The sequence below is a fragment of the Pelophylax lessonae genome, assembly GCF_965119305.1.
Source record: "Pelophylax lessonae genome assembly, chromosome: 7".
NCBI classification, from domain to species: Eukaryota; Metazoa; Chordata; class Amphibia; order Anura; family Ranidae; genus Pelophylax; species Pelophylax lessonae.
The window spans coordinates 178,612,570-178,684,658 of NC_138774.1; the positions used below are offsets into that span (position 1 = coordinate 178,612,570).

Genomic DNA, 72,089 nt, shown 5'->3' on the forward strand with positions numbered 1-72,089 from the left:
GTAGGGATCACTAAGGTGTAGAATACATTGTTAATACTTTTTCAAGGTATAAGCAAGGAATTAGAAAGGAAGATCATAATGATGGCAAAATTGCATAGTAGAAATAAAATCCAGAAAAAAGAGACTACAGTATATACTCCATCAAAGTTCAGAAGAGATATGTGTGGGATCCCCCATGGCCCAGGTGAGAAACTCAGGTGAGTAGTAGGAACATAGCCCATGAAGTCCGGGTTAGCGAAAACTGTTCTTCTCTACCTGCCTCCTGTGCCAAAGTTTTCCCCTCTCATACTGTTCTGGTGTCAACCCAAAATTGGGATTTCATTTACTTTCAATTTTGATGATAATGGTGAACAGGATAAATTAAGAGGGTGAATTTCCTGTCCGGGGGCACAGAGAGCAATAAAAACTGTCATTTGTTCTAATCCTTCTCTACTTGATCCAAAACTAAAAAAAAAAAAAAAAATCATTTTTGCCTTTAGCTGTACTTTAAGAGCCTGAGTGTTTTTTTTTTTTTTGAATCACCAAAATATGTTAAAGTGCCGGTTCAGACTAGGTCGCTCCGACTTAGGGGGGCGACCTGAGAAGTCAGGTGCAGCGCGACTTCGGCGCGACTTGCACGGACTTCATAAAATTAATGTCAATGCAAGTCGCCTCCAGGTCGCCCCAAAGTAGTACAGGACCCTTTTTTCTAAGTCGGAGCGACTTGTGTGGCTCCTATTAGAACCGGTCCTGTACTACTCAATGACTGCGACGGTGCACGACTGGCCAGGCTGACCAAGTCGTCTGACAAGTCTTATTAGTGTGAACCGACACTAAAACTTATAGATTATACCAGAGTAAAAACATTTACAAATATTGTTTCCCAAAATATTTTCTGGCAGAGGGCCTGGGTTATTGCCCCCTTTAAATCCAGCACTGGCTGTATCTGGAGCAGACCATATTCTCTGCCCCAGTAGGGATGTCACTGGCTAGACATGCAGCAACTGTCCCCTTTCTAGCAGTTTGTGATCTCTGGTAATTACATTAATGTAGTGCAGTATAATAATAATCATCCTTGATGGCTGATGGCAGTAAATATGATGCCAATGACTTCCTAAAGGTGTAAAAATGTTGAGTGAGCTTAGTAAATGCAATGATGCTGTTTTCATCCAAGCATGTGCAAGCAAAAATCCTGTTTTCTTTTTTGTTGGGGAACATTTTCTATTTTTGTATATCTTCCCCTCTGTAGCACCCTCCTAGGTAGGTGCTACACAAAAAGTATAGTTTTGAGTCCTGTCTTCTTAACAGAAGAGCTGCAAGTAAATCTACTGTATATTGTTCTCTGCCTAGCTCAGGATCTGCTAGTGAGGTCTGCTCAATGTGCTCAGGTGCAATTCGTTCTGTCTGCAGAGTGTTTCACAGGGGTCCAATATGGAGGAAACCTGACAAATTAGTGCAGAGGCTTTTGATACAACCCTGGTGAGTCGGCAGAGGAAAAGTGCCTTCATGCATGCTGAGATACTGTATAAAAGCCAGGAGCACATGTGCTTGGGGTCTTTCGGCTGGATATCGGAGTCCTGGAGGAAGGGGGCGGCTGTCTCCTCCTCTGTAGAGGTGCCATGAAGCCTCAGGTAGTCGACCTGAGGGCCTGAAGAGTGCTAGTGAGGAGCTGAACCCAGAGGTCCGATGAAGCTGACTGAAAGGAGAGACAATGGAGGATCGGATTCTGGAGTACAGTGAGTACAGCTCTGTGTCAAGGGCCTGACCTGAGGGGGGCCACTCCTGCAGCTAGAAGAGTCAGTTGATGGGTGTCAGTAAAGGGGAATGCCAGTGAGTGTCCCGAAGACAATGTAGATTTACCAAGTCTATTGCTGGAGTGAAAGGAGCAAGGAGACTTAACCCTTTCCATATATGTGGCAGTATGGATTAAGAAGTGCAGCTGCTTCCACAAGCAACCTGGTGAGACCAAGTGAGAGTTGTCCTTATCCATTGTGAATAGTTATAGTTGGAGTATTCCACTATTCCCTTCTATAATCCAAGTTCCAAAATAAACACTAAAAAACCAAAACCCCTGGACTGTTTATTGTGTGACGAGCCATTGGGAGTAAGGAGGGGAGTGTGAACTGTTCCCTAAGTGACTGTGTGCTGGTAATCAGAGGAGGCCCAGCAAGTCATCATACAACATGGGGACAGTGCTACACCTCTATTTACAACACCTCAAACAAACACTGGGTATCTTTAAGAGTCGGTTCACACCGCAGTGACTCAAAGTCGTCCCGACTTTGAAGTTGCCCGTGCAGCACGACTTCATCGCGGCTTGAAAACGACTTCTCATAATAGAAGTCAATGCAGGTCGCTCCGACTTCGCCCAAAAGTAGTGCAGGAACCTTTTTCTAAGTCGGAGTGACTTGAGTCGCTCTGATTAGAACGGTTCCATTGCACAGCATGGAGCGCTACTTGTCAGGTGACCAATTCGCCTGACAAGTCAGAGTAGTGTGAACTGGCTCTTAGGCACCAAGATCAACAACAGAGAAAAATATATACATATTCAACTTTTTTTGCTGCATAAATAAAAACATGGAAATCAATGTAGAGAGTGTTGACGCCTCCCTTAAGGGTGAACAAAAAAATGTGAAGCTGCTCTCAATTTAAGTAAGCTAGACTTAAAAGGACATGAAGGAAGTAATGAGGCGCTAACACACAAATGCAATCAATCATAAATCATGAAAATCACAACCTCAATATATATAAAATCACCAAAAAGTGCTTAGTGTTTGTGCAAATGGGCAAAAAAAAACCTGTTTAAATATAGGTGACAGTGCAAACTTGACCAGATGGTGGACAAAAATAAAGTGCAAGTGCTATATTCTTCTTAGGTAAACCATACAGGTGTTGTGAATGAGTGCACTAGAACTGATAAATATATATAAATAAATAAAAATAAAAAATGTGAGTTGCTTTCTTGCTTTTTTTTTTTTTTTTTAATTTAAATAAAAAATACTGCACCATGTGTTCTTCTCACTGTATTTCTTGAGCCACCTGGATCTGGATCTGAGCCATCCACCTAGGAGCCTTTTGAGCCATCCAGTTAGGAGAAAATTTAAAAAAAGGTAACCATGTCACATTAATTTTGTTTTATAAATGTATGCAACCGATTATAAACATGCTGAGGCCAAAAAAAAAAAAAAAACACAACATACAACCCAACCACTGACTTCATGGACCACTTGGTCTTTGACCCAGATGCCTGCATACTTAGATTTGCCTGTTTTATTCATCATCCATGTGAGTTGCTAAATATTGAACCTTCATTAAATGTAACCATATTGCTACACTTAGAGGAGCCTATCTTCTCTTTTATACTCAGTTGTGACGTGACGCTACTTGTATATCAAGACATCGCTTCTTTATCAAGTCAACATTTATAAAAAAAAATGTTGCTTCTCTTGCAAAACACTCTCAAACCAAGTTACTCTCAATTCAAGGTTTTACTGCATCTCTTTTTCTTTTATTGATCTTGGTGTTTTGAAAGTCCCAGATACCCAGTGTTTATTTGGTGTATTGTATATAGGGCTTTTTTCTCAGAGAATAGGTGCAGTCACTGCTTTGTCTCCGCTCTGTACCCAACTCTGAACATCACTGTTTGGTTCCACCCTTTACTAGAGAATACAGAAAAGTATAATTTTTTTTTGCAAAGTAGTTTGTGTGGCGTTTGCTAATGAAAGGCATTAAAATAAGTTCCCTGCAGCCAGCAACAATAGATCCCCCAGTAAAAAATAAATTCCCACAGCAACCATAGATCAGCCACAAAAAATACCCCCAGTAACAATAGATCTTCCAGTATCCAACATCAATAGACTCTCCAGCAGCCAGCAACAATAGACCCCTCCCTCAACAGTGGATCTCTCCTATCAACAATTGACCCACCAGAAACAATAGATCCCCACCAGCAGCAATAGATCTCAACCCAGCAACAATAGATCCCTCTAGCGACAATAGAGTCCCCAGCAGCCAACATCAATAGACCTCCCAGCACATCCCAGCACCCTTGACATATACATTCAGTGCGGGAAGCGCTGGAACTACATTCCTTCGTGTTCCCACTGAAAAAAGCCCTGATTACATAATCCTATGAGGGGACGTTTGGCAGGCGGCGTTTTTGCTGCCCCATAAAATGCAGATCTAAATGAAACCTTGAGGTTTGTGCAATGCCTGGCTTTTAACAGGTTTTTAAAGCAGAGATTGTACGCCAGGAGTTCTGGCGTTCAGAGGGGCTTGCCTGAGGATGGGGATGACTGAGGATAAGGATGATGGATGGAGAATATATAGAAGTAGTGAATAATGTAGATGACAGGAGTGATAGAGAAGGGTATGAAGTTCTGTCTGTTTAGTAGCAGCATAGGATGGGGATGACAGCCGCAGTAGCGGTCCCTGTGTGAGTCACAGCTGTGCGCTGAGAAATTCTGCAATCGTTCACGTTCAGCGTACCGGGCAGAAGCTGACAGCAGGGGGCGGGGTAGAATGACAGAATGGGCGGAGTACAATGACAGTAGAGGCGGGAAACCGGTGGGCGGGCGGCCAATAGGGTTTCGGGGCGGTTATGGTGGGCGGTTCGATGACAGAAGTGAAACGTCTGTAATTCGCGGGAAACTCTGGAGAAGATGGCGAGACAGACCGAGAGATGACCGCACGGCGCAGGTACTTACTGACACCGACCCGCCCTCGGCACCCAATATTACCCTGCGGGCCTGATACCCTCATACAGCCCTCACCTGGCCAGACTCAGGCTTTCAGGAGTTAATAGTGAAGCTAAAGGGAACCTGTCATGGGAGACTCCTAGGACTGTCATCGCTGACCTTTTCTGATCTGTGGATGTAATACTTAGTGCCTGTAAAGAGTATTCAGAGTTTCTGGATTTCTGACTCTACTAGCTACATGCTCTGCAACACTTACCTAGAAAGTGTCAAAACTAGAGGATCAGCATGGCAGCCAGGCAGGTAGCATTACCCTAAGGGATTCTGGCAGTCTAGGCCCTTCCATTCAAAGCCCTATTCCAGTCTAACTTCAGCTAGACTCTTCTCCTACTCACATAGGGGTTAATAGGGCTGGGCAGCACTCTGATGGTTAATATCAGATTTTTACTCCAGTGACCAATGGGTTAACCATGAGGTTAATTGGCTGGCTGGGCTTTTCTTTTGGTCATGCAGGAGTTATTGGTTGGGCTGTGCCTCTGGTTATGCAAGGGTTAATGGTGTGGCTGCGCTCAGACCCTGGTCATGAAGTGGTTAATGGTGGGTCTGGGACCTGACTGGTCACCATGGTGCTATTGGTGGGGGCTGGGCTCTGCCTTCAGTCACATATGGGTTAATGATGGGGCTAGGCTCTGACTTCTGTCATATAAGGGTTAACGATGGGTCTTGTCCTGGACTCCAGCCTGCTAGGGGTCATTGACCAGGCAGGGGTTGATAGGCTAAACACTGACTCTGATCATGCAGGGGTTAATGGCAGGGCTGGGCTCTGCCTTTGGTCATGCAGGAGTTAAAGGTGAGAATATGCTCTGACTAATCATACAGGGGTTAATGATGAGGCTGGGATCTGACTCTGGTCATACAGGGGTTAATGGCAGATCTGGACCCTGACTCTGGTCACCAATGGTAATGATGGGTTAATGGTAGAGTTGAGCTCCAACTCCAATCATGCAGGGGGAACCTTGGGGTGAATGGTGAACTGGGGTCTGACTCTGGTCACCGTGGGGTTAATGGTGAGGCTGGGGTCTGACTCTGGTCACCGTGGGGTTAATGGTGAGGCTGGGGTCTGACTCTGGTCGCCGTGGGGTTAATGGTGAGGCTGGGGTCTGACTCTGGTCGCCGTGGGGTTAATGGTGAGGCTGGGGTCTGACTCTGGTCGCCGTGGGGGTTAATGGTGAGGCTGGGGTCTGACTCTGGTCGCCGTGGGGTTAATGGTGAGGCTGGGGTCTGACTCTGGTCACCGTGGGGTTAATGGTGAGGCTGGGGTCTGACTCTGGTCACCGTGGGGTTAATGGTGAGGCTGGGGTCTGACTCTGGTCACCGTGGGGTTAATGGTGAGGCTGGGGTCTGACTCTGGTCACCGTGGGGTTAATGGTGAGGCTGGGGTCTGACTCTGGTCACCGTGGGGTTAATGGTGAGGCTGGGGTCTGACTCTGGTCACCGTGGGGTTAATGGTGAGGCTGGGGTCTGACTCTGGTCGCCGTGGGGGTTAATGGTGAGGCTGGGGTCTGACTCTGGTCGCCGTGGGGGTTAATGGTGAGGCTGGGGTCTGACTCTGGTCACGTGGGGTTAATAACAGGGTTGATCTTTGCCTCCAGTCTCCGGGGGGTTAATAACGAGGCAAGTCTCTTCCCTGGTCATGCAGAGGTTAATGGTGAGGTTGGGCTCCTGGGGGGATTCTGGGTCTTGTCCATTGGCCTAATGCATAGGGGGGTGGGGGCACATACAGTAGGTTAGGGGCCAATACATGCATCCAGTATTTGGAGTATATGATATATTGGGGTGCAATCACATGCCATGGGGTGTCCTCTGCACAGCTGTATCCCTTTCCGAGGGACATCAGATGGTGCTTACATTCCAAAACATAATAAAATGTATCTAAAAATAAATATGAAGGAGCTCCTGATCTGCTCTGTGATTGGAAGAGGGGGTCATTCGGATTGTATCTATAGATTTACCAGGGTGTGATTGGATATGACTGGGATTGTCTAGGCAGGTCCTTGGACTACATAACTGTTGGTATATCTATAGAAGACTTTACAGTCAGGTTGTAATGTGTGTGACCAGCCTGGACCTTCATTTCACAATTTGTCAGTGCAGACGATCCCCCTGAATGTCATGTACATTGTGTGGGTGTGCTGGCTCTTTAAGTCCCTGTGTGTCTACACATTAGGATGACTCAGGTGTCACACATGGGGTGTCGGGCTGAGTTTGACAGTTTGTTCTCTCCTGTCAAATGATGCACAAGGATTTTTTCTTTTGTGCATTTTGAAGCAGCCAATCATCTTCAAGCCGGCTTGTGTGTATTTTTGGCTGACCTGCCGGACGTTTCCTGTAACGGACGAGAGAAGGCGCCGGGGGCACTCCAGGCAGGAGGGGGCGGGGGGGATATCAGCGGATCTACAGCCTAATGACTTGAGATCAGGATGTCAGTGCAGCAGTGACAGGCGGGCGACCGCCAGACTCCTTTTTATAACTTAGGAAAAGCTGGGAAAGTTTCCTTACTCATGTTTTCTCCACAGATATTTCTCGCCCCCCCCCCCCTCCCTCCCCTTAAAAATGATTTTTTTTTTTTCCCCTCTGCTAGCCTTTCATCAGTAAAATTTTCTGATAATTGGCCAGAGAGTAGTGACTGAGGAGTGATGATAGGGCTGTCCCTAGTTCTGGCTCTGACAGACGGGAGGTTGGTTTTGTACAGCAGCCGTTGTGGTTAGTGAGTAATGGTGAGTCGTCAATATAATGGTTGTACATGGAGGGTCCATTAGAATCCTCCTCTGCCTGCAGAGTTCCCCTGTGAGGCACCTGCCAGTGTGTGCTGAGTCAGCAGAGTGTCAGATGGGGAGAGTTTTATTAGAAAACCGGAAACGCAGAGCACAGACAGAGAGCTTCCCGTGGCCGTTGCCTCTGCTCTGGTTTGTGGAGGGAAGCAAAATTCATATATGAGCAATCGCATCTGCTGCAGAGCCAATGTACACGCAGTCACATCTGCTGCAGGTGGATGCCATCTGGAAGGACCATCCACTCAGGTGAGTGTTGTGATGCCCTGCCATTTCCACAAGGGGGAGACACTGGCTAGTGGAGGTCAGTAGTGGTCCAGCTCATGTCATACTGTCTGGGCTATAGTGGATCATAGCAGTGAATGCAGTCAGGCACCCTTTTATGCAAATCTTCCCCTTTCCAGTATATCGTTTGTGTGTGTGTGTTTTTCTTTTTTTTATGGATACAGCAGGGCTCAAAATTTCAAGCCCTGAGCTACTGGCCAGGCCTTAAGGGTTAATCGCCACCAGTTGCCCCGCCCAACCCCTACCCTGCCCCGCCTCTAATTCCGCTCCTAAACACGCCCTCATAATTTGTCATAAAATTCCACTGTTAAATGTTTTTTGCATAAATGCAGAAGTTACAAAAATAACTATCAGTGCCCCATCAGTGCAGCATCATCAGTGAAGCTTATCAGTGCCGCCTCACCAGTGCCCATGAATGCCGCCTAACCAGGGCAGGAGAAGAAAGAGGAAAGCTGGCCGGATAATCAGTGGAGATCGTCCTGCTGTAACAGCTTTCATCACACAGCAGTTCCACCAACAGCTCGCCATCACACACAGTGCCGCCTCTTGGATCGGCTCCTATGATAGACGTCACACGTCTTGGCATTGGACCGATGTTCTATCAAAGGAGCCGGGCCAGGAGGCGGTGCTGTGTGTGACGGCATTGGACCGATGTTCTATCAAAGGAGCCGGGCCAGGAGGCGGTGCTGTGTGTGAAGGCGAGCACTCGGCAATTCAAATGAAAGGTGTTACGGCGGGGACCGGGGTGATCCCCGATTTGTGATGATCGGGCCAGCTTTCCTCTTCCCTCTCCTCTCTCTTCCCCTGGGCGATTGCTGAGAGAGCGGCTCCTGAGGCAGCCCCACGCTCGCCCTCAATCATTTTCCATTGGCAAATTGCGAGTGGAAAATTTGAGGGGCTGGCTTTAGTATGTGTATTCCTGTGATCTACAGATTGTCCCTCCAGCACTCCATTTCTGCATGGGCTGCTCATTTGTAACATAGGAGAAGCTTTGTATTTATGGTTTTGTGCATCTCCACATTTCCCAGCATGCCTCAGGTCATATGGTTTGACACAGGAAGACTTGCCGGCTACTGACTCATATCCAGAACGGCAGCACTGCATCTCGCATCTAGCAGCCAACAGTCATATTAACCCTTTACATGTAAAACTTTATAGATTGTCTGTAAACCATTTTCTCTGTTCATTACAGCAATATAAATTAAAAAAAAACTGACCGGACTGGGCCCCCAATTGATGTATGAAATGGGATTAGTGGTTCAGCAACAGGAACAAACATTTACATATTTCAGCTATGACAGCAGGGTGCCACTATCGGGCCAGGGACCTTTAATGATCAATACGTTGGTGGCTTTTATATGGCTTTTACATTATATTTTTTTTTTTTTTCCTACTCCAACTATTTTATTGCATTTTCACTCCGTTGTTTTGCTTTGCCATTTCTTTAAAAGATTTGATGCATTTAAGGATGGTCTACTTTTTTGCCATATGACTGCTGATGAGCACTGACTCAAGGTATTGAACCCAATGGGTCAGTGTAACAACTGGGCAACTACCTTTTTTTAGGAGGGGCTCAGCTATATAGACCCTTGTATATCCAGATTCTGCACTGTATTCTGGACCTATAATGGGATGCAATATGTGAGGGGCCCATGTCCAGATTTTGTACTTGAGCCTGTAGTGGGATGTGATATGGGGGACCCTGTCCAGATTTTGTACTTGAGCCTGTAGTGGGATGTGATATGGGGGACCCTGTCCAGATTTTGTACTTGAGCCTGTAGTGGGATGTGATATGGGGGACCCTGTCCAGATTTTGTACTTGAGCCTGTAGTGGGATGTGATATGGGGGACCCTGTCCAGATTTTGTACTTGAACCTGTAGTGGAATGTGATATGAGGGGCCCATGTCCAAAAAATGTACTTTGAGCCTTTAGTGGGACGTGCTGTAAGGGGCCCGTGTCCAGATTCAACACAGAGATTGGTAGTAGGTTATGTTAGAGGGGTCCACATCTGGATTCTGCACTGGTCTCTGTAGTGTGGAGACTCTGCACTCTTGGCTTGTAGCACTGGTATATTCTTCTTGATGGGTTTAGTAAGTTATTTCTTTTTTTTTTTTTTTCGCAGGGACCTATCTCTGGCGATGGAGAATCGCAGCTTGGAACTGGCACTGAGAGATGTCTACCCTGCCTGTAGCAGGTTGCGCCGCTCTGCCATGGAAAACTCTGGGAAAAGCGGGCAGGACTGCCCAGAACTGGTGGTCAGTCAGGCAGAAGGCCAGTATGTACTTTGCAGGTGGACAGACGGACTCTATTACCTGGGGAAGATAAAAAGGGTGAGCCATCTATTCATAGATAAATTAGATATTTTGGAACTTTGTGAAATCTCTGGGCACATAACATAAATGGTCAGTTCCAAGATAATGATCCACTATATCAGAAACAAACTGATTTGTTTTCATGTCTGAAATGTCAGCGTCATTGGATAGAAGCCTTCCTACTTCATGAAGGCATGCTCTACTTTCTGTAGTGGAACTGGTTGCTGCATTTACCGATTATTGATCACCTATCTGCCCTCTTGTCACTTCCAACAATGGACAGGGACATCATTATGTTGCAGACAGCTGCTGTGGGCATTTCCTATGGTGTGGGGATCCAGTGCCTGGCCAAACTATGCCCTCCTAGTATGACTGATAGCCACAGTGTTGCCGCTCTGAAGTGCCCCTAGAGCTAACCTGAGTAAAGCAAGGACAAAAAAAAGCAATAAGGCAACTGTAGTCCACTGGATGGATGCCTATGTCACCTGGATGTAAAACAGGTGTTTACATTTCGTGTTTTGCTCCCATTGAAGTCTACTCTCCATTAGTGTGGCTTTGTGCAGTTACATGATTTGTTCTACCTACTGAATTTACTTTTCTTTGTTGCAGGTCAGCAGTTCAAAGCAAAGTTGTCTTGTGACATTTGAAGATAACTCTAAATACTGGGTCCTTTGGAAAGACATTCAGCATGGTATGTATGCTATGGCTCTTGTGGCTCTACACTGGAATCTGAGCATTTGCCACACACTTTACTTCAGACTGCAGTTAGCCATAGTTTTATGTAATTAACAAGATTCTGTTTGCTATTTTTGTATTGAAGACAGTTACTTTAGTCATGTTGATGTAGCACCCTACAAGGTAGGTGCTAGGTAAAGTATAGTGGGCCTTTGCTGCCTAACAGCAGGGCCATGATCTTAAGCTGGGCTGTCATGTCTCCCAGGTGTTGCTATTGAGATTGGGGAGTCTCCCCACTGGCTCCATGAGAAGGGTTCTCATTGGGCAGTGGAGGAAACCCATTTAATGGGTTAACATCCAGACCTGTATCTACCCCAGAAAGGCAGATTCTGCCACACAGGATTCTGGGAGTGGGTATAAGTTTGAGGGGAACGCATGACGCAGCGTCTTTGGCAGGAAGCAGAGTCCCGGGAGGGAGAGTACGGCTGTCTCTCTCCTCCTGTCAGAAGGATCGGGTGTCTCGGGTAGCTTGCCTGAGGATACAGAGAGCTGAGCTGAGCTGCAGAGAGGATCCGGTGTGCCGAGGACCAGCGGAGTTGAGGGGGGTCCAGTTTCAGGAAAGCATTCCCAGTTTGTGAGTACTGTAACTGCCCCTGGGGTCTGCCTAGCTGAGAGGGGACCGCTCCGGTGAAGGTCCAAGGGATCCAGAAGCTGGCTAGTGGTAAATGTGGTGCCTAGTGAGAGGACTCTGAAGTGTCAGAGGGGGTGCCTAGTGAGAGGACCCTGAAAGTGTAAAGGGGCACCAGTGGTTGGGCCCTGAAGAGTTAAGTGTACAGTGAACAGTGTTGAGAGTTGCAGCAGCACAAGCAGTTACAAGGAGCTACCTCAGTCAGTGAAGGACTGGAGGGAGCTGTTCACAGGACTCTTGAGCTAAACAAAGAGTCAAGTCTTACTACAGTGCAGGATCTTTTGAGTTAATCAGTGGTGTTACAAGTCAAGTTCTAGCACAGTGCAGCAATAAAGCATTTTTCAAGCGTCAGTAAGCGTTGGTCGGCATCCAGCTGGCGTCAAGACAGCGCTAACAGGCATTTTTCTACAAAGTGTCCCACTTTTACCTAGTTGAGCCAGAGGAGTATCCCACTCATTCCCTTCTCACATCCCGAATATAAAATAAACAAAACAATCCAAAGATGTCGGAATGGTCATTGTCTCAACTCTCACACTTGGGTACTCAGCTTAAATGGGCTGAAGGTGTCACCGGTAACAATGGCAGACCCATCTCAGGCCCAATTCCTGGAAAACCTGCTGCATTGAAAAGACACAAGTCCATCTAATTCAACCAACAGAAAAAAAAATGCATAGAGAACCTCCATACACCGAATAGGAAATCCACAGTGGATCCAAAGGAGGGCAAAAAACCTTGTATTTAAAAAAAAAAAAAAGCAATCCAATTCACCCCATGGAGGGTTGATTTTAACCATTTCTTCCTGTTCCCCAGAAGACAATTAGATATTCCCTGGGATAATCAATCACTGGCGTCATTACCTATAAATATAGTAAAATTTAAATCTAAAATGAATGAATTTCCAGTTGTATTTTGTGCATTTAAGAATACATCGGCTCTCCCTTCTCTTTATTTGGGGGAAAAAATAATCAGTTGACCTAATGTTTCTTCATAGCTGAGTCTTGGTCTCTTTCTCATCTAACTCCTTCTTGATCATTGACTCCCTCACTTGTACTCTTCCTATGATGTTTAATGCATGCATGTGTTTAGCCCCAAAGAATAATTTTACATATATCAACATTAAACTTCATTTTCTATATAGTTACCATATAAAATAGTGTATTGCAAGTTGGACACATCCTGTAAGGAGACTTTTTTCCACTTTCATAGCTTGGGGTCGTCTGCAAACACTGAAATGGTACATTGTAATCCCAAACTCTATATCATTAATGTTAAAAAGTCAGGGTCCCAACCCAGAACCGTGGTCTACACCACTAATGACCTTTGACCATTCTGAGTGTGAATCATTAATCACTACTCTCTGATCACTACTCTCTGATAACGGTCTATTAGCCAGTGTTCCATCCATTTACAAACTGAACTCTCTAAGCCTATGGACTATACCTTACCCCAGTGTTTCTCAACTGCTGTCCTCACTAACAGGCCAGATTTTAGGCATTACCTTAGGGGGGGGCATGCAGACTAGAATATTGCAATCATTAAGCAGCAAATGATATCGCCTGGGATGTATTTCAGTTATTTTGCAAACCTGGCCTGTTAGTGGGTCCTGAGGACAGGCGTTGAGAACCACTGCCTTACACATAAACCATGTCAGGGGGAACTGTCAAATGCTTTTGCAAAGTCACGTATACTAAATCCATAGCCTCTCCTTTTTGTCTGTTTCTTGCTTCTCATTAAAAAAGCAGATTTGTTTGACCACTTGGGTATTTCGTAAATCCATGCTGTCTATTGCCTAAAATATTGTTTTCTAGCAACAGCTCTTTGTGATCTTTTAGAAAACTCTTGAAAATCTTCCTACTATAGAAGTTAAACTAACAGGGCAGTTCTAAGGCTGTCTATAGATATAGATGAAGGTACCTCTTCTGGATATCTTTGGATGGGAAGGTGATCAAATATGAGAAGAATTAAGTGAATGTTCCTTATTACACTGAAGGGATAAGGCAAGTGTTCCTTATTTTAAGTCTGGAACCCAAAAAACGAGAACAAAAGTGTTGACGATAGCTGATTCCTCATATCCGTTTGCTATTTGCGATTGGTTGCTATTGGGAATATCTCAACTCTTAATAATTCTGTTCCATTATTAAACATTTGCATGGTATCGAAATCATCAAAAAAAAAAAAAAAGAATTAAGGCAGAAAAAATACTGCCATTGAGGGCAGGGTGCAGAGTAGAAAGTCAGAGCATATACACAGTATAAATGCCATCACCATGCACATTCACCAACAAAAAAAAAACACGAGATAGTGGACCACAGGCATATCGGCCTCACCGAGAGTTGAGAAATAGAAAGGAGTACATTTTCACTGGGCTGTCCATGGCTACCATGCCCTATTGAATTTTTCAGGACAATTCCTACTAATAGTCAATTTATACATCAGGAGGACATCCCGAATAGCTTTCCCCCAGGAAGCCACAGAGGGAGGGGAGGAAGCCTTCCACTTAACTTAAATTTCCCTCTTGGCATAGTATAGCAAGTACAAAATAAGCAGTTTAGCACACCAGGGCCTCTGTGCATCATCTGGAATGCCCAACAAGGCCAGCTCAGAGGGAACTGGAAGGGTCCACTGAAGACTGTGGTTGATAAGCTCAAACTCATCTGCCCAAAACTGTGCCACTCCCGGACAACTCCAGAACATATGAAAATATGTTCCCACTGCAGCCCCACAACGAGGGCAGTCTGTCGACCATTGGGGGTAGATCCTGTATAAATTGAGTATAGTACACCTTGTGTAAGAATTTCCGCTGAATTAATTTGCCAGTTTGTTTTTAGTGTCCATTACTAACCTATAACCTGCCACATCTCCTTCAGCTGGCGTACCCGGAGAGGAACCTAAATGTAATGTTTGTAGCGGGAAGAGCTCTGCGACCCACAATCAGATCCTCATCTGTGGAAAGTGTGGACTTGGTAAGTAGATTTCTCCTTTTGAATTGTCTGAAAGAATTCGAGATTTGCAGCTACTCCTGAATAAAAATGAAAAGCAAAACTCTACTACATACTGTTTACTTGTAAACTGACCACATAAAGTAAATCAAAAGTCATCATTTCAGAAAGGCGATAGGTCTGGTTATGGGGGAGAAACTTCAATATGGCACGCTTCCCATTGATCGCCAATAATCCTAATGTAGACAGAATATGGCTCCCACTGATCACCTGTAATTTTATCTTAGGGTGGGTATATAAATATAATAACTATGTGAAACCCCTGAAATGTGGCAACAGTGGGTTGTTAAAGCATATGTGCAACTGACAACAAAACTATATTGCAGCTTAACGGTCCTTAGATATGGTGGCTACACGAGTTTTTTGTTTTCAGGCTTTGTCAGGGCAACAGAAACAAGATATGACTATAGAACCTCATCGTTCTTTTTGTCCATAACATAGAGGGGCATGGTTCTGTAAACCTTAGAACAGTGTAACTGATAACCGTTTGCCTGGGCAAAGACAACAACCTAATTTTATTGTTTCACAAGATTTCTGGCATGATTAACCGGTATTATTATTAACTTCTTAGAAAAGAGATTTAACAGACCGAAAGGGACCAAATAAGAGAAGTACGTTGTTGGGATTTACATACATTTCTTTATTGTACATAGCAGGACACAGAATATCTTACATTAGGGGTATACTGCCACATTCAGGTGATTGGGCACTGACAAAAGTCCCCTCCAAGGCATACCCCTCCCCATTAAGCAAGGCTTCTGTTTTTGTGTTAGTGTCTTGCTGGTGATGGTCATGTCTGTGTAGTTTCTGCACGAAACCATAGCTTTTCAATAAATGCATCTCGAATTAGTAGACTGCCCTTATGCATGTCCATTTCCTACTGCTATTCTATGCTTGGAGGAATGGTACCCAAACCACTTTCTGAACACGCAGGGATGCCTGTAATGTTGCCAGTTGGCACTGGACTCTGCAAAATGAGACCCTGCATAATTGTATACTGCCTTGCAAATTGGTAGGGTGCAAGTAGACTGAGACTAAAACTAAATTGAAATTTGCTGCCAAAATTAACACTGCCCCATATGTTGCACACTTTGGAAAGGTTTTCATGGTTCCCAAGATACCATCCAGATGTGAGCGTTTCTCTCTCCAAACAAGTGTCTTGCTCTGAGAACTTAGGGGGACTTGCTCAAGTTGCTGACAAATCCCTTGATTCGCTTTGCATTAGGGTAAAATGGTAGCCCCCTTGAGGTAGTGTCCGTGCCCAGTTTCATTCCAGGCCCCTCCAACGGAATATCTTGATGACTTGGGAGAGGAGGACATAGTCCTTTGATTCCCGGTGCTGTTATTCCAGAGACTGTCTGTACTGGTGGATATACTCACATTTGCTGGAGAAAATATAATCAACAGTGCAAAACACTCTGAATTCTGCGGAAAGTGGAGCATACCACAAAAACATAGGCTCGAAATGTATCAGCAAGAAGTTAATCATTGGTATCAGATGTCAAATTCCAAGGAGTTTTATTGTGTAAAATGCAAAAGCTTTTGTACAGTAGACCAACAGTGGTGCATAGTGCATAGTGCATAGTGCGTAGTAGTAGTAGTAGTAGTGCTAGTAGTAGTAGTAGTAGTAGTTTAAATCTCCCTCTTTGGTGAATTAAATTCATAGGCCCTGGTACACCGTAACTTGCTTAGGAGACAGGTTAAGACTGAGAGTCTAGCAGGGTCTGGTCTCTATAAAAGAAATAGGGATTCCAGCTCCTTCTAATGCTTGTCTTCCCTGGAAGAATCAGACAATGGATGTCAGCCAGCTGATGTGGTGTTCTGAATAATCCCAGTCCAGGGTCTCTGCAGAGGTTGATGCCCATAGACATTCTGGAACTGAGGGCGATTCGCCTTGCCCTGCTTCATTGGTCAGTGTAGCTGCAGGGCCTTCCTGCAATATTTGTAGGAGTTCAGTTGGACAACGCCACGGCAGTGGCATACATAAATCTTCAGAAAGGCCATCCGATTCGATCTGTCGGATGGATGGGAAGTAGGACCACCATCCGTCTGTTTTTGGGCCACAGGATCTGATGGCGGTGGTTGTCAGCGGTCATCCGCCACTCCATAGAGGAGACTGGAAGGTCCCATCAGGTCCCCCTGAAAAACTGACAGGTGGACCTGATCAGACAGACCGTGTGAAAGGGGCCTTCAGTGGTGTGGCATGACAGGGAGAGGGAAAAAATGAATTTTAATGGGGGAAAAAAACATCTTTATAGTGATGTAAATGGAACTGAGGCTGTTCCGACCAGCTGCCCCACACTCCCTGTCCACTCACTGGTAAGGACAGGGCACCAGATCAAGCCTTCAACCTCTTCTCCAAGCAGTGATAATAGGCAGGGGAAACCCTCAGCACCGCCAGTGCAGCCCCAGCCACCACAAGAGGGCGCCAGTTCCTCAATGGAAGCGTCTCTCTACAGCAGGCTGTAAAGCCACGGCAACTTAGTCCATGCATCCGCAGGCTGGGGCTGTAGTGTAGCCAAGGCGCCAATAATTCTAATCGCCAATGCGACCTGGCACCTGGGGTTAGTAGAGTCCTGCCTTAACTTATTATGAGCCAGTGACCTAGAACAAGCCTAACAATCGGGACAATTGAAAGGATGTCAGAACTCCTGATCTGCATATGTATTTTGAACCAGAGAGTCAGTCCTGAAGCCAAAAGGTTATTGAGACAGCCTGGCAGCTAAGATTTTCAGAAGGGAAGGTCAGGCTTCTATTAATCATGCTTCACCCCTGTGGGAGGTATGCTGGGAGTTGAGATTCCCTATTGTCTGTGCTCTGTTCTACACTTCTGCTAATCTGCATTGTCAGGAATGTATTGGGAACAACTGAGTCTGTTGTACTTCCCACCTTTTCCCGATCTATCTCTTTCCCAAAATATCTGTACATGGGTCACACATGAAAGTGGGGCGGTAATAAAAAAAAAAACTCTCAAAACGCCAGCTTTTGTGTCTCCATCTGCCAGGGACATGAGCATATTTTATCATATTGGTGTTTGTGTGACCATAACTCTTCCTGTAATGTTTCTGGTAAAAAGGATGTTGATGAGGCTCGAAATATCTTCTATTTGACATAACCCTTGTTGCTAAATAAACCTCTGTAGAACTGCTTTTGACTTTCTGATTTTTACAAAATAACACTCCTACACACGCTAACCTCTGCATTAAAAGTAATGATCAGTCATGCTAAGCATGTTTACAGTTCAACATGTTGAAACCTATGAAAAAGGCTGTTCCCATGATGCAGTGCAGGCTTGTAATGCTTAGCACCAGCTATGCAGTCAGCCAATCTACTGTGAGATTCTGCATATACACCTCATTTTGTGAAGCTGTTGGTACAATTTGCGCATTACCTGCTTTTCATATCAGGAGGAGAAATAAAAGTAGAGCTATTGTAATTAGGAATTTAAAAATGGTTATGGTTGCATTTCTTGTCTTTAGCAGCTCCTCTGCTATAGTGCTTTTACATTTCTTTTTAGAAGAGCTCCAGTCTAATGGAAAGGTTGAAAAATTGTGAAATTGCTGAACAGGAAGAGGCAGACCCTAATCACATAGGTGTTTTTCTCTGTGGTTCCTTGGATGCCTGGTATTTAGAATAGTGTTTTTGGGAGTTGTAGTAATTTTTTATTTTATTTTGTTTGTATTTCAGGGTACCACCAAAAGTGCCACATACCCACTGTGGACAATGGGGAACAAAGCATTCTAGAGCCTTGGTTCTGCAGGCGCTGCATCTTCGTGCTGGCTGTCCGGGTAAGAGATTAATTCCCCCCCCCCCCCCATTTTCCTGATATTTCCAGTATAATCAGCCTTAAGTGGAACTTCACTCGCCCAATCAATTATATTATGAGTAAATAGATGACAAAGTATAACCCTTTTACTTCGGTTACACTTTATTCTTCTTCCTCCTCCCCCTTTTTTTTTTTTTTTTTTTTTTTTTCCCTTTCCTAACAGGGTTGTAGACCATTAATAAAAAAAATTCTGACAGGTGTTGTAATCCCTCTCCACTCTACTTAAAATTATGAAAAAAAAAAGAAAAAAGTTTGCCTTGAATTATGCATTAACTGTATATTATCATAAGAACTGCTGACTTAACTATAGACCTCTTTAGTGACAATAACCCTAATTTGTTAGCCTAGTTTGTATAAAGAAAAAATGGCACTTTAATGTAATATTGCCAGACTGAAATACCACAATAATGATATATTACAGAAAGTCAAACTCTGAGAGGGAAAAAGTTTCCCTCTATACGGCTGTGCATGAGACTGCTAGGCAAGATGGTGTCCTCATTCGAAGCAGTCTCTTATGCACAATTCCACTCCAGACTGTTCCAGAACAGTATTCTGTCCGCTTGGAACAAAAAACTCAGAGCTCTGGATTCCCTAATGTTTCTTTCCCCAAGGGTAAGACCGGATCTGACCTGGTGGCTGGTCCTCAGCAACCTAAGCAATGGAGAATCTTTTCTGCCTGTGACCTGGAAGGGAGTAACCACAGACGCCAGCCTTGTGGGCTGGGGAGCGCTCCTGGAGGAAATCTTTATCCAGGGAAGGTGGTCTCAGGTAGAAAAGGTTTTATCAACATCTTGGAGGTCCGGGCAAGCCCGTTGTCGCTCCGCTGGTTTCTTGCACGACCAGACTGCGGGGGTGTCCTGTCCCCAGATTCAGTCCGACAACGTGACTCTGGTGGCTTATATCAACCATTGGGGGGAGAACCAAAATCCAATCAGTGCAGAAGGTGGTGAACCACATCCTGTTCTTGGCAGAGAGTCATGAAAAAACTGGCAGGCAGACTTTCTAAGTCATCAGCAGTTGTTTCCAGGAGAGTGGTCCCTGCATTCCGAGGTCTTTCAACTGATCTGCCAATGTAGGGGTACTACCAGAGTAGATCTTTTGGCATCCAGGTTCAACAACAAGCTCGACTGGTTTGTTTCCAGAACCAGGGATCCAAGTATATCACAAGACACAGAGGTCCCTCCCCTGCTTGCCTCAAAAACCTGAGGTTCATCCTGTATGGGAGGAATTTCCTGGCTATTGGTTGCCAGTGTCCAATCACCTAAAGGTAGCGTATAACTCAGATCTTCATTATTACGGGCTGTGTTGAAAAATCCTATTTTTTTTTTTTTTTTTTTCTCCACCATTGTGAATACATTTTAAGGGAGAATTAAAATGCCTATCTAGTCCTTTTTCACCACCTGTGACCCATTGGGAAGATTTTTGTTCACGTCCTGTCCGTAGCTGAAACAGGGAGTGAGGGGAAATCCCCTCAAACATGAGGGGACTCCCTGGTTGTCACCTAGTGTCCCATTAGAAGATTCACCCTTTTACGGGTTTGGGGACAACACAAAATTTTGGATTTTCCTTCAGTGATAACTTGACAAATCGAGAGGGTAAAGCCTCGTACACGCGCAACGATTATCAGCCGACCGATCGTCCGTCTTTTGTCCAAGTTGTGTTTTGTTGGTTGGAATGTGCCTAGACTGCACACTAATTTTCTCGGCCAACAAACTTCTACTTTAGAAGTGATGTCGTGTTGGTTTGTTTTCTTTGTGTTTTTTTTTTTTTTTTCTTCACTGAGCATGCCCAGACTTGCTCATCAGATTTTTCCCTGTTGAAATCTGTACTGACTGCACGAAAATCGGCCGTTGTGTTGACGGCCAACAAAAATTTTATAGTCTGCACACCAGATTTTTTTTGGCCGAAAAGTCGGAGTTGGTTGTCGGAAGCATCATACTAACAAGCCGAAAATCGGCAGATCGGACGTTGGCTGAAAATTCCCTGCCAATTTTCGACGCGTGTGTACGGGGCTTTAGTCTCCATTCATTAGGACACAGACCGCAATAAAAACATGATGGGTGTTGTAATCCCTCTCCAAATAATGCAAAACGGAGAAAAGTTTGCCTTTTTGCTTATATTTTAAGAAAGCGGCTGGGTCAGATGGCAGTATTGCACTATGGGATTACTTTAAGCCACCTGAATATTCTGTTCTAATATGTTCATGAAACTTTCCCTATCTATCCATACTATGTTTGTTTCTAGAAACCATTTTGTGTTTAGTGGCCCTTTAAAATCTGAATCGCCTTTGCTGAGATCGGCTCACTGTCCAAGGAAGCCGTTTTCGTCACCAGCCAGCTATGGCGGGTTTGTGGTTACAAGCGTCTGACAGACAAACATACATAATAATAGTCTCTCTTTTAGCTCTTTTTATTACTGTCGGCTGCCAAGCACAGATATGTACAGCTTTAAAATGAAGCGCCAAGTTTAGTTAGCAGAACGGTTGGAGAACAAGCTTAGTGTGAGCAAGGTCACAAAACGGTGTGCTTCCAAGTGCTGTCAGCCAGGCTGGGCTTTGGTAGGAGCTACATAGTACAGTAGTAAATTTAACTGTCTGTGCTTGGGTGTGCACTGTACTTGTGTGTTGTGACCCCACAGCCAGTATTGGGTCGTGCCTGGAAATATTAAACTTGGGCAGCCCATAAAGGCTCCAGACACAACTGGCTTGCTAGAAGCAGATTCACTAATGCTGGCCAGGTTTGTAAGTTATACAGCAGTCCCTAGGCATATGTGGTCAGAAGTTCCACATATTACAGCACCCCCAGAGCTCTGGCCACATACTGCATACACTCGCAGCTTTACAGTATACACCAGCCGCTTTACATGGATGAGCACCAGACTCCTTAATTCAGGATATTGTTTTAACATTGTGAGTGTCATTTCACTTTTTTATTTTTTTTTTTTACATTAAAACTGATCCTTCTAGTGATCCTTCTACTGCTCGTCTATCAAGACTGCGCTCTTATATCAAGTTGAAGTTAAAAAAAAAAAAAAAAAAAAAAAAAAGTTGCTCGTCTTGCAAAATGCTTGTATACTACGTTACTTACAAACCCAAGGTTTTACTGTATATGCGAGCAGTGTGCTGGTTTTATGCTTTGCGCTGTATAAAGCAGAAATGTTAACTTTTTTTTTTTAATCTCTTTCCTCTGCTGCCCCTCTTCCTTCCTCTTCTGTACTTCATTTATATAAACAAGGCAAGGTGAGCATACATTTCTATGCAACAGCCGACAGACATTACATCAGACCAATCTCATATTTTTATGGCTTAATAATAATAAAAACATTTTTTTTTCTCCCCCCCCCCCCCCGATTTTTTTATTTTAGTCCATGCACTTTTTCCCCAGCGTGGTTGAGCCATGTTTTTACCCTTTGTTCTTTTAAGCTGCAAAAGCAGCGGACATGGCATGATGCTTTGCAGTGTGGCAAATATTTCGCTCCCCCTTGTCATGTTCCTCCGGCAGTACTGCCCACCAAACACCACATGTTTAACTGAATAGTATCGCACTGCAAGTACCGCCCCCAAACCAGGTGCAATGCCCTCTTCAGAGGGCTAACACAAATGTACACTAGATCGAATGTTGCCTGGCTTTTCTCAGAATGGGTTTTCTGATGGTGACAAATGTGGACAATGCCTGCATAATGTGTGTTCTTAGTTCCCTTCAAAAGCTTGTGTGACAGGTTGATAAAGCAGGAACACAAATGAGAAAGAACAGGGTGTTTTAACCCCACTAACTAATGATTTTTTGGAACTGGCAGTGAAAAGTTAAAGCATTCACCCCCTTGACTTTTTACCTAGTTTGTTACATTACAGCCTTAAGTTCAATGTTTTGTTAATTTGAATTCTATGTGGTGGATCAGAACACAATAGTCTAAGTTCGTGAAGTGAAGAAAAATATATACATAAAACTATTTTTTTTAGAAATTGAAAACAGAAAATTGGCATGTGCGTAAGTATTTACCCGCTTTGTGATGAAGCCTATAAAAAGTATCACATGATCTGTCATTACATATACACACCTTTTTTGAAAGGCCCCAGAGGCTGCAACACCTAAGCAAGGGGCACCACTAACCAAACACTGCCATGAAGACGAAGGGGCACCACTAACCAAACATTGCCATGAAGATGAAGGAACTCTCCAAACAAGTAAGGGACAATGCTGTTGAAGTATAAGTCAGGGTTAGGTTATGGAAAAAAAAGAAAATCCAAATCTTTGATGATCCCCCAGAAGCACCATCAAATCGATCATAACCAAATTCAAAAGAACATGGCACAACTGAAAACCTGCCAAGAGACGGCCGCCCACCAAAACTCACAGACCGGGCAAGGAGGGCATTAATCAGAGAGGCAGCACAGAGACCGAAGGTACCCCTGGAGGAGCTGGAGACTTCCACAGCAGAGACTGGTGTATCTACCTAGGATGACAATAAGCCGAACGCTCCATAGAGTTGAGCTTTATGGCAGAGTGGCCAGAAGAAAGCCATTACTTTCAGCAAAAAAACAAAATGGCACTTTAATGACAGACCCACCAGTTTCTTATTCTAGGCTGTCATTCCACTGCTGAAAGGAAAGTAGCATACATATTTTTTTTGGGGTATGGGCAAACATTTAACTTGCTCTATCTTCCATGTGTAGGATACCCAGTTCCGTCACCTGGGAGCAGGCAGAGTCCTCAGCCCTGTGTAAGCTCCAAGTTGTAACTTATCTCAGACTTTCTGCTCACAGAGAGCAGAGCGAGAGAGCAGCAGAAAGGTAAGCTTAAACAGCTGTTGAGGCTGACCTAAAAGCAAACCTGTTACTTTGTCCTGCATAGGAAAAGTTTTTAGGTTCACGTACAGGATAAAAAAGCTGCAGTGCCAGATATGCCGGAACCTGCCTAACTAGGCAGACTTTACAGGCTCAGCACAGGAGACCTAAATTTCATAAAATCTAATCTTTATTGTACAAAATACATAAAACGTAGGAAAAAAGGACTAAAATTGATCTATAGATAAATGTTGCAAGATACTCTACTAACAAAGTACATACGGTTTATCATTCAATCATAATAAACAGAGTTCCTTTTAATTAATCATAATGCTTGCAATATTGCAGTTGATCATGCAAGTCCAATGAGATACAGGTGTCCTTTTATGAAATGGAGATGAGCAGTGATCCTGCTGATCACAGCTCATTTCCGATCATTCTCAGTTTATGAAACAGAAATGATCAGCGGAGAACATGTTCTTCGCTGATCATCTCTTCACACAGGAATCTGTAATTGACTGACACAGGAACAGCCAGGTCATGAAGCTGCGATCCCCGCACTTCACTGGCGATCTGTGCCAGAATTCACACTCCCGGGTTCACCAGCCTGGAGCTTGTGAAGCGGGGAGTGAAGACCGAATCGGGGGAGAACTGAGGGGGAAAAAGGAAGATTATGGACTTCCTTCCTCCTCGTTCAGACCCCCCAACACAGTAATCATGTCCCCCTGCTATATTTATGTGTACACACACACACACACACACACACACGTGTGTATGTATGTATGTGTGTAGAGATATATATATATATATATGAGTGTGTGTGTGTGTGTGTGTATATATGTATATGTGTATATATATATATATATATATATATATATATATATAACTATTATTTATTAACCTTAGTGGGGATCGTGTACTCAGCAGTGATAATTTATCACTGCTTGTTAAAGCGCGCCAGGGATTTTCATACTACTACTACTGTAATCTCTAGGGATGCACCGAAATGAAATTCTTGGCCGAAGCCGAATAATAATAAAATGTTTGGCCGAAGGCCGAATACCGAACGCGGTGTTTTGCATTTTTTCCATTTATTTTGCCAATTTTTTGTCCTCTCTCTTGTCCTCTCTTGTCCTCTCGTGTCTCTCTGTCTCTGTCTCTGTCTCTGTCTCTGTCTCTGTCTCTGTCTCGTCCCTCTCTCGTCCCTCTCTCTCTCTCGTCCTCTCATGTCTCTCTCTCCCTAAATGTTACTGTAGGGAATGGGATTCAGTGCACACTGCAGCCTTGTACCATAGGGTTAATGTTAGTGACACTGTAGGGATTGGGAAGGATGCTGGGAATGGAAATCAGGAAGCATGCAGGCAGCCTTGTAAATTTTAATTGCAGATACAGGGCACTGGGCAGGTCAGGGTTAATGTGGTAACATCAATTACTCAGTGACAGTCAGTCAGTGTCAGTGTCAGTGTGGACTCGATCAGATTATACAGTGACAGACAGTCTCTCATAGTGGTGGTAGTAGGAGGCTGGAGGTGGACTAGTAGTAGCCTGGAAAGGAGCACAGCCGCATACATACATTACTCACTCGTGCACTGCAGCCCGCTCCACACATTCAGTGAGTCTTAGGCTGGCCATACACTATACAATTTTCTTATTCAATTTCCTTTAGATTTACCTTAAAGTATGTAGTGCAAGGGCCTGCCTGACTGCATACAAATTGAAAGTGTTTAGGTTTGACCCTATATTACATGGTTTTGGTAAATCTAAAGGAAAGTTGAACAAGAAAATTGTATAGTGTATGGCCAGCCTTACTCTCCTCCCTAGTTTTTTCAATGGCACATTCAGGAAGCCAATCACGCCGTGAGTAGCGGCACAGCGGAACCAATCAGGTGTGCAGGCACGCGTGATTGGTTCGCTGTGCAGCTAATCACGCCGTGATTGGCTTCCTGAATGTGCCATTGAAAAAACTAGGGAGGAGAGTAAGACTCACTGAATGTGTGGGGCGGGCTGCAGTGCACGAGTGAGTAATGTATGTATGCTCACCGCTGAAGTGTCCCCGGCTTCCCCTGCCTAACACGGAAGTCTGTGAGTCCTCCTGTCCTCCTCCGAGTCCCTTCCCCCTGTAAATATCGTGACCTCGGCGATATGAATATCGCCTACGGCCACAGAACGATAGTCAATATCATATCGACTATCGTTCAGCCCTATTATTCAGCACAAAATTATTCGGCCTTTTGACTTATTCGGCCGAACACCGAAAGTGCTATTTTTTCTATTTTCGGCCGAATAATGTTCGGCCGCCGATTATTCGGTGCATCCCTAGTAATCTCGCTTTGTCTCGCGAGATTACAGGCGCTCCATTGACTTCTACACAGATCTCCGAGAAAACAGTTCTCCTCTGATCACCCTGGGCGAACTGAAGTTCTCCTCTTCATAAAAAGGGTGCCAGAGGTGATCATTTTCCCCGGAGAACTGCAGAGAAGCCAACAGAGAAAAAAATTCACCCGTTCATAAAAGTACACCACAGTCTGGGGATGGACATAGGGGGGCATCAGGACCCACTGCCACCAATGGAACCTCGTCCAGGGAAAAAAAAAAAGTAGGAGCAAGCCTGTGGATCGATCTATCCCTCAATATTTCACACATGTATAAACTGTGTCCTGGTTGTGTGGAGTCACCAGGACATATATAAAGAGCAGGGTCCAGGACAGTAAACGTGAGCCACTTACTATATGAATTTCAAGGATAGATGCAAGGATAAATATTATACAAAATGTAGGCTTTGGGCATTCCCCGGCTAATACATAAAACGTAGAACTAATAACACCTCCTATTATAGAACCCCCAAAAAAAGGGGGGGGGGGAAGAAACCACACACCTTACATACATCTTGTTCTGTCCTTCTCCTATAAAATCACTTCAAGGGTTGATAAATTTATAAGGAGATTCCTGTTTCCTCTCAACCATCAGGATAATGTATTGGAAGAATATTAACTCGTGTTTAGAATCCTACCTGAACAAATGTAATGCGAGTCCCTGCAGAGGAATAAATTAGTTCATGTCCTAAACTAAACCTTATCGGGGGGGGATTGAATTCAGTCTGTGGACTCCTGATCATCTGTTGTACACTCCGAATCTGTTCACGTGCCAAACCTCAAATTTCCTAGGACAACCCTGGGACAAATAAGTAGCTTTGTATAGGGGTACAACCTTATTGATTAAACGCTTCCAGAAGGGCAGATGGGGCTGTGTCTGATTTCCACTTGAGCACTATCGCATTCCTGGGATAAAATAAAAGACCCAAGAGAGTACGCATCGCCCTACGAACGGTCAGAGAGTCAACCCCAGGAGGCAAACACCAACTTTTACAGGGACCTGTATAGTAGTTAGGGTAGATATAACATGGGTCACTTCCCACCAGTAGCTACTAATCTGAGGGCACTCTCAAAACATATGGGCAAATTCGGCAAGGTCACTAGAGCATCTCCCACAGCAAGAAGAGGAATTAGGGTATATACGATGTAGTCGTTTTGGTGTAAAATAAATTCTATGTACTATTTTAAATTGAATCAGCCGGTCTTTAGTCGATATTAGTGCTTTAAAGGGGCTGGCTAGAGATCTTCCCAGTCTTCATTGTTTCATTGTTTTAAGTCCTGCTCCTCCGAACACCACGCAGTTAGCAGGGCATCTAGTCCCACATGAACAGAGGGAAGTAGTAACTTGTAGACCACAAAGTGTTTTTTTTTTTTTGAGCACGTCGTCCCGGAGGAGAACCTCCAAATCATCCTGCTCCAATCTAAAGAAGGAGGACCCAAATTGTGCTGCATAGGTGTTTTGGAGTTGCAGGAAATGGAAAAAACGCATTAGGCAGTGTAAATTTTATCTTTCAACCTATTAAACGAAAATAGTGCACTCCCATCACAAATATCTGAAAGGTTTCTGATTCCTTTAGCAGCCTAAAGACCGGGGTCTGGTAAGGAATCAAATTCTGATAACATAGGTTTGAACCAAAGCGGACTTGATCGGGACTTTTTACCCCCTCACTATATTGGGTTTAGTAATGACAGCATGCCAGGTCTTAATAACTGCCCTCATAGCGGCTGTATGGGGTGGGTGAGGGACTCTGAGTCCCCTGTAGAGATTACGGAGGGTCTCAAAGGGTCCTGAATGCGCAGCTTCTAATACTACCGAGGCATTTCTGTCATCAGCGATAAGCCAGTTATGAGCGTGGGTAAGCATAGCCGCCAAATGGTAGCAATGAAAGTCCTGGAAAACCAAGCCCTCTTACATCAAAGGTCTGCATAAAACTTTCCTAATCTAGCTGGTTGGGATTGCCATAAGGAGCCTATAAGTGAAAATAATTGTTTAAAAAAAAGGATTTCGGTAGCCACTGTGGGGCATGCCTAAGGCTGTATAATAGAACTGTAAGGATTTTAATTAAATTAAATTCTCCTGATAAGGGAGATATGACCAGGCTTTCAATCTCTGTTTACACCACTGCAGAGCTGGGGACAAATTAAGATGTCTAAAATCCTTAGTGTTGGGAGAAATATTGATCCCTAAATATTTTAGTCGTTACCTATTGCAAAGGAGAATTGGGGTCAGCCAACCTTTTAGCCCCTTGATCAATCTGTAACACTAGGGAGTTACCCCAATTGGTATGTAGACCCGAAAGGCCCGCAAATCGGTCCAGGATCTGTAGTGCCTCCGAAAGTGAAGGGCCAGGGTCCTGTAGAATAGCGTAGATAGTGCTACAATGGAACCCACATAAATCCCAGCTACCTTATCAGAAGCCCTCAACGCCTCCGCCAATGGTTCCATGGCCAGCGCGAACAAGGCAGGGGAAAGAGGATATCCCTGCCTCGTCCACTTATGGATCGGAAAGGGAGGCAACTTGCCATTCAGCTTAATGCTAGGTACAGAGACTTTGTATAATATCTCAATCCACTTCCGAAAGACTGGGCTGAAACCAAAGAGCTCTAACACCTGCATCAAGTAACCCCATCGGACTGTGTCAAAAGCTTTTTCAATATCAAAGGCTACCAAGGCTCTCGTGGCAGTCTCTTCAGGCTGAAGCTGAAAATGTGTGAAAACCCTGCGGATATTAACATCAGTGGATTTGCCAGGGGTGAAGCCAGTTTTGTCAATGTTTATAATTGATGGGAACACGTGCATTATCCTGTTGGTTAGGGCTTTGGTGAGGATATTTACAGTCCGGTCCATAAATATTGGGACATCGACACAATTCGAATCTTTTTGGCTCTATACACCACCACAATGGATTTGAAATGAAACAAACAAGATGTGCTTTAACTGCAGACTTTCAGCTTTAATTTGAGGGTATTTACATCCAAATCAGGTGAAAGGTGTAGGAATTACAACAGTTTGTATATGTGCCTCCCACTTTTTAAGGGACCAAAAGTAATGGGGAAATTGGCTGCTCAGCTGTTCCATGGCCAGGTGTGTGTTATTCCCTCATTATCCCATTTACAAGGGGCAGATAAAAGGTCCAGAGTTAATTTCAAGTGTGCTATTTGCATTTGGAATCTGTTGCTGTCAACTCTCAATATGAGATCCAAAGAGCTGTCACTATCCGTGAAGCAAGCCATCATTAGGCTGAAAAAACAAAACAAACCCATCAGAGAGATGGCAAAAACATTAGGTGTGGCCAAATCAGCTGTTTGGAACATCCTTAAAAAATAACGCACCGGTGAGCTCAGCAACACCAAAAGACCAAAAGAAGACCACAGAAAACTGTGGTGGATAACCGAAGAATTCTTTCCCTGGTGAAGAAAACACCCTTCAACAGTTGGCCAGATCAAGAACACTCTCCAGGAGGTAGGTGTATGTGTGTCAAAGTCAACAATCAAGAGAAGACTTCACCAGAGTGAATACAGAGGGTTCACCACAAGATGTAAACCATTGGTGAGCTTCAAAAACAGGAAGGCCAGATTAGAGTTTGCCAACGACATCTAAAAAAGCCTTCACAGTTCTGGAACAACATCCTATGGACAGATGAGACCAAGATCAACTTGTACCAGAGTGCTGAGAAGAGTATGGAGAAGGAAAGGAACTGCTCATGATCCAAAGCATACCTCATCAGTGAAGCATGGTGGTGGTAGTGTCATGGCGTGGGCATGTATGGCTGCCAATGGAACTGGTTCTCTTGTATTTATTGATGAGGTGATAAAAGCAGCAGGATGAATTCTGAAGTGTTTCGGGCAATATCTGCTCATATTCAGCCAAATGCTTCAGAACTCATTGGACGGTGCTTCACAGTGCAGATGGACAATGACCTGAAGCATACTGCGAAAGCAACCAAGAAGAAGTGGAATGTTATGCAATGGCCAAGTCAATCACCTGACCTGAATCCGATTGAGCATGCATTTCACTTGCTGAAGACAAAACTGAAGGGAAAATGCCCCAAGAACAAGCAGGAACTGAAGACAGTTGTAGTAGAGGCCTGGCAGAGCATCACCAGGGATGAAACCCAGCATCTGGTGATGTCTATGCGTTCCAGACTTCAGGCTGTAATTGACTGCAAAGGATTTGCAACCAAGTATTAAAAAGTGAAAGTTTGATTTATGAATGTTAATCTGTCTCGTTACTTTTGGTCCCTTTTAAAAAAAAGTGGGAGGTACATATACAAACTGTTGTAATTCCTACACCGTTCACCTGATTTTGGATGTAAATACCCTCAAATTTAAAGCTAAAAGTCTGCAGTTAAAGCACATCTTGTTTGTTTCATTTCAAATCCATTGCAATGGTGTATAGAGCCAAAAAGATTAGCATTGTGTCGCTGTCCCAATATTTATGGACCTGACTGTAGGTCATAATTCAGAAGTGATACAGGTCTATAGGAAGAGCATTGCATCAAATCTTTTCCAGACTTGGGCAATAGCACAAAATGTAAATCCACAAAAGATCTAGCGCCCGCTGAGAAGATAGTGGTGAAATAGTACAGCCTGGATAGTTTTAGCTGCTCAAGAACACCTCCAAGGGAAGGAGAGACAATGGCCAAACACAACACAACACAAGAGTGCTTGAAGACAGGCTTGTAGGTGAAGAAGAGCCCAATAATCAATAATAACTGTACAATGATAGGCAGGGGCTCCACGGTAGTTAACATAACATAAAAGTCCAGCTTTTAATAGCCAAAAGTAAACCGAGTAAAAACCCAATTTAAAACCATTGGATGGCAGCCTAGATGGAAAACCCTACTGTGTCACTATGGCTGCATCTGCGTCCTTGCTAAACAGCGGAGAGGGATGACCACGGGTGCTGGTGGAGAGGCAGGGCTCAAGACGGGACTCCGGGCAGGGGACACTGGGTTTACGAGGGAAGCCCAAAACGGCAGATGGACTGAAGCCGGAAGAGATGAGAGCCGAGTTCAGAGTCCGTGGAACGCACTGGACAGCCAGATGTTGATCGAGCGCCCAGTGCTGAGGTCAATCACCACACCAGGAAGCCAGACAGCAGTCGGAATATGCAGGCAGTGGAGGGCAAGCCAATGAGAGTTGGTCCCGTCACTATGGCAACATGTTTTGGCACCTGCTTTCGCATTATATTCTATATTCGGATATATAATTTGCACGGTTTCCTTTTTTTATATTGAGTCTCCTCCTCCCTTTTTTTTTTTTTTTTTTGAGCCTCATTTACACTAATATATATATATATTATACACCGTATCCATACACACACACACACACACACACACACACACACACACACACACACACACACTATCTCACAAAAGTGAGTACACCCCTCACATTTTTGTAAAATATTTTATTATATCTTTTCATGTGACAACACTTGAGAAATGGTACTTTGCTACAGTGTAAAGTAGTGAGTGTACAGCTTGTATAACAGTGTAAGGGTTCTTTCACACGGAGCGGACCGCATTGCGATCTGCTTGGGCACTTTTTTTTTTTTTTTTTTTTTTCACGGAGCGGATGACACTTGTGTCATCCGCTCCGTATGTCCGCATATCATCCCATCCGTCTGCGGATGATATACGGACATAATGTATGTCTATGGGGATTTTGCAACCTTTCAGTTTTTTAAACAGAACAAAAATAGGGTTCTGTTCCATTCCAAAAAACGGAACTGAACTGAAAGGATGAAAATCAGATGTCAGCGGATAGTCATCCGCTGACATCCACAATGCCATTGACATGCATTATGTCTGTATATCATCCGCAAAAAAATAGGATGATACATGGAAATGCGGAACGCCCGTGTGAAAGGGCCCAAAATTTACTGTCCGCTCAAAATAACAACACACAGCCATTAATGTCTAAACTGCTGGTAACAAAAGTGAGTGTATCAAACTGCGCTAACCAAAGTAATAGAAAACAGAAAAGCTGCTGACAATTCAACTGACATATGGTGTGAATAAAAATGATATAAAAAGTTGCAGCGCTAAACCAAAATAAATAAATAAATAAATGTCTAACCATGTGTAAATAAGTAAACCTACATAAATAAATAAGATAAATCATATCTTGTGATAAATAGTGATCAAATGTGTTGCCACATATAATAACTGAAAAGTTAATGAAGTAAGTCCCAAGTGAAGATGAAAACAAATGTGCATCCAAATTCAAAGGTGATAGTGAACTGTGCCAGGGGACCCCACACCAAGGATCAATAAATATGCTCACCGGAGGGTATGGACCCAAAATACTTTATAGTATATGGGCCATACGAGCTGGTATTACTGTATACTTCCAAGATAAGGCTGGAACACCGGATGATCAGGAAGGTAGCCAGATTGTCTCTGGCCTGATATGTGTGTGTTGGACTTAGATTTTTCATGCAGGTGTTGTGTTGGATGTTTTATAAAAAAAAAAAAGGGAAGGAGAAAAAAAACTTGTAAAATTGATCTTTATCTATCCAGCCTTGAACTACCACAGCCGTGCTGATCATGTATCAGCAATGGCATGGTTACAGAGGCTGACTATGGATTAATGGCAGAAATTCTACATCGAGCTGACAGAAATATGGACAATGTATTGTGGATGGCACTAATGCTGCTCTTTTCTCTGCAGAAAGGAGGCGCTCTGAAGAAAGGCCCCATCGCTAAGGCATTGCAGGCAGTGAAGATGTTGCTCACATACAATCCAGAGGAGCTGGACTGGGATTCCCCACATCGAACCAATCAGCAGCAGTGTTACTGTTACTGCGGAGGGCCTGGAGAGTAAGACAAGCATTTTGCTTTATACTTGTATCATGCTGCATCTTCAGCTGGTGTTCTACATTAAATTGGGGCAGCAGAATGGAATAATAAAAAAAAAAGAATTCCTTTCCAAAAACGGTGTAAATGTCTTCTGTGCAGAAAATTTAATGTTTTGCAATTTTATTTTTTGTCCCTTTTTTAATATGTTGTCTGGATTGGGTCCTTTTTTTTTTTATTTTAAACCTCCTTTTTTGTAAACTGCCATTTAGGGCCAAATAGACTTGAAAGTGGCAGTTGGTTTTGGAATGCAAAACTGAGACATTGAAGGGGGAAATGTTGGCTGTTTAGCATCTGAAAATTCGTTCATTAATCTTTTAGTACCAGAAATTTCAACAGAAATAATCTGTTTTATTGTGTTGTATTCACCTTTGAATCCCCAACCTGGTAACTGTCACTGACCCCCTTTTAACCTAAACTGAAATTAGTCTTACATTGTGTGTGAAATGTATAGCAGCTATCACACCAGACGTCATGTGGTGGACCACTCAGTGCCCTTGTATGCAATATCATGGTTATAAATTCCTCCTATATGAAACAGGTTGTGTGATTTAATGAGCTGTAAATGTTTAATATAAATCTCTTTATTTCCTGCGCTGTGTCTGAGAGCAGTTTGTGATCTTTTCTGATTTTCTGTTCTAGTGAGTTATTTTTTTACATCTGGTGGTCATTTATACATTGTACTGGAGGGGATATTCCAAATAATACAGTTATTCCTCTAACCTGTCAGACAGTGAGAATAAGAGTCAGTCTCCTTTTTAGAGGTAGATAGCAACGTTTAAAGAAGTACATGACCCTATTTTGCCTCCTCCCTACCATGTCTCTAGAGCAGTGCTTTTCAAACGTTTTGTAGTCAAGGCACCCTTTACAATTGTGTACAACTCTTGGGCACAACAGTCTGAAGGCTTATTCACACAGTGTGTCTGCGTCAGTGCGCTTTTTTGCGCGTTCTGTTTTTTATTAGGCTGCTCTATGCTTCTGAATCAGGCAAAAAAAGTGCTGGCATGATTTTTAAAGTGAACCCCACCAAAATACATGGTACTGCGGTACCATGCGTTTAAGTGGGCGCAAACCAACATGCAATTGGTAGATGTGTGGTTTCCTAATGGCACCCATGCGCAACTGCAAAAGGCAATGCATGTTTGTGTGGTGTGGAAAAACGCGTGATTTATTTCACACGTTGTCCCACGCTGCACCTGGTGTGAAAGCCCTAAAATGTAGTTTGAAAGGCAGAGTTAAGTGGTCAGTAGGTTGTAAATATCCCCTCCCCTCCTAACAGATACCTCCTACTAGCCACAAACCCCCCCTCACCAAATAACCCCCATTGCCCTTGCTACAGCAAAATGACACGAAGCCCTGTACAATCCAACCATGAAAGAGTTATGGTGTTAAGTTCCATGTAAAGAGTGGAGGAAGAGCACACCCTGTTCCTCCTCTGGGTTCTTTCCCCCCTCTATAGTGCGATCAGCATTTTGCAGGGAAAAGTGAAAGCTGTGTAAGCCGCCCAACCTTCTGACGTCATCAGTTGGTAGGACGCGGGCGGCTTACACCGCTTTCACTTTTTCTGGCAAAATACTGATCACGCCATAGAGAGCCGGGAGGAGGAACAGGGTGTGCTCTCCCTCCTCTCTGTACACTGAACTTAACACCGTACCTCTTTCCTGGTTGAATTGTACAGGGCTTTGTGCCATTTTGTCATGGCACCCCGGTTGAAAAACCCTGCTCTAGAGGTCTTGCCAACAACCAAGTATCAATTAAAAGTGGAATTCCTCCTTATGAAAAGTTTTGTGATTATTACTATACAAAACCCAGGACCTTTTCATTTTTTTTTGGATGATGCACAGAAAAGCAAAATGGGCATTATTGCTATAAAAATGTAATCGTCAAAATCTTCTCTGTACCCAGTATCTGCTTTTTTGCAGTAGCTGGAAGATGTATTAAGCCTTGTGAATGGGATAGGGTGTAGGTGAGGCATAAATGACCTCTAACAAGTCATTGTAGAGGTTAAAGGTGCCCTTTTTTTCTGTAAACCGATTTTGAATATATTTTTTGGCCTCTTCAATAGGTGGTACCTGAAGATGATCCAGTGTTACAGATGTCGGCAGTGGTTCCATGAAGCATGTATCCAGTGTCTGAACGAGCCCATGCTGTTTGGTGACAGGTAGAGCCTCAGTTCTGAGTTGTTATATGAAACCCCCCCCCCCCCCCCAAATGGTGTGGGAAAATCTTTGGGTATTTATATGGTCTCCTGGCTGTTGACACTTTGCGCAGAGCTGTTAACAGGCAGTAAATGCTTTACTGCTGACAGCTTATTACCTTTTTTAAATTGTACTGATGGGGGCAGTTTAAGCAGCTTGTTTTCATTCTGCGTGTCATACAGACACAATGTTAGGAATGTGAGCGGTGTAGTAAAACAGAGGGCCTTTCTTTACCAAATAGCCAGAAAACATTAACATGTTAGCACAGGAATTTCTGCCGGGAGATCCTTATCAAAGTTGCACACGTTCAAATGAAGCTGTACCTAAATGTTTGCAGGAATATTTAAATAAAGACCAATAATACTTGTCTCTCCTGGAGTAAATGCTGCTTCTGGCTGCTTGCAGTGTTGATCACACATCTGAATGTCTAGGCACTTGAAATTGTGATCTCTGTTGAAGGAGGCATCAAAGTTTAGACTTGCTCCTCTTCCAGTTCAGTAGAGATCATGTGACCAAATGCCTAGGCTTCACTGAGTGTACATTACTGGAGGGAACCTGATGCATCATTTTCTCCAGGAAAGGTATGTTATCCTATCCCTGCATTAACGAAGCACAGCCAGACTGGTGGCTTTGTTTATACCAACATAAAGCAATACAATTTGCTAATTGGAGGATCCATAAAAGCGAGATGGGGAAAAAAATTGCTGTTACCCATGGGTATTCCTCATTTGAAACACAAGTGGATGGTAAACACTTTTGAGAATTTTATCATATTGTAACATGTTTTTCAGAGAACGTTTTACAAACTCCTTTTTCTGTAAAGTGGTTTAAGGATAGGTTGTCATTTATGTTTCTTTAAGGACCAGTACATCTAAATTACAGGTTGTTTTAAAGGAAAAAGCTATTGAAACAGAATGACTGCACCAAAAGTCCAAGTGGTCCATGAAGTCAATGGTTGGGTTGTATGTTGTGTGTGTTTTTTTTTTTTTTTTTGGCCTCAGCATGTTTATAATCAGTTGCATACATTTATAAAACAAAATTAATGTGACATGGTTACCTTTTTTAATTTTAAACAAATGCACCAGGAAGACTCATGTGCCATACAGGTTACAATCACTGCTTTATAAAGATACTCCTTCCTGTGTATTTACCTGTTGCATCTGCTGAAAGTCTGTTCTTAGCTATATGTATATGTTTTACAGAAACCTAAATTCACCTAAAGTACAAAACATTCAGGAAATATTTGATATAAGCTGGCTGCACTCCTCCAATTTAGATGCTGTCTGCATTTTTGACAGCCGGCAAGGCCAGCTGTCAAAATAACAATAGCTGCAGCAGGACGCTATTTTTACTGAAATTTGAGTTTTTTGCAATTAAAAGAGAAGCAGGAGGAGTACATATTTGAAATGGAGACAAAAGGTATTCATACACAGTGTACAGATATTTCTCCCTAAATTAAGGGCTATGATGGCAATAGCCTAATAACTTGGTATAATAATATTTAGAGCAAAACTTGGTATAATATGGTTAGAGCAAAATTTGCAAAGAATCCACTTAGGAGTTTGAATTGATTGTTTTTGATATGAAGGTCGAACACTCACAGGAAATGCCAAAGAAACACCACCAGGGTCATTGAAGTAATATCATGCTTTTCATTCCATTGGTATTCAAACGATTCTGTAGTCCAAATAGGAGATTTGAGCAGTTGCTTGTCTGAAGCCTTCAAAATCCCAATAATGAAAAGGGGTATGCAGTAAGAAGTGGAAGGAGGATGAAAGGGGAGGGAGGGAATCGGATACCCCAGGGGTTCTAGGCTGTGCCGCATAATACCATCAGTTCTAGGAAGTGGGAGGTCATGAGAAGGATGGAAATGGTCTAACCAGGGTTGCCAAATCCGTTGAAATTTGTCATGCATATCCCCCAGGATCGCTGTCAATCTTTTTTATTTATGAGCATTCCTTGAACTCGATTTTTAACCTCTTCAAAATTTAGGAGTGGTGTCTTCCATGGCCGTGCTATTGTTTGTCTCATTGCCATAAAGATGTGAGTAATCAGGTTGCGGTTCCGACGGGATACATCCACGATGTGTTTCTGTAGAAGTGCTTCCCATGGATCTTTCCGTAAGTTTACATGGAGATCTGTTTCGACCAACGTGTATACCCTAATCCCTAGCCTGTGAACCTTGGGACAGGTCCACCATATACAGCATGTTTTATATCACCCAAAATCTGGACAACTCCTAAAGCAGTTGGACGGGTACGACGGTAGACATTTCACGATCCTGGCTCGTGTAAAGTACCAGCGAGACATTACTTTAAAGGAGTTCTTGAGAGCCAAGACATTACGGGAGGATTTTCAACAAGACCTCCCACACTTTTACGACAGTCTTAAGGCTGTGGGGCAGAGCCAAGGTCTTTTGCCCGCATATCACAGTACAAGGGGCAGTGTGTAGGAAAGGAGGAGTACTCGTAACCCATATATTTCACAGAAGCTGAAGGGGAGCTGTAAAGTGAATCAAACCAGGACAAAAATCTATCGTCCAACCCTCTTTTGTGTAACCCCACTCCCAAGTAAGTCCAGGAAAGTGTATTGAAAGTTTTTCAGAGGTCCAGAGAGAGCAGCGTAAGCTCTAGAGATCTCTAGCGTGCATAGTGGGTGAGAAGAATCCATCTGCTGTATAGCATTTTTTTTTTTTTTTTTTTTTTTTTTTTTTTTTTTTTTGAGCCCCAGGTTGACTTTAAAAGATTGAATGTGTATGGCCAGCTTTGCATTTGCTATGATGGTGGTGGATTTTACTTTTCTGTGCACACCTGACCTTATCTGTTCTTCGGCTCTGTGATGATTTGTTTCAATAGCTATAAGGGTTCATTACAGCTGCACTTTCACAGACCATACCAGAAAGGGTCACAATGTTTGTTGTGTTTTGAGATATGACAGATCTAGGTAGATCTCAGCAGGAGGTGAGTTTATTCTTATGTGCTTTACTGAACCTCGGGGACCCATCTCCGTATTACCACTGAATTGATGCACACTATTCTTGTTCTCATGTGACAAGAAGCCCCCCTGACTTACGCAAGTGTTACTGTGCATTGGGCAGATCCTGCACAACCTGATCTTTGCCTGATTGCTGTGAGTACTAACTGATTTTGGTGTTTAATCAGCAAATGGCACCCATCACATGCTGCCTCATAGTTATTGGCACTTATGATGTGATATAGCCCATAGCTTCCAATCAAAAATTCTATATTCACTGACACATGTCTACAGTAAAAATAATATTGTATATTCTCTTTGAGCAGTCGCTGTGTGCAGAGATTGCTTGGGTTTTTGCTTCCGTAACATCTGTCTGATCGTCCATCAGTTACCTTTTTGGTGTAATAATCCTACCTACATTAATTGAGGCTGCATTGAGTACATTTTTTAATTTTGTCAGATATTACTTTGTGCATCCAGGTCACTGTCCTGTGAGTGTTGGCTGTCTTTGGCAGAGGGCGGCCGGGCTCAGCACAGTCACTTTGAAGCAATGTTTCTCAGAATGAGTTTAGTGTGGTTCTCAGCTCAATGGCATTCTGTACATTCTTCCACATTCCTCAGAGACCCGGCAGAGGGCCTTTCATAGCAGATGAGACTTTCCCGCCTTTCCAGGGAGCTGAAAATTCTCCACCTTAACCCGTTCAGCTCAGACAAAAATGATGGCCGCCCTCTGGCCCAGTGTGCTGTTTATGCCTTAAGCCCCCTTGCTGGTTACAGATCTGAACTGACCCTGTGAGGGGCCACTTGAATGCCCATAAAACACTGAAATGTAAAAACCTGTCCTGCTTCTGGCAGCCCCTGTTCAGGCACTAAATCTCTTTAATCCCTTTTACTTCCATGTGTGTGTGGGTGACAGTAGAGCGAAGCAGAGTTGTGACATGACTTACCCGCCGCAACAATTGCATGCAAGTCTGTGTGCAAACCTACGTGGACTATGTGTCCCATCAGGCTTCAAATGGTCATGGTGATAATACTGCATTAGGGTCGCATAATTAAAAACAATTTTTACATTTTGATAGTGGAAATTTGTTTACACTGCCTGCAGTTAGTCTCCTCTCAATCTACTCTTACAGCTTGTGATGAAAAGTTTTGGTCAGTAAGGAAAGCCGATCACTTAAATGCCTCTCTAACTTATACTATTTATAGTGCAGTGAAACTGAATTAAGTCAACGTTGTCAGCACTTATTTCCATGTGTGGGGGTGAAAACAAACCCCAAAGACTTAAGGAAGGCAGGTTTATTATTATTAATATAAAAATAAATGTTATGTTATATATTTATTTCTCACAAAAGTGATAGTGAGTGCACAGCTTGTATAACAGAGTAAATTTGCTGTCCCCTCAAAATAACTCAACACACAGCCATTAATGTCTAAACCCCTGGCAACAAAAGTAAGTATACCCCAAGTGAAAATGTCCAAATTGGGCCCAATTAGCCATTTTCCCTCCCAGTGTCCTGTGACTCGTTAGTGTTACAAGGTCTCAGGTGTGAATGGGTAGCAGGTGTCTTTAAATTTTGTGCGTGATTGCTCTCGCTCTCTCATACTGGTCACTGGAAGTTTAACATGGCACTTCATGGCAAAGAACTCTCTCTCAGGATCTGAAAAATAGAATTGTTGCTCTACATAAAGATGGCCTAGGCTATAAGAAGATTGCCAAGACCCTGAAAATGAGCTGCAGCACGGTGGCCAAGACCATACAGCGGTTTAACAGGACAAGTTCCAATCGGAACAGGCCTCGCCATGGTCGACCAAAGGAGTTGAGTGCATTTGCTCAGCATCATATCCAGAGGTTGTCTTTGGGAAATAGACGTATGAGTGCTGCCAGCATTGCTGCAGAGATTGAAGGGGTAGGGGGTCAGCCTCTCAGTGCTCAGACCATACGCTGCACACTGCATCAAATTGGTCTGCATGGCTGTCATCCCAGAAGGAAGCCACTTCTAAAGATGATGCACAAGAAAGCCTGCAAAACAGTTAGCTGAAGACAAGCAGACTAAGGACATAGATTACTGAAACCATGTCCTGTGGTCTGATGAGACCAAGGTAAAATTATTTGGTTCAGAAGGTGTCAAACATGTGTGGTGGCAACCAGGTGAGGAGTACAAAGACAAGTGTGTCTTGCCTACGGTCAAGCATGGAGGTGGTAGTGTCATGGTCTGGGGCTGCATTAATGCTGCTGGCACTGGGGAGCTACAGTTCATTGAGGGAACCATGAATGCCAACGTGTACTGTGACATACTGAAGCAGAGCATGATTCCCCTCTGGGCCACAGGGCAGTATTCCAACATAACGACCCCAAACACACCTCCAAGACAACCACTGCCTTGCTAAAGAAGCTGAGGGTAAAGGTGATGGACTGGCCAAGCATGTCTTCAGACCTAAACCCTATTAAGCATTTGTGGGACATGCTCAAACGGAAGGTGGAGGAGCGCAAGGTCTCTAACATCCACCAGCTCCATGATGTCATCATGGAGGAGTGGAAGAGGACTCCAGTGGCAACCTGTGAAGCTCTGGTGAATTCCATGCCCATGAGGGTTAAGGCAGAAAATAATGGTGGCCACACAAAATATTGACACTTTGGGCCCAATTTGGACATTTTAACTTAGGGGTGTACTCGCTTTTGATGCCAGCAGTTTAAGCATTAATGGCTGTGTGTTAAGTTATTTTGGAGGGGACAGCAAATTTACACTATTATACAAGCTGTACACTCCCTACTTTACATTGTAGCAAAGTGTCATTTCTTCAGTGTTGTCGCACGAAAAGATATATACGGTATTTACAAAAATGTGAGGGGTGTACTTGCTTTGGTGAGATTGTGTGTATGTGTATATAATGTATGTATGTGTATATGTGTGTGCATATAATATAATTTTTTTTTTTTTTTTTGCTTGATTGTGATTCTACATTGTGGCCCTACTGTAGTTCATGTTTTCAGCATCTTCAGAGCTTTTACTGTTTGTTTTCTTTTTTTTTTGTTTTTCCTGCCAGATTTTTTATATTTTTCTGTTCGGTTTGCAATCAAGGTATAGAGTTTATAAAGCGTCTTCCTCTGCGATGGTAAGAGTCCTGTAACCCAACACTTATGTAAAAAGTGTGCGTATATGTGTGTCTTTCATTCTTTGTCTCTGTTTGTGTGTGTCTCTCTCGCTCTCTCTGTCTGTCTCTGTCTGTGCAAAATGTTTGATAATTATCTACTACACTGTGATCTGGATCGATTTTATTAAATCTTGTAAATGGAAGAAGAGAGTATAGAATGGATATGTTCTATAGCAGCAGTCTTGTTCTAGTTCTGCTACTCCTATGCTGAAGGGAACATAGCAGTAGGTGTTAAGTGGCTTGTTTCCACCTGCGAACATGCACCAGTAATTTGTCTTGGAGCAGAAGTGGTGTAAGCACAGACTGTTCTGCCCCCGGGGCTCCGCAGAGTACTTGCTGCCAAATTAGTTTGTTTAAAGTGTTGTTATTTGACATGTGGCAGGTTGGTGGGTCTATTTAGTTCTGGGATGAAAGTGATCATTGTTAACACACCAAATCCTCCACTTACCTGAGCTCTGATTCTGCAGGCTGAGGTTTGGCTGCATTACACCGTGATACAAAAGCATTTCTGCAAATTCTGAATATTTACATAAATGTACAGAAATGTCTTTTCAGAGACACAAGCCTAGAGATCTCACCCAATACAGATGCCGGTATAGTGCTCAATAAAGCAGATCTTTATTAGGAATGACTAGTGCTCTGCACATGTTTCTGCTTTCCTATTATTTGGAACTTCTAGATATGGCATTAGAAGTCCCAACATACCTACTTCCCTCTGCTAAAACAGAATAGGGATTTATGTCCATGGGCTTATGTTCACTTTAAATGGGTTACGCTTTCCCATAGAAGTCTTTGCAAATGCAACATTTGCTTGAAGGAGGTTAAATTGCAGGTCAGATGCACCTGTCAATGAATTTTGAATCCTCCAAGAGGAGTCTCAAACTGATGCTATTGACACGAGCCCTAATAATGACAGCTGATGATAATTTTCTTGGAGTTCAATGAGTAACAATGGAAATATTAAACCATTGGGTTATACTGCCACCAGGAGGATTGGACACTGGCAAACAAAAAATTGTAGGCCAGCTCATTATAGGAGTAATCCTACTACCAACATGCCTCAGTTTGTAAGAAAGCAACACCAAGGGCATGCTCAAAAACAGAGTAGGATTTTACTATGAACACAAAAATCCTATTTTCTTTCTCATCCATTGAGGGACACATGAGGTCTTAATCCTTATGGAAGTCCAAAAGCAGCCCTAAATAAGGGCGGGGTCACCCAGCAAACAATCGCCAAGAACTGTCTGCAGCTCAAAGTGCCACATGAAGAATCTGACACCTGAAGCTATCATCAGATACAGCGGCAACGTCCACCTGGTAAAACTTGAACAAAAAATGAGATTGCAGCCTTTCAAACCCAGGAAACCGAAACTTGATGTTGAAAAGTCCAAGAAGTACTCGCTGATCTAGTAGTGTCTTGACAGGAAAGTAAGGAACCCAATGCTTGAATGATGATTTGTCTTAAACACCTAAAGATGGTGGAAAAAGAAGCTGGAGCATCCTTTCAGGGTCCATTTGGGATGGCAAAAAAGGAAATTTGTTGTTCTGAAATAAACAGTGGCTGAGAGACTTATGACTACAGCCAAACAATAGGGAGAACTTTTCCCTTTGGTGAACTGGACCTGTACAGAAGGACTGAACAATGCCCTAGCTGAGATGAAAGCCAGAAACTTAAGCAGGAAGGAGGTCCTGGGATTCCACACCACATTGTCCCTATGCAAAACTAAAAAGGGTTGCATGGAGGATAAGGCTTCAAGTTTAGACACTCTCCGTGCCAAGGTAATGGCTATAAGAAACACAACCTTGTGGGTGAATGTAGGGGAAAAATATTTCTCTATGGGCTCAATTGGCAGTTTGTTAATCCAAGTGCTATTCAGATTTCAGAGTATCAGGAAAACAGACAGGGGGAGCTACATTGGAGAGCCCCTAAATAAGTCTTAATCGCAGCGTGAGAGTACAGTGGTCTCAAACAAGTTAGGGAAGAAACTTAAGCCAGATGCTAGTCAAAACTTGGCTGTAAGAAGGCGAAAATGAATCTCCTAACGAAATTCCAGGTTGAAAGCCCTGAGACTCAACACAAAGTGAGCTATACCTTGCAAGAAGTTGACTTGCTTCTAGCAAGGTTCTTCAGAGCCTGGGCTTCATCTGCCATGCCATTTATAACCAGTGTATGAAGCAGGATAGAAAATATAGCTCCTGGATGAGAGTGTACAAACTAGAGACTGGAGTGTCTAATCTATCTCTTGGGCAAGAAACCCTTTGGCCTCCGCTGTGCCCGGGACTAGACCCAGATAATCCTACTGATGGATCGGCTTCAACAATGATTTCTTAAGATTTGGATTCCATCTGGATGGTCAATTTCACGTGATCTGAAATGGCCCTTTCAGACTGTTCCCTTAATGTGAGGTCATCCAAGTATGTTGATTCCATGCAGATTTTATGGACTTGAATATTTACATTTAAAGAACTGTTCTCCAACAGGAACTGGGTCAGTGACCCCTGTGGTCCAGAAAAACTGAGAGGGCTCGACTTGAGATCAGATGAGCTGTGCAGTGACATCAGTAGGTTGAAGGTAGGAAACTGAAGGGGGGGGGGGGGGAGCGAAATGCCAGTTTGGAACCCTGAGATACAACCTCCTACACCCAAGTATCTGAGATGCAAGCTGTCCAACTGTCCACAAAGATTAATAAATGTCCACCTACTCTGAGAATAGGGGTGTGTCTTCAGGCAGTGGAAGGTTTGTCTGAGAAATTGGCAGACTAAAAATGAAAGGACTTGTGGGTGGAAAGGGAGCCTAGCTTAGGGTGGTCCCAACATAGGGGTCAAGGGAGTGAAGAACTAAATGGGACGTTAACAGGGGGAGCGGTTTTGCAGTCTGTTCTAAAGAGTTCGTCCTCTGGAGAAGATGTACACAAGGGTTTTGTAATCCCCTTATGCATATGCACTGGCAAGAAACCCATGCAAGAAAAAAGATGGGAGGCTTCCAGGAATTAGACTCGGCTAAAATTGAATACTGCAGTTATCTGCCCTACACACGCAAAGAATCAACCTCAGCAGCAGTTAGATTTTGAGCTGTCAGACAACAGCTGGAATTAAATGAGGAGCAGACCCAGCAGTTTGAATGGAGGCTTTTGTGAGGGCTTTTAACTATTAACTGATTGGATCCTCTAAAGACAGGTGCATTTTCAACCAGAATAGTAAACACACTGTTAAGGTAAAACACTGGTGGATCCACAGTGGGAACAGACCACCTTGGCACAAAATGAATCCAAGGCAAAATGAGCATTAGGGGGGAGCAAACAGCTTGTAAGGATGTTTCCAATCTACATAGAAAAATAGTTGGAAAAGCGGGTGCAAAGCGTAAAACCTCCTAGATTGCAAAGATTTTAACAACCCGAGGCTGGAAATGCCACTGGTAGAAACAGGCTGATCCTTTAGTATTGCACCTTGCATCAAGAGCCAACAGTTTCCGATCAATTTGGCAGTAATATTGGATTGCTCCTGCAACAAGGGGGAAAGGCTCATCAGTCAAGGACTGAAATGGCTCCAAAAACAGACAGTTGGACATTTGCTCAGAAACCACTGAGGCCCTGGGTAAATCGGATACAGAATCTGCTGAAGACAGCGCAGGAGTGCAACCGGTAGTGGTAAGGCAACATAGGCCCAGGGTAAGGGACAAGGCCTCGGGTACTCCCAAATCCAGGACAGCTTGAATCAGGTGAGGCTCTGATGGCTGGGGTAACCAAGTCCCATAGTAGGGAAGAAGCAATAGAGTGAAGTTCCATATGGCAAGAGTGTAGACACTATGGTGACATTAGACCCTTGCCTCCCACAGCAGATGTCTGTGCTCAGTACCCCAGCTTTAACCCCTTCTGCAGTAAGACCTGCAAAAAAAAAAGTGCCCTAGTAATTGAAGTAGCTCCTTGTGCTTTGCCCCACCAGCCTGTTCACAAAGTAGGTTCAGAGGCAGGGCAAGTGTTTTGTTGAGGCTCTGGACCTGGAAAGTGCTCCACCTAAAATGGATTCCGAAAAGCACTCTACACTGAACTCTGTGCCCAAAGGTCACTTCCAAATCTATCCCTACATGTTCAGTTCAGGGGGTTCCTGATGTGGAACTCCAAAGTCAGGCAAAGGATGACTGCCCAAGGAAGCTGCATTCTAAGAGCTAAAACCCCAGCACAGATGTAGAGAAGAGTCTTGATTAAAGGTGGTAGCAAAAACTCATTGAACCTTAAAGCGGAGCTCCAGGCTCCTTCAGAAAAAAACATAGCTACAAATACTGTAGCTGCTGACTTTTAATATTCACACACTTGCCTGTCCACTAATCCAGTGGTGTCTTCACCCAAGCTGATTTTTTTCAATCAGCTCTCAGGTGCTGCCAAGGCCATCTTGGCTTAGGGAAAATCGTCAGTAAAGCCTTGCGGCTTCACAATGGGTTCCTTACTGCGGATGCGCAAAGTGCGCTGCGCTTTATTGGCCTGGCAGCAGGGGAAGGAGGAGGGGGGGCCGAAGTCCTGGCCAAGTTCGCCACAGCTAACTCAGCTGGAAGTGGGAGCGGGTACCCTTCAAAACCAAGTACCTGCACCCCCCTGAAAGGTGCCAAATGTGGCGGGGGGGGTGTCAAACAAGTGGAGCGTTTTTTCTTTGGGTGGAAATCTGCTTTAACACAGCAGAACTGTAGAAAAATTACCTAACGACCTACGACCCCAGCAAAAAACTGAGGTCTGCTAGGTAGTAAGATGGTTGTTCTGCATTGGCCTACAGTTGTTTGTTTTGCTAGTATTCAATTCTTCCATAGGTGGCACTATAACCAGAAGGTTTAAGACTTCCTGCACAGGGGAGAGAGAAATTGTGATTGCATTGTATGTTATTTGATTCCAACTATTTTTGACACCGTGCTATGAGAGAAGAGAAATTATTTTCCTTGTCTTTGGAGGATTAGAGACCGGTTTTGAGAGTTTTTTTTTGTTTTGATTTTGCAATCAGAACATTCTGAGAAGAAAGTCCTTAATTTGTTAGTATAGTCATGGGGAGAGGTGGGAGGTACTCTTTAAAGCCCTCTGATAGTGATGCCATGCATTTTGTGCCTTTTTTACAGGGTGGATATTGTGCATCTCACCCTTTATAATCTGGGGGTACTGAGTAAGAAGAAATACTTTGATTTTGAGGAGATTGTGAACTTTGTGACCGAAAAGTGGGACCATCTGCAGCTTGGAAAGGTATGTTTGTGGCACAAAATGTATGGAGGGTGGTAAAGCAGTAAGAATACTCAAGACCTGCTGGTAAGGTAAACTGGCTCCTCTCTAAATTGGCCCTAGTATGTATTTATGTGAGGTGGGGACCAAAGATTGTAAGCTCCTTGAGGACATGGACCAATGTGAGTGTACAGTATATGTTAAGTGCTGTGTAAATTGAAGGTGCTATATAAATACCTGTAATAAAGGGAGAACCCAAGAATTGGATGTCTGTTTAGGAACCCCCCCCCCCCCTTTTTTTTTTTTTTTGGCTTGGCTTGGCTTGGCTTTTGCAAAAACTATTGCAATATTTTGATCTCTGGTATACTGTAGAGGGAATTTTTAGGCTTTCTCCCCCTCCTCCCAGACAGAAAGTAGGATGCTGGGAAATCCTTGTTTTATGAGCATGCTTTGTGGCCATAGTCATTATAAATTTAAAAGTCAGGAGTTCTCATAAACAGGTAACTCCACTTTTGTGGGAAAAAAATGAATATTGTGTGTGTGGTGTGTGTAATAAATAAATTATATATATATATATATATATATATATATAATATAATCACACACACACACACACACACTATATTTATAATCGCACACACACACACACACACTATATTATCTAAAGTATTGGGATGCCTGCCTTTACATTAACTTTGATGGCATCCCAGTTTTAGTCCACATGGTTCATTATTGAGTTGGCCTGCCCTATGCAGCTATACCAGCTTCTAACTCTTCTGGGAAGGCTGTTCACAAGGTTTAGGAGAGTGTCTAAGGGTATGTTTGACCATTCTTCCAGAAGTGCATTTGTGAGGTCAGGCACTGATGTTGAATGAGAAGCCCTGGCTCTCAGTCTCCACTCTAATTTATCTCAAAGATGTTCGATCGGGTTGAGGCCAGTCAAGTTCCTCCACTGCAAACTCGCTCGTCCATGTCTTTATAGACCTTACTTTGTGCATTGGTCCAAATCATTTGGGGGAGGAGGGATTTTGATGTGGGATTGTTTTTCAGGGGTTGGGCTTGGCCCCTTAGTTCCAGTGACAGGAACTCTTAAGGCGTCAGCATACCAAGACATTTTGGACAATTTCATGCTCCCAACTTTTTGGGAACAGTTTGGGGATGGTCCCTTCCTGTTTCAACATGACTGTGCACCAGTGCATAAAGCAAGGTCCATAAAGACATGGATGAGCGAGTTTGGGGTGGAAGAACTTGACTGGCCTGCACAGAGTCCTGACCTCAACCCGATGGAGCACCTCTAGGATAAATAAGAGTGGAGACTGCGAGCCAGGTCTTCTCACCCAACATCAGTGCCTGACCTCACAAATGCGCTTCTGAAAGAATAGTCAAACATTCCCATAGACACACTACTAAACCTTGTGGACAGCCTTCCCAGAGGAGTTGAAGCTGTTATAGCTGCAAAGGGTGGGCCAACTCCATATTGAATCCTTCGAACGAAGACTGGGATGCCATTAAAGTTCAAGTGCGTGTAAAGGCAGGTGTCCCAATACTTTTGATAATATAGTGTGTATACAATGGCGACACAAGTCCTATATTGATCTTGAATGTTAAAATTGACCTTTCCTTTTCAATCTGCAGCGCTGTAATTTTCTGTAAAATGCAATGCAGTATGGCAGCCGGGAGGTTCTGTTCATAGGTGCTGTACATATGAGAAGTCATATTTTGGGCATCATCTGCAATAGAATTTTAATTTTGGTGAGATACTCCCAGGAAAAAATCATGTCTAAAGGGATGCAGACCTTGCCACTTTCCTAATTGGAACCTGCCAAGTGCAGCAACTGATTGATAATTTATAGGTAATCCTAGTGTTCATCATGTGGCGGATCGGACAGTAAAGCCACTTGTTTTCCTCCCTTCTAATTTTACAAAGAAAAGTGTTAACAGGTGCCCACTGCCCAGTGACTTGTGACACCCAAAAACAATCTGCATCATCAGCTGAATTGACTAGAAAAAAAAAAGCCTAATTTTTTGGTTTTGGCTGACACACCTGAGTTGACCCATCATACATCTTCTGTATTTCTAGCTCTCTGTCACGCCACCTGAAGACCGAGGACAACACCTACTGGAGGCATTAAACAGCTATAAAAGCCGGTGAGATGTCTATAATCTTCCCTACCAAGAGCTAAGCTACATGGGCTATGTTAATCTCTTGTCACTAAGATTAGAGTGCCATCCCCTCCTGTTATATAACGCTATGTGTCCCTGTACCTGTGCTATATAAAAACAATGCTGATTATACCTTTTATATCAGAGCTTCTCCTGGCGCTCACGTGACTCCTCAGCTCTCTCCTCTGCCCTGCTGACAACTATAGCAGGTGGGGCCGAGCACTCCCGCTGACGTCACGTGAGCGTTGGGAGGCGCTCTGATGATATAAGGTATAATCTGCATTTTTTTTTTTTTTTTTATATAGCACACGCACAGGGATACATAGAGTTCTATAACAGGGGGGATGGCATGATCATAGTATAAATGGGAGAGCAGCAGGAGGGGAGGATCGTGGCGTGGACGGAGCTGACAGGCAGGGAGGGGGAAGGAACACACAGGATACTTTTATCGATGGTGTGGGTTTTTTTTTTTTTTTTAATGCTATTAAGAGTAAGTATGCAACTGTGTTTAGAAATTTTTCATTTAATTTAGGCTAGTATTTGCTAGGCTGGAGAGATTTCAAAATGTGGAGCATATATGAGGTGCACATGCAAAGGGAGTCAGTGGAATGTGTATGCCAGAGGTTGCTGGGTTACAGTCCAAATTTTTGGACTGTGAGTTTACATCCCCCCATTTATTTTTTTTTGCAGACTAGTCAGCTGTTCTTCTCCTTCCTTGGAGACAGCCAAATTTTAGAAATTGTTCAAGTAGGACCAAAGCCTGTAACGTGGTGTACTTTTTTGTTTAATTTTCGTCACTTTAAAAAGGCCGCTGTCAAAAAATTTGACAAATGTTTGACCGACATCATTCAGCCAGTCTAGAATCTAGAGAGATGCCGATTTTTTTTTTTTTTTTTTTTTTTTTTATTAGAGGTATGCAATAAAAAGACAATACAGGGATCACAGACAGTACAATGTAACTTCCATCATGAAGCATAAGGTTACAGAACATTAGAATTGGCAATCATAAACATTGTTATTATACAAGTCCCGTGAAATGGGTAATTAAACTGTATTGTAATCCCAAAAATATAACGTAAGAAGAGTGAACACCGAAGACCTATAACCATAGTACCAGGAGTGAGGGGAAAGTCCCCCCGGGATCTATCTGTTGGCCCAGCAAGGACCCCCCGTGCCACCCTGTACGCAAAATGACGAACCTACAAACGAGTTCACTTTCTTGACAGGGTATACATACCCATGAAGCGCTTATTTCCGTTTATTAAAGAGGTTGTAAACCCATGAAACCTTCTTCTTTTTTTTTTTTTGATGCAACCTGAAAGAGAAACCCATAATGAGCTAGTATGCATCGCATACTCGCTCATTATGAAATACTTACCTAAGAACGAGCCCCCGCCGCGCCGCCCGCTCACCTGTATGACGAGCGACATGTCCAGTCGCCCGTCTTCCGGGATCGCGGCATCCGGCCATCTGATTGGCCGGAGCCGCGGTGACGTCACTCCCGCGCACGCCGACGGTCACGGCACGGGGCTCTGAAGAAACGGCACCAGCGGCCGTTCCTTCAGAGCGCATGCGCCAGTGACTTCAATGGCTGCATGTAAGGTAAATATCTCCTAAACGGTACATGTTTAGGAGATATTTACAGTACCTATAGGTAAGTCTTAATATAGGCTTACTTATAGGTAAAAGTGTCAGAGGAGGGTTTACTTCCTCTTTAACCACTTGCCGACCGCCGCACGACTATCTACGTCGGCGGTCAGCCCCTCACAGGCAAACTAACGTAGGGCTACGTTGCTTGCTTGTGAGGGTCTAGGGAGCGAGCGCGCGCCCCCGGAGGCACGCTCCCGCGTGGTCACGGACCCCCCCGCGTGTGTGACCAGCGGACCCGATGTCCGCCGGCCACTCGGCGGGGGAGAGGGAGAATATCAACAAAAATGACAAAAATCTTTCCCTTTGTTAGTAAACGCGATAACTTTTGCGCAAACCAATCAAAATACGCTTTTTGCGATATTTTTTTTTTTTTTTTTTTTTTTAACCAGACATAGGTAGCATAAAACAAATTGGCCGAAAATGTTAAAAAATTTTGATTTTTACATTTTTTTTTTGGGGGGGAATTTCATATAAAAAAATGTGAAAAATATTGCTATTTTTGCAAAATTGACGCTCTTTTTTTGTTTATAGCGCGTGATCAAAAAATCGCACAGGTGATCAAATACCACCAAAAGAAAGCTCTGTTTGTGGGAAAAAAAGGACGCCAAATTCGTTTAGGTACAGCGCCGCACGACCGCGCAATTGTCTGTTAAAGTCACGCAGTGCCGAATCGCAAAATACTCCCTGGTCGGAATGGGGGTAAAATCTTCCGGGGCTTAAGTGGTTAAGAGGAAGGGGATGAAACGGCACATGCGTGCCCTAAAAAGAGACAGGGCAGAAGGAAGAAAAAGAAACGCAGGGGATGGAGTGGCAGGTAGGAAGGCGGAGAGACAGGGTTGAAGATGGGGAGAAAAAAAAAGGGGGGGGAAAGGTGTACTCTGGTGCGGCCTAAAACCCTGCTGCTCCTCCAGGAGCAGGGTCCAACTAAAGATATGTTTTATATATACAGTGCCTTGCGAAAGTATTCAGCCCCCTTGAACTTTTCAACCTTTTGCCCCATTTCAGGCTTCAAACATAAAGATATAAAACTGTATTTTTTTTTGAAGAATCAACAAGTGGGACACAATCATGAAGTGGAACGAAATTTATTGGATATTTCAAACTTTTTTAACGAATAAAAACCTGAAAAATTGGGCGTGCAAAATTATTCAGCCCTCTTAAGTTAATACTTTGTAGCGCCACCTTTTGCTGCGATTACAGCTGTAAGTCGCTTGGGGTATGTCTCTCAGTTTTGCACATCGAGAGACTGAAATTTTGCCCATGCCTCCTTGCAAAATAGCTCGAGCTCAGTGAGGTTGGGTGGAGAGTGTTTGTGAACAGCAGTTTTCAGTTCTTTCCACAGATTCTCGATTGGATTCAGGTCTGGACTTTGACTTGGACATTCTAACACCTGGATATATTTATTTGTGAACCATTCCATTGTAGATTTTGCTTTATGTTTTGGATCATTGTCTTGTTGGAAGACAAATCTCCGTCCCAGTCTCAGGTCTTTTGCAGACTCCATCAGGTTTTCTTCCAGAATGGTCCTGTATTTGGCTCCATCCATCTTCCCATCAATTTTAACCATCTTCCCTGTCCCTGCTGATGAAAAGCAGGCCCAAACCATGATGCTGCCACCACCATGTTTGACAGTGGGGATGGTGTGTTCAGGGTGATGAGCTGTGTTGCTTTTACGCCAAACATAACGTTTTGCATTGTTGCCAAAAAGTTTGATTTTGGTTTCATCTGACCAGAGCACCTTCTTCCACATGTTTGGTGTGTCTCCCAGGTGGCTTGTGGCAAACTTTAAACAACACTTTTTATGGATATCTTTAAGAAATGGCTTTCTTCTTGCAGTGATTAACAGACTTTGTGGCCTCCTATCAAACCTGTATTTCAGGTTTCTCTGTGGCAAGGAGATCAAGAGAAAAAAGTGCATCTTCAGATTGAGGATCAGAGTGCCACCCAGCCCGCCTGGAAAACTCCTGCCAGACAAACTATTGGGCCAGGCAGACAGATCTGGAGGTGAAGCTAAAAAGAAGGGAAGGAGCAAGTATACTCTCAAAAACAGGTACGCTTGTTTTTTTGGTTAAAGTAATGTTCTCCTCTACAATATACTAATCCTGCAAATATACTCATTACCGCCCTTCACACTGGTAAGGGTCAAACAAATCTAAATATCTAAGCACAATCTTGACATGTGTTCGTAAAACTGTACATATCATCATCACAACCACTTTGTGCATCCAGGTGGATTATACCCTTTTTTTTTTTTTTTTTTTTTTTTTCTTGTTCAAAAATTTTATTAAGAATAAAGGGTGAACGATCGAGAGGGAGCAGTGGTACAGAGTGTGGCTTTGAGCACAATATAAGGCAGTAGGTACCAAAGACAAGGATTTAACAACAATGAATTGTTCAACTGTGGTATGAAAACAAAGAGTGGAACAAAATCGCTAACATTGACATCGTTTAACGGGTGTAGAGTAACAAACGGGAGGAAGAATGCAAGTCATAGGGGAGATTAATTTGTGCTGTTGTCCCCCACTAGTGACATGAAACATAACGAAAAAAAAAAACATAGCCCTTTGGCACCCCGACGTGGGGACAATGCCAAAGAGCATGAGGAGTCTGGGAGACCATGGTACATGGGTGGGTGGAAATAATCGAGGGAAGACTAAAAGGCGGGAAGAGAGAAGCAGAAGGTAGAGAGGGGGACCCTTTATATATACACACATATACATATATGCGGCCCCACGTAAAAAAGCCCACCTCTGTGAGGCAGCATATGTGTTCTGTTGGCAGGAAGGGGTTAAAGAGCACTGATCGAAGTAAAAAGCTGCATATGGATTAAAAAGAAAATTTTCATTGTAAAAATAATTGATAAAAACCATCTGCCACATGGCAATAAAGTTGGCTGCAGGCTTTTATTTATTTAGCTAGAACCGTTTTTTGGGTATTTGGGTGACATGGAGACACCCTAAAGTAATTGTATCACAGATGAGTGTTGGAATTTTTGTAATAATGATGTTGTGTGATCCATAAGCATGCAGATACCACTTATCCAAGTGTTGTATTAGTTGTATACAATCACTGACTGAGTCTTTTTCTTATTGCAGCCTGCTGCCTCATGACTGCCAGCAACAGAAGAGCGGAATTCGCCGGAAACAGTCACGATTCCTCCTTGAGGATGCCATCCCCAGTGTCAGTACTTTCCCACATAGACCTGTTTATAAAAACTGAAAAAAAAATGTGTGTTTGTGCTGCATCCTACAATGCAATAGTTTGCTGAGACATTTGTATTGCCTGGTAGCATACAGGAGGTCAAGCATGCCTTAAGGTGGTTGTAAACCCTCGTATTTATCCAGTGAAGTGACTGGCCTCAGAATGATACACCGAGATGAAATCAATCCTCCTATATAGGTTTTACTTGTTTATCTGCACTCTTCTCCTCTTCTCTACATCACTTCAAAAGGGCAGAAAAGCACAGAGGAGGAGGCGGAGAGACTGCAGTAACAGTGTGTGAGAGCTGATTGGAGGAAAGGCACACACCCTCCTCCACACAGCAGAACGGTGGTCTGAATAGACAAATTGTCTGCCGAACTAACCCCACCCCCGCTACCCACACAAATTTATCTGCTGTCGGGAAAACTTCTCAGAAGCCACTCTCGCTCCTTTTACACTTGTGCGACACTGAAAGTTGCGCAATGTTGCCACGATTTAGACTGGATTTGAAGCAATGCCGGTGCAATGCTGGTTTAATCACTTAAGGACCGGAAGGTTTTACCCCCCTCAATGACCAGGTCATTTTGTGCGATACGGCACTGCGTTACTTTAACTGACAATTGTGCGGTCGTGTGAGACTGTACCCAAATAAAGTTGATGTCCCGTCCCCCCCAATTGCTTTTTTTTTATTGGTATTTGATCACCTCCTGCTGTTTTTATATTTTGCGCTATAAACAAAAGGGCGACCATTCTGGAAAAAAAACCTATATTTTTTACTTTCTGCTATAAAACCTATCCAATTAAAAAAAAAAAAAAATTTAAATTAATTTTTTTCATCAATTTAGGCCAATATGTATTCTGCTACATATTTTTGATAAAAAAAAAATCCCAATAAGTGTATATTGATTGGTTTGTGCAAAAGTTATGGCATATACAAACTAGGAGTAAGATTTATGTCCTTTTTTATTTTATTTAATTTTTTTTTCTAGTAATGGTGGCAATCAGCGACAGATCAGACACCTAACTGACACTTTTGACCCTTTTTGAGGAGACCAGTGACGTTACTACAGTAATTAGTGCTAAAAATGTGCCCTGTTGCTATACTAATGACACTGGCAGTAAAGAGGTTAACACCAGGGGCGATCAAAGGGTTAAGTGTGCTCCTAGGGGGTGCTTTCTAACTGTGAGGGGGATGTACTCAATGGATGAACACAGAGACCTGTGTTCCTAAATAGTGAGAACACAGGATTCCTGTGTTCATCTGTGACAGAACGGTGGTCTGCCTTGTTTTTACATAGGCAGACTGCCGTTCTGTCTCTATGGGGAGCAATTGCGGGGGGCCGGCAGACATCGTGTCCGCCGACCCTGCTGATTGGCTTCCCCTCTGGCCAACTGGCGTGCTCTCCCACTATCTATTACGTCGTTTCGCGTAATAGAGCCAACCTGCCACAATAAAACTACGGCAGCTGGTTGGTAAGAGGTTAATCTTGAGGTCTATGGACCTCAAGTCGCATCAGACTCGGACCAAAGTAGTTCAGGGAAGTCGCACAGATATGAACGGTACTCATTGAAATCATGGGGTAGGACTTGTCATGAGACTTGTCCTGCGACTTGGGATTGCAAAGTGTGAAAGGGGCCTTATGCTGATAACAGGAAGGAAGCACCAGAGAGAAAGGACACTTAAGCCTGGTACACACTATGTCCACTCCGGTCAGAGCTTCTGTACTAACTGTGCAAAGTTAGTATACTGATCTCCCCTGCTAAGCTGTTGTGTTCTGTTGGACAGGGTGGCATACACACGGGCCAAATGTTGGCCGTTTTTTTTTTTTTTTTTTTTTAACCGGATGATGTCTCTTGACATTTGGCCCATTAATATGGGGCTTTGGAGAGAACACTACAGATATACAGTATGTGCTTTGCTCAGATTCCATGACCGAGGTTTACAACAACTTTTACTCCATTGATGGATCTAAAATCAACTGGTTCAGCAAGGACTGGATGAGTTTCGATCCATCTATGGCCATTCCTGCGTCAGTGTGATGCTGGCCATACATAAATCCTTTCTCGTCTACAACTTTTCTTTAGATTTTCAACCATATAATAGGAGGCCTAAATGAAACTTTCAATTTGTATGCAATCAGGCAGGCCCTTGCACTACATAGTTGAAGGTAAATCTAAAAAATTGAACAAGGAAATTGTATAATGTATCGCCAGCTTTAGTCAATGAGTTCCCATTGTCAGAATATAATGGCACAGCAGGGAAGATTCCGCTATCTCACTCACTTGTGTGGCTGGGGGAATCCATTTTGTGTGTTCTGTGTCCATCCTTACTTTCAGGAAGGTTTATTGGAGTAGACTGGGGATAGGGACTGACAAATGGTGAATCTGTGCCACTACATTATGGTGTCTGCTCTGAGATATTACTTTGTGCTCCCTTTTCAAACTGATGGGTTTACCTTCAACATAACGTTTCAAAATACAGTAAAAATGTTTGTCAGTAGTAGAACCAGACTTTCTGCTTCCTTCTTCATTTATGTTTGTTACTAATCTATGGTTGTTACATGCTGCTCTCATGGACGGTGCACTCAACCCTTACCCTCTCTATATTGCAGAGTGATTTCACCTCAGCATGGAGCACCAACCACCACCTGGCCAGCATCTTTGATTTCACGCTGGATGAGATTCAAAGCCTGAAAAGGTGAGTTGATATAGACAGTGCTAAAACTGCTGAGTGTTAAGCTGGTGATTGCAGGAAAGAAAATGTCTCCATCTATCACCGGTTTCAGCAAAGAAAATCGCTTAATTCCCCCATCAACACTGACCGGAATTCCTTCCGCAAAGCCATTGTGTTCTCCAGGTGGGGGGAGCTGTCGCTGCCTGGAGAACAGTGATTACCGCTAATTGCATGTAAAATCCAACAGGCTGGTTGTACCTAAATTAGCAACTTGGGCACATTTAACCTGCCCCATACATGGTTCAAATCTTGACCGGTCCCTGCTGAACCATCAGAGATTCGAACCTTCTATGGCTGGCTGTAGATAACTGATCTGTGCCCTGCATTGAATATTTAGGTGATGTTTGCAAAAATATTTATAACTATGTATAAGCAATGTAATGTTTCTCCACATCTAAATATCACAGTTCTGCTCTTCTTTTTTTTTTTTTTTTTTTTTTCTCCACAGTGCAAGTTCCGGGCAAAATTTCACCTCTGATTTGGACTCAAATGATGGGGCCAGCACGTCTGGCTCTGCTTCCACCTGTCTATCATACGAGTCACGGTAAGCGATGTGGATGTTTGTAGAAACCCCTACTAGCTAGGGCAGAGCAGATTGTCTTACTAATTCAGTTGTAGAAGATGGCTACATATTGGTTAAGACATTTGATGAAGGAAATGTATTTTCAGTACAGTACCCTTTTACTATTAGTTTATTGCTTTTTGGCTGTGAATTCATATGGATTCCGGATTTGTGTCTTTAGAAATGCAGTTTGCCCGCCATGCACACAAGACTTTGTGTAATATATTTTAGGCATCTCCTATTTTAATGTTACTTGAGAACAGAATGAAAGTAGCTGGTGATTTCCAAAGGCCTCTAGAAGATGTGAAATATATAGTAAATATATTGCGCTCAACACATTGGTGTTCTCAATAAAGTGCACTTAAAGTGCTTAAATATCAATATCAGCATTTATTGAAAAATAATAACATAATAACAGGGAGCGTGAGACCGTAGACTTCCGGGTTGGTGGAACGCAGGCGCGGAGCGGCGTTCATACATCCAGCTACCGTGATTTTACCCATGTACCAAGCGAATTTACATTTGGATTGTAGTAAGTGATATACTTTTCAATAAATGCTCGATTGTATTGACTTACTACACTATGAGAGCTTTCTTGTTGCCTTCTTTATATGTCCTGTATTGGGATCCCTTATCTGGTCTGAATGCATATCCCTGCTGGTGAGGGAATTTGAAGCGGAAGATCAGTTTTTTGTGGATCATTATGTCTGTGTGACCCCCTATAATCAAGGGGTCGTATATTTCCGGTAAGGAGTACCTTGTAAGAGTACTGGGTGAACGTGTGGAGGTGGAGGCTTTGCAATCACTCCTATCAAGTCTGTGCTTCTATCAAAAATTGTTGCTGCTAATCACTGAACTTTATATTGATATTTAAGCACTTTAAGACTTTTTATATTTATTTATGTGCACTTTATTGAGAACACCAATGTGTTGAGCGCAATATATTTACTATTTATTTCAATTGTCACGGCATTTATGTTGTTTGTTTGCAGCTCACAGTGTGGAAGCAATTCCCTTTATTGGTTCACATTTAATTAATTATCAATTCACGTTTAATGTTCAATAACACTTTAGTGGCTGTCACAGCCTCATTATTTAGTTAGTTTGTTTATTCATGTGCGCAGTTCCTTTGGTCTATACCAATTTTTCTCCTGTAGAAGGTGTGGTTTACTGTAACCACATGAATTATTATATAGAAATAAATCTTAGCGCAGGTAAATGTTGTAAAGGAAAGTGCAGAGACTTCAAGTTGAGGAGTGGGTGGAAACACACCATAGTGGAGGAGGCAGGAACTATGACAAAGATCTAGCTGCTACTGTCCCCGGGAGAGATTTGAATCCACATGTAACTAAAAAAAGCTGCCTGGCTTTAAAGAGCATATAGGTAGCACAACTTTTATCTAGATTTTCTATGCTAGAAAAATGGCATAACCATTTTGGCTAAGGAAAAGTACTATTTGCACAAAATAAAAAGAAACCTGTCAATGCAGAAATATGACTCGCTAAGAGTAGTCACGTAAGGATGAGCAGGACTGCCCCGGAGTCTGCATCTTTTAAAAGCAAAGTACAGCTGTAGTCTCCAGATTCCTGTCCTGACCAGCCACTGTAAAGGTCATGGCAGTAGATTAATTCTTTTGGAGAATCGATTTTATTACATAACCTCAGTAAACATTTGCCAGTTTTATTTTCAGAGCTACAGTTGGATTGCAGTTTACCATTCAAAAGCCTGCAGAATATAGCAAGTAGTTGCAGGTTTTACCATGTGGTTTGGTACAACTTTCACCTTCACCTCTTTGGCAGGAAAACAGAACAGACAAAAAGGGTAAAGTGTTTGGATAGAGTTAGGGAGTGTTATAACATTTTATTTTTCCTCTCATTGGGGAGATTTCCCTGCACTTCTTGTCCCATAGCTGAATCAGTAAGTGAGAGCAAATCCCTCCAAAGTAAGTGAATCCCAGTGTCCCCAGAACTAGGGTCCCCACTGGAAGATTTAACCTCTATTAGTGTTCTGAGGTCAACCCAAAAAGGGGGACCTTCTTCTACTTTCACTTTTGATGATAACCGTAAACCGGACAAATAGAGAGGGCAAATCTCCCCAAAGCCTGGTACACACTGAGATTTTTTTATTCATCCAACCCAGCAGGTTGAACAAAAAGTCAGCTCAGTTGGAGCTGCTGTACTCACTATGCAAAGTACAGCGATCTCCCCCGCTAAGCTGTTGTGTTCTGACAGGGGGACGCCCCCCATCCCCCGCCGTAACACTCCGATCAGTGCTCTCTGCCATTTGCTGAGAGTGCTGATCGGGGGTCAGTCGCTTGCTGGTTTTCCAGTAGCCACAGACTGACCTACACATGGGCCAAATGTTTTTGTCTTTTTTTTTTTTACTTGGCCGATGTCTCCCGATATTCGGCCCATGTGTAACCAGCCTAACATGGGGCAAAAATGGCAATACAACTGGCAGGTGTTCTAATCCCTCTCCGCTCTATCCAAAACTTAAAGTGGATGTAAACCCTCACCTACATCCAGTGAAGTGAACTGCCTCAGATGATACACATATTAAACATATCTCCCTACATACATTTTTTTTTGAATATCTGCTGTCTTCAGCTTTCTACACTGTTTAGAAAGTGAACATGGTGTTAGAATTTTTTCTTCCTGTTCCAGCACTGGGTGTGGAGTCTTGGCATACACTGTGTGACAGCTGAGTGGAGGAAAGGCACACACACCTCCTCCCCTCCACATAGGCAGAGGAAGGAAGAACCCTGCAGAGCTGTGCTGTGAATAGACGAGCTCTCTGCACCCACCCTCACACAAATTTCCAGCTGCTTTTATCTCCTGTGTCAGAACTTGTCAGTTGTTATGCTGATAACAGAGGAACAAAGCAGCCCGAAAGACACGGGGCATTGGAGAGACATAAGTAAACACTACAGATATGTGCCCATGTCAAATTTCATGAATGAGGTTTACATCCACTTTTTGTCTTTAGCTACACTTTAAAAGAATATATTGTAAACTCTCTACTTCAGTGCCCTCCCCTCTCGCCTTGCTGTATACAATTTAATTTTGATAAATGCCGCCCTGCCTCTATTTCACATTGATTTATGTTTCTTTGGTCACAGTGGAAATGTTGGAAGCCGCAAGCGGAAGTTGGCCTCCAAGTCCTACACTGCTTTTGAATCAAAGAGGAGGACCCTGGATCACTCAGACAGACAGAACAGCTGCGCCGCAGAATCCGTTGAATACACCCGATTGTCTGACTTCCAAGATAATGCTGCTGACAGCCACACCTTTGAGAGCCTCAGCGAGGATGACTCCTCAATGCCGCACCTCAAACACTCCATTACAACCTATTTTGGTGCTGCAGGAAGGTTGGCTTGTGGGGAGAAATACCAAGTATTGGCACGGAGGATCACCCCTGAAGGAAAAGTCCAGTACTTGGTAGAGTGGGATGGAACCACCCCATACTGACCTGGACATAAAAATATATACGTATATTTTGTAACCAAAGTAAGAAAACTCACTCCGACGCAAACCTTTTCAGCCATATTGCCAGTCTTGGTGTGCCTACTAAAGGTAATAAGGCTGACATTTGTCTTTTAGTAACATTTTGCTGCAAATATAATTATAGCACTTATACAGGGTACAAATATCGAACAGAATTGGGGCAACAATACTGACATTTTTACTGACTTTTCCCCTGATATACTGGGACTGTGAGCAGGAAAGTAGAAATACTTTGCTTCTAGAACTAGAGGTAGCTTTCAAGATTGTAGAGCCAAAGACGTCACTTTGCTGATCTCAACTCCATGATGGAGGCTAAATCCATAAGAAAGCTGTGGGCAGGACCACAGGTTAAAAAAAAAAAAAAGGAATTACATAATGGATGTAATTTTTTATTTCTCACTATCGATGTTATTATTTGCTGCCTTTGCCTTGGCAGAAATCTTCCAATCAGACTTTAAGCCACATAACATATTACTTCATATTGTTGGGTGTGCATCCCATGTCACAGAGACTAAACGTGCAATACTAAAGGAAGGGCGGAAGGTACAGGAAAAGCGTAGTCACGTACTTTACACGCATAGTTGATGGAAGATTTGTCTACACTTAATTCATAAACTGAAGACGGCCCTAATGGACAAAAATGGATTCTCATTTTTTGCTTCAAAGATGTTTTGGTGGCTTGTTTGGTTGACTAAGGTCTGCTTGGCTGTGTAATGATTTATCTATGTAGTGATAGCAATTACAAAATGTGGATGAAAGGGATGTGTACACAGACAGTTCAAACTTCAACTATTTGTTTTTTTGTTCCTGAAGCAACAGCTGAATGACTGAAAATAGTATGTGACATTGTTGGTTTCATCATCACAGATTTCAGAGACCGGATTGTCTTTTAAACATCACTTTAAGAGAGGGAAGCCAAGGAGACCTTATGATGATGATTTTTTTTTTCTGGGGACCACATCATACGGAGTGCAGAAAGCGCTCTGCCTGTGAGTGGCGTTTTCCTCTTTGGACGCTTATTACAGTATATGGAAAGAATTTGTTTTATAAAGAATAACTCTTTTCAAAGCACTTATTATTTTTTACCGTGACTGCAATGAGGGGCAAATTTTATATTGTTTATATGAGCTGCTTTTTAGAACTGCAAGAAAAAACTTTAAATTCTAAAATATGTTTATGTAAGAATGTAAGGACAACTGACGTAAGAGATTTTAAAACTATTTTGATAGCTAGGAACTCATTTTCTAACTTCAACCAGTGCCTTCCACAGAATGGGGTGGTGTCCAACAGACGTAGCTCCTGGTGAAATGGTCAGCGTCCATCTACATAGTCATCACAGCTGTACCACCACCTGGAGGGCTGGAAAAAATGAATGATTGAATGGAAGAATCTGTTATTGTAAGCACAAGATACAATGCAGTTAAAGATGATTGTGTGATTGGATTGTAACACGTGTGTATGTGGCTGGTTGTATGTTTTGAGGAAAAGTTTGAGAAATGCTGACATTGGTGATTAGGTACGTATGGGGGAGGTTTATACAACTCGCACAGGCTGAAAAACCACCCAGTTTTACCCATAGTGTATCTTCTAATATTAGTTTCATAATGAGTAATTGTGTACTTTTTACTGTTCCGTGATTGTTCCGTGATTGTGTGTGGTTTTATTTTAATTTTTTTTTTTTTTTCATATGCACCTGGGCATAAGAAAATTAGCCAACCACTATGCAGGATCTTGCTGCTGGCAAGATCCTGCATACAAAGTGCTCTGTACGCATGTAATGTTGCAGCATAAACTGACTTTTTTTTTTTTTTTTTTTTTTTATATTTCTCTTAAGTTTAATAAAATAAGTACAAAACATAGCATTGGGGCATTCCCCAACTCAAAACAACAAACCACTTGGTAAAATACTTCTAACAAGTTAAAACTACAATTACCTGCCATCAACCTGGCATAGCTTACTATTCAACTATTGCTCAGGTCTACACCAGTGGCATAGGAAATGGCAGGATAAGTAAATCTCAAAATTTTTGTCCCCATCATGTAAACATGTTGAACAGACCAAAAGGTCCTATTCAGTCCCCAACATTGTAAAGTGATGTATGTAGGTCACGTGAGAAGCCCTCAGTGGGGGGCCAGGCCCATTGCCAAGAGCTAGTTAGCCACTGTTACCAGAAAGCGGGAGGTCTGGTCCCACATCAACTTGTGTATCAGTAGTAGACTCCGATTCCACCATGATATTCCACACTTTCTCAAATTTTTGGGGGACAACCTCGGGACAAGTAGGTTGCTTTAACCACTTCCTTACCGCTGGACGTCATATGCCGTCCAGGGCTTTAAGTGGGGATATCTGAATGATGCCTGTAACTGCAGGCATCATTCAGATATTTTTTTCAGCTGATGATTCCCTTCACTATAGGAACAATCATAGCGGCTGTTCAGCCGCTTGATCATTCTTACAGGCGGCGGGAGGGGACATCCCCCCTCCTGCCACCCTCCGGTGCTTCTACCGGCTCGCCGTGCAATCAGAGAAGGAATCTGGCGCCGGCGGAAGTACACCATAGAAACTGCTGATAACCAGATGGTCCCCCGCAGTCTCTGACTCTCGGAGGCCCGTCGCGCCCGGCCTGGCAGTTGTCAACACTGCCCTGATCGTGGCTAAATAGCCAAGATGTTCGTGTTTTTTTTTTTTCGGATTTCAGGCTTTGCAGCCTATAGGAGAGATCTAAGTTCTTATTGATTCCATATCTCCCCTTAAAGAGGACCTGTCATTCACTATTCCTATTACAAGGGATGTTTACATTCCATGTAATAGGAATTAAAGTAATCAAAAAAAAAAAAATTAAAGGGAAAGTGTAAAAATGAAATAACAATAAAAAAAAAATTATCATAAAGTGTCCCCGCGTACGCAAGCAAACGCATGCGTACGTTGCGGCCACATATGTGAGGTATCGCTGTGAATGCTAGAGCGAGAGCACCTTTAACCGCTTGCTACTGCGGCAGTCAGCCCCTCCAGTAGTACTACGTCGCTCGCCCAGGAGCTTGTAGGGGGCGAGCGCGCGCCGCCTGAGGCGCGCACCCACCCCTGCTCGTTCACGGCGGCTCCGATGTCCGCCGGCCACTTGCGATCTCACGCTTGAGAGGGAGAAAGGCAGGCGGCTAATGTAAACAAAGCCGCCTGTCATTCTCCCTGGTGTAACAGCAGAGATCATACGATCCTGCTATGTAGGATCGTATGTCTCTGTGGTTACATCAAAAGCCATGCCCCTTGACAGTTAGAGGCATGCCCCTAGGGACACACTTAACCCCTGGATCTCTAATAAAATTAACCCCTTCCCTGCCAGTGTCATTTTTACAGTAACAGTGCATATGTATAGCAATGATTACTGTAGTAATGTCACTGGTACCCCCAAAAATGTCAGTCAGGCGTCCAATCTGTCCGCTGCAATGTCGCAGTCGCGCAAAAATCGCAGATCGCCGCCATTACTAGTTAAAAAAAAAAAACAATAAAAATGACAAATCTTTCCCTTAGTAAATGCAATAACTTGCGCAAACCAATCAAAATACGCTTATTGCGATTTTTTTTTTTTTTTTTTTTTTTTTTTAATACCAAAAACATGTAGCGGAAAACAAATTGGTCTAAAATGTTAAAAATTTTGATTTTTACATTTTTGGGGGGGGGAATTTCATATAAAAAAAATTTGAAAAATATTGTTGTTCAAAATTGAAAATTCAAAATTTTTTTTTTGTTTATAGCGCAAAAAATAAAAATCGCACAGGTGATCAAATACCACCAAAAGAAAGCTCTGTTTGTGGGGGAAAAAAGGACGTCAATTTAATTTGGGTACAGCGTCGCATGACCGCGCAATTGTCCGTTAAAGTTACGTAGTGCCTAATCGCAAAATAGGCCCAGGTCTTTGAGCAGCCAAATCCTCCGGAGCTTAAGTGGTTAAAGTGTCGCCTATAGAGATTTTTAAGTACCGAAGTTTGGCATCATTCCACCAGTGTCCGCAATTTTAAAGCGTGACATGTTGGGTATCTATTTACTCAGCGTAACATCATCTTTCATATTATACAAATAAATTGGGCTTACTTAAGCGTTTTTTTTTTTTTTTTTTTAAATTAATAAAACCTTTTTTTTTTTTTTTTTTATGTATGTGGTTAAAGAGAGGGGGCTACTGAATTGACCAGATGTTTCAAGTTCTATCAGTTTTCCACTTAAGCACTATTGCTTTCCTGGCGTAAAAAAGTAGTATGCCCAAAAGGGTCCGCATAGCCCTGGAAAGGCCAGAGAGTCCGCCAACCCCAATAAGCATATACCAGCTGTTAAGGGAACAGGGATGGTATTAACTGCAGTAATGAATGTTGTCACTGCTTGCCAATAAACTCGAATTTGCGGGCAATCCCAAAAGATATGATGGAATCCGGCCGGATCCCATGTGCAGCATGTAGCTAGGATAAAGACAGCTTCTGTTGCCTAGTGTCCTTTTGTTGCTAGGATGCAGACGGCAAGCAAAAAAAAGTGCATTTGTGCTGTATAATATAATCTATACACAGGACCTCAGATGGCAATCCCCTCCCCTCCTATACACTATTTTTCCAAAAGTAATGGGACACCTGCATTTACACGCACATAAACTTTAATAGTATCCCAGTCTTAGTCCGTAGGGTTCAATATTGAGTTGGCCCACCCTTTGCAGCCCGATAGAACTCCTTTGGGATGAATTAGAGCAGAGACTGTTGGCCAGGTCTTCTCTCCAACATCAATGCCTGACCTCACAAATGCGCTTCTGGAAGAATGGTCAAACCTTTCCAAATACACACTCCTAAACCTTGTGGGCAGCCTTCCCAGAAGGGTTGAAGCTGTTATAGCTGCAAAGGGTGGGCCAACTTAATATTGAACCCTACGGACTAAGATTGGGATGCCATTAAACTTCATGTGTGTGTAAAGGCAGGCGTCACAATACTTTTGGTAATATAGTGTATATCGAACAGCAACCTCTTTAGTTCATTTTTTTTATTTTTTTACCCATCTTTGTGCATGGGTCTAAAGCTGCATTCAGATCCCTACAAAAGAGGAAATGCTGTGTTTTCTCTGTGTGCATTTTTATTTGTACTATTAAAGCTTTTTTGCTTCATTCTAAAAACCTGTCAAACTCGTATTATATGAATGAATGGCACCATCTTGTGGTGACCCGTGATTTGGCACATGATTTTCATATACTGAAAAAAGCCATTTGAAAGAAGGCTAAGGCTGTGGCCATACATGTACAATTTTCTGTTAGATGTACCACAAACCACATAATATGCGGTCAAAGCTAAACAACACGTTCACTTGTATCCAATTAGGCAGGCCTTTGTACTACATAGTTGAAGCTAAATTTAAAAAAAATTGGAAGAAATTGTATAATGTATGACCAGCCTAAGCCTTTACCCCACTAATGATTTGTGTCTGTATTAATGCACGGAGTCCAGAGAATCTATTTTTGACAAAGAGAATATATGTGGGTTTAGGAATTGTGGTTACAAGCAGGTACTACATTTATTTTAGTGGGGTGGGGGGGATTCTTTTTGGACAGCAGTGCAACTTGTCTGTGGTCTGAGACTTATAGCTGACCCTGCTGTACAGAAAATTCACTGACCTGAAGATGAGAGCAAGAGAGAGAGGCCACAAGAAGCCAGTTTGCGTAGCAGTAAGTGATGCAGTTGGATCCATAATTTTATTTGCCATTCAGTAGAAGAATCTAATGCTGCACAATTGTACCTATGGCACATTGGCACATTTTTATGTAAAGTATGTCTAAACACAATTGATAAAAGCCTTCATTTATTGATGTTTCAAACATAATTTCCAATACCTTTTTTATACAGGATGCAGATTTAAAAAGAAAACCTGTCAGTCCTACTGTGAAGCTCGTTGGGGCACTTAATGTTCTAGAGTGACAACACTCTGTCCACATTCCCCAGTTGTGCTCCTGCTTTGTCACCCAGTCACTGATATGGACACTACATGTGTTTGTTTAAACAACATTGTGCAGGCATGGTCCACTGTTGTCACCGTCAGGAATCCTGTCCTAAGAAATACCATGTAGCCACCACTGGAGTATATGCATGTAGATTTGTAGCAGATCAGTAGCACTGAGACGCAATACAGTATAAAAATGATGGCAATTGTTTACAGTACACTTAGGCCCCTTTCACAAAGGCGGACCGTTCAGATCCGCCTGTTCGTTTTTTTGGCGGATCTGAAGGGTCCCCCCATGCATTCCTATTGGGCATCGGATGTCAGCGGAGACATGTCCGCTGACATCCGACCCAATCCGATCTGTCAAATCTGGACAGATGGAAACCCTATTTTCCATCCGTCCAGCGGATCTCCCCCATAGAGATGCATGGGGAACTGACAGCTGTGTCTCCGCACACAGCGCGGAGACACAGCTGTCATTCTCCTGCTCAGCGGGGGATCGGCAGATCGATCCCCTGCTGAGAAAAGCGGAGTCCGTTTGACGGACTACAAGTGTGAAAACCCTAATGTGTAGGAGTTTGCAGCTTCTCCATGGTTTTGGTTAGTCCCGTATGTATGGTCCATGTATAGTTTTTTGGTCCCGTAGATTGTGTGCATTGATTTGTTTCTTGTTCTGGTAACATTAATTGCATTGCAGTCTGAACTGGATTCATATATAAAACTTTCAGCTGTGCATCCAACAATCACCAGCCATTGATAGCACATCTTTGCTATCCGTTGCTAAAAAGTGAGGCATACATGTTTTGTGATCGGTAGAACTTATTTATATAAGGCTGCTATTCTTTGCAAATTAAAGAGGGAACTATCAAAGTGGGTTTGGTTTTCAATGACTAGTCACAGAATTATTATTTTTATTTTTTTTGCACAGTTGAGAATCACCTACAGTTGGCTTAAACTCTTTTCCCCCCTTTACAGCCGCCAGAAACCTGTGTGCGGTTGCAGAAGGGTAGGCTTTATCAGCGCACATATGAGTCGCTGGGCAGCTGGTATTTATGCGCTGAGAGTTTGCTCCCGGCACGAAGACTGAGCTGTCGCAGACAGCTCTCAATCCAGGCTACAGATTTGTGGCCGGTGAAAACTGCTTCCGATCATGTGACCGCAGTAATAGTGATCAAATGATCGCCAATCCCTCCCCCTTTCAAGCCCTCTAAACTTTTAAAGGGACATAGGGGAGGGCGAGAAGAGGTTAAATCCAGTGGAAGTGGTTGGTCTTTTTAAAAAAAGCATTTTGCCAATCCTGTCCTTCAGCAGGTCATGTTTTCAGGCTTCCCCCCTCTTCTACAGGGAAATTCATCTTTCTAGATCAGTATCACGGCTGTGCTACAGCCCTGAAAATATGGCCTGTTAAGACCGCTGCAGATAATATAATAAAAAATAAACTTTCCAAATAATTCTACACAAATCTATTGGCTTGCTTACATGTGCAGGGAATCAAACTGTTCCACAGATTAGAGGATACCAGTACCGACATTCCACCCTTCTCTTAAAAACATTTGTTTCCTGGCTATTGTGTGGATCCACAGCTTCAGCACTTCCTGAGGCTCCAGGGCAGAACTATGCAAATAAGGGTTTTGCTTTCACTAGTTGTATATTTGGCAGCCAGGCACCTAGCATTTTCAAGTCAGCAATGGCCGCCTGTTTAATTCGTGCAATTAGTTCAGTACAGTAGTTAAAGCATCTGTTTATCTCAAAGTATATCGAAGGTCCACTTTTTTGTTTTGGATAGAATAGGTAATGGTGAAATCCCCTATCAGAGTTTTTGTTATTTTTTATTCAATTTTTTTTGTCACTTTTGGGAAGGATTCTCTTTACTTCCTGTCCAATAGATAAAAAATGTATGATTTAAAAAAAAAAAAATATATATAATCTTACAGATGTCGCCAGAACAAGCAAGTGAAACCTATTTATCTTGCCATAAATGTGGGCCTATTCCTAAGCCCGGGATACGCAGCTACCACATACAGCCATCCATAGAAAGGACTGGCTGTAGGCGGCTACACAAGTTTATGCAAGTAGTGGCATATAGACTCTCATACAGCCGTTTTATTATTCTGAATGGCTGTATGCGACAGCTATGTATCCCAGATATGAAAATACTCCTGCAATTTACATGATATGACCTTCATACCTGTTCTGGTGTTTCAGCTAAAAATACACTTTAAAGAAGATTCAAATATTTGTAGGCAAGTTCAATTCTAAATCCTAACACGGTCATTGAACAATCCAAGTATAGAATGTATTATAAAATATATATTTTTATATAATATTTACTAAAATTTTTATCCAATGGCATGTGTGGGTTATAAGTATAGCTCTGTATGTGAAAATGCACGTGCGTCACCCAAATAATCTGTAGCTGTCCTGGCTGCGTTTCCCGCGTTGCGGTTCTGAATGTAGAATTGCCCCGTAATATGCGACGGTGGCAGAGATGCTAGTAATTGGCTGCTATGGAGTATATTACCTTAGCGGTGTAACTGTATATCACATTTATTTCTTTCTTAATTGCTATACTGATGGGGGGGGGGTCCTCTGTATACTGGTGCAAAGTATTAACCAGGCAGGTGTGTACACTGTTATATAATTATTTTGCTGTTTTACTTTTGCAGAGTAGTAGAAATGAGACTTATGCCTTTTTTTTTTATGTTTGAACAAATAAGGAAAAATATACAATGAATGTTTTATTTTTATTTGTCTGCTTAAATTTTATGAATGTCGCCAAAAGTTTATTGTAAGTGTTGATTTTGTGTTAATACACAAAACTGTCCATACAAAACTGGCATTTCGGTAAAGGCTGGACACTGGTAGTTTTTAAATATGGCATTGGTCTATGATGCCAGTACCAAGCAGACTTCTTGTGTCTCAGAGCTCCCTCAAGCCACATAGTTAGGCCCCTTTCACACAAACGATCCGATCAGATCCGCCTGTCAGTTTTTTAGGCGGATCTGATCGGATTCTCCATGCATCCTTATGGGGCAGCAGATGTCAGCAGTGACATGTCCGCTGACACCCGCTGCCATCCGCATCCGATCCTGTCCGTGAAATCCGGACGGATGGAAACCCTATTTTCCATCCGTCAAGGGGATCGGATCGGATGAGAGCCTACAGGCGGTCCGTTCTCATCCGATTCCCCCATAGAGATGCATGGGGCTCTGACACCTCCCTCTCCGCACACAGAGCGGAGAGGGAGCTGTCACCTGCCTGCTCAGCGGGGATCAGTGTATCGTTCCCCCGCTGAGCAGCATGGAGCCCGCCAACGGAGGCGGACTGTGTGAAAGAGCCCTTAGTAATATTAAATTTTTTCAAAATCCATCAGGGAGACTAGCTGGGTATATGCATTGAGGTTTTTTTTTTTTTGTTTTTTTGTTTTTAATGGGTTTTTTCATTCAACCAGTGGAATTGTGTGCATGCAGGGATCTCCTATGCTGCACTATTTTGTATTCTGACAACAGGGACCAACCCCATACCCTCAGAACACACTGATGAATGCTGGTTTTCCAGCAGGGCTGTTTGCAGAAGCGTTTCACACGGGTGCCTCCATTTTGCTGAATCCGCTTGCTTAGCGGGGGATCTCTCCGCTGAGCTGGCGAATGACCAGTCCGTCTCCACTCACTATGCAGAAGGGAGATGGACACAGTCCCGCATGCCTCTATGGAGAAATCGAGTGAAAATGGACCGCCAGGCCATTTAAATCTGACAGATGGAAAATAGGACCACCATCCGTCTGGATTTTGCAGGTAGGATTGGCTCCGATAGCGGTGGATGTCAGCAGACATGTCACCGCTGACATCCTTGGCTCCATAGGGGAGAGTGCAAGGTTCGATCAGGTCCACCTAAAAAACTGACAGCCGCTCCTGATCATACAGCCCCTGTGAAAGGGGCCTAACTATTGGCTTCTGTTGAGCAGAGAGGGTTACGCACAGATCAAAATGTATCCAGTTCCTGTTGAATCGGCCAGAGTTTCAATCTGTGGGTACCCAGTCCCCTTTTCTAAGGACTATGGTGGGTGGTTGGAGTTTGGAACTCTGCAGCTGAACAGCGCTTGCATCCTCTTGAATGCGGGGACTATTTATGTATTCTGACGGCTGCGGGTGCTGGATGTCAGAATAAAATGACCGGCACTGCAGATTCGTCCATCCATGTTATTTAGGCTGGAGGGGGTAATGGAGTGATTTTTAGTTTGCAAAGCTGAATGAAAAATGTTAGTGTATGGTCAGCTTTAGACTGCTAGCATCCACCCAAACCTGAGATATATGGTTTTTGGATATATTGACACTTCAAGATTTTAAGTTGCTGCTAAGTTTAATTTTAGGACTGTAAGACTTGTACACATTGGCTGTCTTTTTTAACTTTTTTTTTCTTGGAAAAGCAATACAATCTTATTCTGGTTCACCTAATGGTTTGCATTACATTTCATTCTGTTACATTATTTTCTACAGTTTTAAAATGTCATGTTACAGTTTTGATCTCTCTGGCTTTTTTTTTTTTCTCCCCTTATGTGGTAGAGAAGAGAGTAAAAATATACTATGTCTCATGTCATTCTATTTTTAGTTCAATGTTAAATCCTTCAGTTAAAAAAACAAGTAAATGGAAGGATGCAATGCACTTATCTGAGCAGCAAGTTAAACAAAAGAATGAAACCTGCAGCAAAATCTGCATTTTTCTTTTAGACTTTTTTTTCCCTGTTCATTTATCAAGGTGGAATTTGTAGCTCACTGCAGGTAAGGTGAAACTCGCCCAGATCCTGAGTGTAGCTGCTCGCATTAATGAATGTTTTTTATAATCTTTTTTTCTTTTTTCTGACATATATTGTATGGGAAAGCACGTGAATAACAATCCGCATTGGGTTCTATATGTCAGTGTGCCCTGAAGGGCCCAGGAAGACCATCTGGATTTTTGTACACCCCATTAACTGATACAGCACAAATCCTTGTTTCATACCGAGTAGCCATCAGTTTTAACCTTTTCATTGCTTTAAGCTGATGACAGAAGAATGCCGATTAGATGCAGTGGGTAACACCACATCGAATCCTGTTCTTTCATTTGAAATTGATGGACAAGTGGCACCCCACAGAGTGTTTTTGGACCTATTTGCACTGTTCCTATGCTTTTATTCTTCATTTTAGTGTGGAATTCACATGTTACATCTGTGTGTGTGTATAATGTTCAACAGCAACTGTATAGTTATTGTAACACTTCTGCTCTGTGAAGCAAATTGCATGCTGTGAGGAGAATATATCAAAACTGGAGCAGCCAGAATCTGCAGCAGCCGTAAATGGCAACCAATCAGCTTCTAGCTTTCATTTTCAAAGCTGAAGGTAGAAGCTGATTGGTTGGTTGCCATGCATAGCTGCTCCAGTTTTAATAACTTCCTCACGGTTTTACCAGCGTTCCCCACATTACTTTTTTTTTTGCCTCCCCCACCTCAACATCAAAAACAAGGGCGCATCGCCAATTTTTACATTTATATAATTTTAAAGCTGTCTGTTTTTATGCTGGAAGAAATAACATTTTGTTTCATAAGTTGGACAGTTTGTGACAATACAGCTTTGTAAAATTCCAGTTCATTAATAAAAAGTGACATATTTTACAAAGCAAAGAAGGATTCCAACTGTCTTTTTTTTTGCCATTAAATATTTTAAATATACCAAATAATATGCAATGTAAATAAATAAAAAAAAAAAACAGAGAAAACAAAGTGTGTGTGTGTGTGTGTGTGTGAGTGAGAGAGAGTGTGTGTGTGTGTGTGTGTGTGTGTGTGTGTGTGTGTGTGAGAGAGTGTGTGTGTGTGTGTGTGTATGTATATATGTGTGTATATATATATATATATATATATATATATATATATATATATATATACTCACACACACACTCACTCTCTCACTCTCTCTTATCTGCGAGTGATTCCAATTTTCATCCTGTCATGTACTGCACCTTCCTGTCCTATCTGAATCATTCCAGCTGCTGGTATTCCCATCTCTTCTGTATGGCCCTGAATCTGAACCTGGGAGAATGCAGCAAGTGTGTGTTCCCAGGTTCTGGCCTAGCCGCCTCCTGAGCATGCACATCACTAAATCGCATATCAAGACACTGCAGTGCTGAACATATGAACAGTAAAATGCCTGCTTAAAGGTAAAGTCAGAAGGTGTTTTTTTTTATTTTTTTTATAGCATTCTCTGCATTAGGGTAATAAAACCAAATCCGGGGGGGGGGGGGGACTGAGCTGTGTGTCAATAGATGTTCTGGATCAAGCCTGCACGTGTGTACCCATAGCGCGCGACCTGCTACGGGGGCACTTAGAAGAGAGGAGTGTCAGCGATGGACCCCAAAAGAGGAGGTTTGGGGCTGCGCTGTGCAAACCTACTTGTTAAAGTGATAATTAAAAAGGTACTTTTTTTTTTTTTTTTTCATTTGCTTGCAGTGATTACAA

At 43.0% G+C, this 72,089-nt stretch overlaps 1 protein-coding gene across 1 annotated transcript; it reads left to right on the forward strand.

Annotated features, from left to right (window-relative positions):
* Window positions 1-4,573: 4,573 nt before the first annotated feature.
* On the forward strand, window positions 4,574-59,968 carry PHF19 (PHD finger protein 19). The gene is made up of 15 exons (XM_082264645.1): window positions 4,574-4,677; window positions 9,913-10,120; window positions 10,712-10,793; window positions 14,333-14,428; window positions 18,152-18,252; window positions 32,124-32,272; window positions 34,374-34,469; window positions 40,525-40,593; window positions 45,731-45,851; window positions 47,908-47,975; window positions 51,520-51,690; window positions 52,736-52,820; window positions 55,454-55,539; window positions 56,024-56,119; window positions 59,256-59,968. Exons 1-15 carry the CDS (start codon window positions 4,661-4,663, stop codon window positions 59,602-59,604), a joined length of 1,794 nt encoding a protein of 597 aa, XP_082120771.1. The 5' UTR covers window positions 4,574-4,660; the 3' UTR covers window positions 59,605-59,968.
* The last annotated feature ends 12,121 nt before the right edge of the window (window positions 59,969-72,089 follow it).

What these genes read in the sequence shown, in the direction of transcription:
- PHF19 (XM_082264645.1), top strand. An exon ending in AAGCGTCTTCCTCTGCGATG is followed by an intron (nt 40,594 to 45,730) that starts GTAAGAGTCCTG and finishes CCTTTTTTACAG; the next exon opens with GGTGGATATTGTGCATCTCA. An exon ending in AAGTATACTCTCAAAAACAG is followed by an intron (nt 51,691 to 52,735) that starts GTACGCTTGTTT and finishes TTCTTATTGCAG; the next exon opens with CCTGCTGCCTCATGACTGCC.